General features: G+C 50.2%; 2 protein-coding genes across 6 annotated transcripts; both read right to left on the bottom strand.

The window, feature by feature from the left end:
* Nucleotides 1-3989: 3989 nt before the first annotated feature.
* CLEC19A (C-type lectin domain containing 19A) lies at nucleotides 3990-12745 on the bottom strand. 2 transcript variants are annotated; one of them, XM_075058620.1, is made up of 5 exons: nucleotides 12561-12745; nucleotides 6751-6916; nucleotides 6183-6276; nucleotides 5291-5423; nucleotides 3990-4529 (listed from the first exon to the last, which is right to left on the bottom strand). In XM_075058620.1, exons 1-5 carry the CDS (start codon nucleotides 12649-12651, stop codon nucleotides 4450-4452), a joined length of 564 nt encoding a protein of 187 aa, XP_074914721.1. In that variant the 5' UTR covers nucleotides 12652-12745; the 3' UTR covers nucleotides 3990-4449. The 2 variants fall into 2 exon arrangements, with proteins under 2 accessions (XP_074914721.1, XP_074914720.1); XM_075058619.1 differs by lacking the exon at nucleotides 12561-12745 and having other exon boundaries at nucleotides 6751-7472.
* A 4164-nt stretch (nucleotides 12746-16909) lies between these two features.
* On the bottom strand, nucleotides 16910-57968 carry SYT17 (synaptotagmin 17). Of its 4 annotated transcripts, none has more exons than XM_075058616.1 (8): nucleotides 57868-57968; nucleotides 54573-54590; nucleotides 53057-53205; nucleotides 47723-47871; nucleotides 46680-47299; nucleotides 35325-35445; nucleotides 34361-34516; nucleotides 16910-18099 (listed from the first exon to the last, which is right to left on the bottom strand). In XM_075058616.1, the coding sequence occupies exons 1-8, from the start codon at nucleotides 57880-57882 to the stop codon at nucleotides 17903-17905; spliced, it is 1425 nt and encodes a 474-aa protein (XP_074914717.1). In that variant the 5' UTR covers nucleotides 57883-57968; the 3' UTR covers nucleotides 16910-17902. The 4 variants fall into 4 exon arrangements, with proteins under 4 accessions (XP_074914717.1, XP_074914716.1, XP_074914719.1 ...); XM_075058615.1 differs by lacking the exon at nucleotides 57868-57968 and adding an exon at nucleotides 54734-56127; XM_075058618.1 differs by lacking the exons at nucleotides 53057-53205; nucleotides 57868-57968 and adding an exon at nucleotides 57049-57070.
* Between the last annotated feature and the right edge of the window lie 2980 nt (nucleotides 57969-60948).

Here is a 60948-nt window from a genome sequence, read left to right as displayed (position 1 = left end):
GACCCCCGGCAGCAATGACCCTCTCCGGGAGGGAACCGGGGCTGCTTGAAGTTTCACCCAGCTTTTGCAATTAATTAAGGTGCCCGCACACACCAGCAGCTTGCAGGGTCTATAAATCCACCTTCGATCACGCCTCCGGCCCTTCTCTTGACGGCCGTCTCGGCTGAGCCCCCTGCCCGCCCGCGGGCTGGCCGGGCTGAGCCGTGCCTGGACGGAGACGGGTTTCCCAGCAGGTTTGTCCCTGCCGGCTCCTGCCATCCTGCTCATTCCCTGGGAGCAGCTGGTGGGAGGTGGGACGGGAAAACCCTCCCGCAGAACGGGAGGAATACATCTCAGCTAAGCCAACGTCTGCTGGGAGCCACGCAGCGCCGGGCCAAATCCTGCTTGCCTCGTTCGCGGCCCGCTGCTCTGTCTCTCCCTGCCGCACCGGTTTGGGATGCGCTAAGCTGGCAGGTTTAATGCTAACACTGTCGCACAGATTGGTGACATCATTTATCATACGGTTTTGTGGTTTGGGGGGTTTTTTGGTGATGGACCTCACTGCTACAGCCAGTAAACGTCTATAATTTACTCACTGAGCTGCTGGAAGCCTCTTTTTTTGGCCCTGAGATATTTTTGTTCCCTGTGAACGGGAACCATTCTACAGCATCCTCGCCCCAGGGCAGGAGCTGCGCCGCTACTCAGGCAATTAAAACCAAGGGAAACCAGGGCGGGAGGAAAGGAGATGCACAAGAAAAAGCTCTCGATTCAGCTGTGCAATCCTCCCAGTAATTTTCAGGGGAAAAAAATCTTACCAAATTAATAGAGGAAAGGACAGCTCAGCCCAGCCCAGCCAGCTGTCTGAGCAGTCAAGATTAGAAACCGGGGAGGAAAATCATCACCAGGCTGCCAGCGCCGGGGCAGGCTGGCAACACCGGTGTGCCCCGGTAAGCTGCTGACAGCTCAGCACTTGTCTTTGCAGCTCCCACCCCTGGACATCCAGCAGTGTATTTCAGGAAATGAAGAATAATAATAGTAGGAAAAAAAAAGGAATCGAAAGACAAAAGGTGCAGGCAGGCCTATCGCTCCCGCCTGCCATGCCAGGGCCACTCTCTGCCCGAGGCTGGGGGCAATATTGTCTCTACAGACCAAGAAATGGGGTATAGGAAGGTGAAGGCATTTGTCACCAATAGACAATTATTTTTGTTCACTCCCAGGCCACATCACACACTGCTCAGGCTTACCCCAACTTTCATGCTTTACAAAGGAAGATATTCAGCTCCTAAAAAACTCACTGACATAAAAGGACCCTCAGGCATCAGTTACTTGCAAGTGATGTGCAGGAGAGGCGTGGGAGAGTCCTGCCGCTGCCAGGTTTCCCACTGCCTGCACCATATGGCAAGTCAGGATGGAGAAATTCAAGAAAACAGGGGAGTTAGGGGTTATGGGACAAGGAGTACAGAAAAATAAAATAAAAAAGTTCAGCCTGAAGCGCTGGAGCTCCTCTCGGCCACCCAAAGCCTGGGACCGTCCATGCCGAGGGAAAGGGCACGTCCCATCTTCCATCGAGCACTGACCTCACCAGATCCACTAGAAGTTCATTAAGGAGGTGAAAACTCCTGTTGTTTTCTGAATTTTACTTGATTACTGTGAAACAGAAGACACTAGTGAGGAGAGAGTGTTGTTTTTTAAGTAAGGACCCTGGAGCCTGGGGAAAAATCTGGGGGGGGTTGCAAAACAAAGCCCCTATTAACTTTGGTCCTGACTTTCAGGTCATGCATGTTCAGTTCTTTTTACCTGGAAATGAAGATGTTAATTGGAGTCGACAGCTTTCATAGGTTTCCCCATTAGCAATATTTTTAGCCACAGTAGGGCCCAAGTCTTCAAACGCTTTCCCAAGGGAAGGTTTTAACCTTTCTTTTGAAACATCTCATGCCACTTGCAGGAAAAAAAAGAGGTTTTTTGGCTCGAGGCGTACGGAGCCCCAGCCGGGATGAACTCCCAGCTCTTCTGAACAGGGCACATGGGAGGAACAAGAAAAAGAAACCGGGGAGAGGCAGCCTGAAGCCTGGAGCAGAGCTTGGCACCGTGCGGCAGCATCACTCGGGGGCAGCCGCCCCTCCAGCACCCCGACCCTCCCCGTCCAGGTGATGGCCTCTGGGCACGGCCAAGTCCCAGGGGGATTTTGCGGGCTGCCTTGGCTCCGGTCCCCTGCGGCACGGCCCATCACCACCACGGAGACAGGATCACCCTTCAGCATCGGCACTCAGAACCAGGAGTCGATCAGACACGTGTCCCGTGCCACGCGGATGCCCGACCCTGCTGTCCTCGTGCCGGCAGCGGGCACAGGACCCGTCCATGGGTGACGTCTAGGGCAGAGACCAAAATGGTTCCTCAAACCAGATCCTATATGTCGACGTTTTGTTAGCTTGATGGATCCAAGAACATTTTTTTTTACAGCTGGTTTCTTTATAGACTGTTATCATCTATATGTAATTTATTGTTTTCAGATGAAGCAAAAGCCTTCAGAAACCACACTCAGTGTTGTCTCCTGTCCAGGACTGAAAACTATGCTTGCTTTCCATATAAATATATGGATTGTGTGTGTGTGTGTATATAATCCATTAAAAATAATATAGTTTTATTTATATGTATTATCCATTTATATATATTTAAAATAAAAATATTTTTATATCTATAAAAATACATAATCAGGGATGACAATATTTCCTTATTTTAGAAACCTGCTCCAACACACGTTCCACTTACACCACCACTGTTACCCTCACCAAGTTCTGCAGTTTCTCTCTAAGTGGAAACGTATTTTAGCTGAAATCTGTGTTGACACCTGAGGAAGCAGTTTCAAGCTCCCACTAGAGCCTCAGTTATTTACCTCATTGTATCCAGTGTAATCACTCTGGAAAGTCTAAGTTTTGAAATTTTGTGTTTCTAAAATGGTGACATCAAGGGAGACCCAACCATTTTATGAGGATGCTTTTACTCATCTTTGCAGGCAGCAGCTGAGACAGGGCAGCCCAGGCCTGTGCCAGCTGCTTTGGTGCTTCGAGACCCTGAGGCTTTACCAGAGCAGGGACAAAAGGGACCCATCACTCCCGAGAAAGGGCAAGGGGCCGGAGGGGGAGGCAGCCCCCTCTGCACGGGGCTTCTTGCAAAGCCACCTGGATGCCACGGGGCTGCGTGGGACCAGAGGTCACACTGCAGGGGCTCTCCAGGGAGCGCTGGATTTATTGCATCTGACTGGGTCCAGTAGTGCCCTTGCGGCCGTGTCCCCTGAGGGAGAAGCATGTTTTTGCCTCGATAGCACTGCCTTTCTCTTGGGCACCATCACAGCCCCACTTGCACCCAAGCCCTGCAAATTCACCCACATGCAAGGAGGAGGGTCCCATCTCCCTGCTGAGCAACTCAAACAAGGCACACTGAGGCGGCCACAACCACACGCACCTCCCCAAAAATGATTTACCTGCGAGATAAAAGTACCTCTGCGGTGCCAAGGCAGAACGGGACGACACCAGCAACGACTACAGGAAAAAGCATCACCTCCCTAGGAAACAGGGTTGCACCGAAAGCCGCAAGCCCTCCCCACCCAGGAAAGGTTTGTGAGGGTGAGCTGCCCCTCAGCTGCTGCGCATCAACCCTTCACCCGCCTTCCTTGGAATTCAGTCAGCCCAAAGCAGCCAGGGCCAAACCCTGCTCACCCGCTGTGGGTGGCGTGGGGTGCTGCGTGGCCCCGTGCACCCCACGCAGCGATGCCGCGTGGCTGATGGGACCCGGGCAAAGGGCAGGGTGTGCACACGGGCTGCCCCGGGGGACCCCAAAACCCGGTTGGGGTCAATAAAATAAACCTTCCCGAGCATCCGCTCCCCCCCAACACACCTTTTTAATACAGAGCAGATTGGGGTAAAACCAGCTCCTTTCACATGAGACCCCACGTCCCTGGGGAGTCGCTGCTACCTGAGCGCTAGAAAGACGGAGGAGCCTCCACCTGCTGTTTGCAGTTTATTTTAGCAGAGAGAAAAATAACACGCACAAGAGGCATTTTGCATAACTTAACAGAAAATAACACTTTTCCTCCGCTCTTCATGGATCAACGGGCAAAATCATTTCCTACACACGGCTATTTTTTGGTGCTAACGGTTTGGTGTATTGATAAAATCATGGCTTTCCTCTAATACGCTGCGATACTTGATCTGAAACCCAAAGCCAGGCTCAGGCTTGGGGGGCTCCTTCGCTGTTTAACACAGCTCCCACCGCCGTTTGCCCGTGGGGAGGGTGAGCGTCAGGTTCGTCCCCCCAGCACTCCCAGGGGGAATTTTGCAGCCGGGGTCTGGCTGGGGACGTCGAGCAGCTCCGCGGCTCTCGCCACCCGTGCCATGTCCTGGCCGCTCTTCCCCGGCGTGGCTGGAGACGTGACCCAAAATGAGGGGGGGGGCGCGGGCAGCGCCGGCAGCCTCAGTCCAGGGCCAGCGAGGGGATCTTGCAGACGAAGGGGAAGGCTCTGCCGCAGGCGTTGTCGTTCCAGGAGCGCAGCGCTACCCCCAAAAAAACCCAAGGCGTTAGCTGAAAAAAGGTACGAGAAGGTAACCGTGCACCGCCCTCGGGACTGGGACCTCCTGCCGTTGCGGGAGGCTTTCCCTGGATGTCCTCCCAGCTGGGCTGCTCCCAGCCGTGCCCCCTCCCAGTATCCCCATCCCCATCCTGCGGATGCTGGCAGGGATGCCTGGCCCCAGCTCAAATGGGGGAGCAGGGAGGCAGCTGCAAACACAGTCCCATACCGCCCAAAATATCACCAGGTCGCAAGTGAGCAGGACATTTGGGTATGTTCACAAGGTCTGAATACACCTGACTGGTCTCACTGGAAATGAGGGTGTGAAGTGGGATTTTTGGACAAGCAGGGTCTTGCCCCGCTTCAGCGAGATGGCCCTGGCCTGAGGGAGGGAGGGAAAAGTTGGCAAACTGAGGGGTGTTTCCACAGGCTGCTTGTGGGAGGGGAAATCGGAAACTTTGGCTAAATTCAGTAATTCTTCAAAGTAAGTGATGCTCCCCTCCTGCCGCTGCTATGGGAGAGGGAGATGGGCTGTGAGTGGAGGGAAAGTGAGTGTGCGTATGTACGTGGTGAAAGAGAAAACACATCCCTTCTCTGCAAAGAAAAAAGAAAATAATAATAAAAAATTAAAATGCAAATCCTCAGCCCGCCAGCAACTTCTTCAGAAAAGCACGAGCCCCAGTGGATTGAATTTATTGACAGGCAAGTCCGACTTCAGGTGCTCTCGCTGCCCGGTGCGACACTCACCGCTGCTGTGCCTGTACCAGATCTGCACGCAGTCCTCCTCCTCCGGGATGGAGTGGATCCCGTCATCGGGCTGACTGCCGTCCCAGTAGTGGTAGTCGTAGGAGGAGCCGTCCGTCCACTCAAAGTGACCCTCCTGGCGTGGGGTGAGCAGAGAGAGGCCGTGATCGCAGAGCCGTGTTCGCGGTGGGGGGGCGTCCCATTCCCAGACCCCATCCCTGGTGCCACACAGCCCGCGGACACGGGGAGATACTGCTGCCGCTCAGCAAAGGCCAAACAGCACATTTGGGTTTTACAACTGAAAACTTACCTTGGAAAGCCCTACCGTTCACAGCATTCACACAAGGGGAAGCCCAGAAGTTAAACCCATATATTTTTTAACACACCCGCCCAATTCTGTGTTGTTTTTCTTTTCCATTCCTTTCCCGACATCTACAAAAAATTTACTGGCATGGGACTGTTCTCCTGATGGTCTCAATTTTATATGGTTACATGTTAGACTGTATATTTCCAACGTGTCAGCTTTGACAAGTTGCAGAGTTTCACAAGAAAGCAATGAAACTTCATGATTTTTGGTGTTGGAGATGTTTTCAGTTTATTTGCTCTTCTTGGACCAGCAGTACAATACTCTTTCTATTAATCCATTAATAAAATATGATGTGAATAATTAGTAATTGTTAATCTATTAATTCTAGTAACACCTTTCTTTTAAAAGCAGACTGGATGGGATGAAATGACAACTTTCCCCCATGCGCTGCACAACAGACCCTATGCCACCACCCAATTAATGGGGCTATAAGGAGTGAAGAAGAAAACCAAGTGGCTTTCCAGAGGCAAAACATAGGGAAGTAAATTTTTCAAAGCCATTTCCCACATGATTACGGGGAGCTCTCACCTGCCGCAGGTCATTGAGCCCCGTCCAGATGTCGGTGGGGATGCCCGGCACGCGGCTGTTCACCAGGTCGTACACGAAGACATTTTCTTCCCAGCTGGCAAAACAGAGCAATACGAAGCCGCTGAGGGGGTACGTCAGGCAAATGGTCAGGCATGCCCCTAAGCCCTACTGCATGGCCAAATGGGTGCCCCTCTTCTAATTGCTGTTGATTACTTTGACGGGTCTGTGCAAGAGGTGTGTAGTGTGGGCGAGAGCTGGGGGAGAGGGCGTGGGGGGGAAAGCCCATGTAATCATGTTATACGTCTACCCTTTTTCCAAGCAGTTTTGGGGAATTCAGGGAATACTACGGCAGTTTTCCTGCCAGCCCAGGAAAAGGCATTTTTTTACGTCGCCTTTGTGTGCCCAGTGCATCAGACTTGACCCAGCTGCTGCTGCAGAGGGATGCTCAGGCTTGGACACGAGCCTGCAGCTGGCACCGAGGTTGTGCTGTGGGAATGGGACTTTGTCCCCATTTTCCTTCTTCCCCAGGCCGTGCCAGGGTGGGATGACAAGATTCTGCATTCCTCACCTGTGGATGGAGGCCAGCTTGGCTGATCTGATGCCAATGGAGAACTCGGCACAATAGAGGTCAGCTTCAGCCCAGGTTTTGTTGATGGGGAAGTACCGGTAGCAATGGCCTTCGTACTCAGTCCAGAAGAGCGGGCAGGAGTAGGCATGGACGGGCTCCGGCATGGCTGGGGGCAGAGCAGAGGACATCCAGCAGCTGAGGACGAGGCAGTGTGGCCGGGCAGCCGAGCAGGCAGCGCAGGCAGCAGTGCCCAGCCCTGCTCCCCCCACTTCACCCAGGCAAATAACCACCAAACGCACGCGTGGAGAAACCAACTGTTGCAGAAGGCGTGCAAAAGTTTGCAGAAGCCCAAACAAATTCTGCAAAAGCCATGGGTGTCCTGGTTTTAGCATCTGCCTAAACCGGGAGGGCCTCTTCAAGCCAGTTTAACATCGGTTTAGGCAGTGGGTGCTTAAAATAAAGGCGCTGACTTTTGCTACTGGGCAAACGGCGATAAGGGCTCCTCTCGCCTCTGCCAGGCGCTGCCAGACCTGCCGTGCTGGGATGGGAGCTGACGGCCAGGAGCTGCGGGGTCAGGGCTGCATCCTGCCCTCCTGCAAGGACATCCTGCACCTCCTCCCTCCGACCAAAGCCCCTCGCTGACCAAAGCCCCCCACCGTCCCCCGTGTCCCCGGACGCAGGCGTGCACGCAGGCAGGGGTTGGATTTCAGCCCCGTAAATAGCCGGACGAGGCGCGCACGCCGCCAGGAGCGGTGCCAGCCTATCTGCTTCCCAGCGCCAGATAAGAGCTGGGGGCCACCGAGCCGCTCCTCCTCCCCCACCACTTTTCAGCACAGCGGGGAAGTTACCCCAAAAGAGGCCATTTTGGGGGCAGGACACATTTCTGGAGCCTTTGCAGTTGCCGCTGTGTAAACACTGGGGCGGCGTTAACGCGTCCCTCTGACCTCGTCCACGTCACGCTCCCCCCGCAGCACGCACACAACGCACCGCCCAACGCCAACGCACGCGTAACCCCCAAATCTCGTGGCACGTAGGCTCGACTCTCTCAGCTGCTGGTTTTTGAGCCTTGGGGAATTGCCGGCTCCCCCGGAGCCAGTTCCCGCATCCCCATGGGGTCCCGGTCCGCGGTGGGAGCGAGCGGGGAGGTGGGCAGGGTGAGGGGAGCAGGGGGTTATGGCACACGTCAGGTGCCATGAAACTGTCTAAGCAGGGAACAGGCTCAAGCCCAGAAAGGTCAGGGTGGTGCTACAGGCCCCTCCGGTACTGAGGGGCTGGGGGGAACGGTTTTCCCTGAGGGTGGGGAGAGCAAAGCCCTGCCAGCAGCAGCAGGGGACGTGGGAGCAGCGAGGGCAGCGTCGGCGTGGTGAAAAGGAGAGGCAAGGTGAATTCAAAGCAGCTGCGTTCGTGGAGCTGAATCCTTCCCCGTGCCAGTGCTGGCAGCTCCGGGCGATAATTTTATTTTTCATCAGCTCTTTCCACCTGGGGATCTCTCAGTGTTTTACAAACAGCCACCAGCCAGCCCCTGGGTCCCTCCTGTCACACCTCCCTCCCAGGCGACAAACCACAAACACAAAGAGCCTTTTTTTCCTCCGGAGCAAGGCGCAGAGGCCGAGCCGACTGCCGAGCCCCGTGGGGCTGTCACCCCATCACCCCACCTGGGGACCCCCAGCAACTCCCTTTGGAGGAGCCGTGCCTGGGAGCAGCTCTGCACCCCACAGCAACAAACCTGCCGAGAGCAGCGAGGGGCTTGAGGGGCTCTCCCGTCCTCATCGGCACTAGTTATGGGCTGCGGAGGAAAAAAGATAAGACACGCGGGGCTGGAAATGAGCAGAATAGCTTTAGGGGAGGGTGGCCAAGCTGCAGGCAGCTCAGGGGCAATGCAGGGTTCAGCTCACCGATACACACCTGACCATCCTTGCATTGGGAAAAACCTCAGAACGGCCCTGGGAAATGCAAATTATTCTATTGTAGCAATAGAGCAGAAGGACTAGGAATGCCGAGAACCGACGCGATTTCCCAGGAGCCAAGCCCTCCTCCCACCATGATGCTGGCCAGGGGTCCCTGTCCCCACCAAAAGCGAAGCAGACCAAGGGCAGAGGGTCAAACCCACAGGACGAGGCTTCAGCTTCACTGCAGAGTCACGGATGAGGCATATCCCCCCACTCAGGGCAGGCCTGGGATCTGGTCCCGGCTCACAGCGACTCCAGGTCGCTGCTCCCTCCTGCCGAGGGCACCCCGGGGGTTTGCGGCAGACAGGCGCTGCCAGCTCCCCCAGCAACTGGGATTTTATTATAGAGGCTGTGAAGCGCCTCGACAAACTCTTCACCTCTAGCAGCACGGTGGCAAAATTCACAGGGCTTAACCCAGCAGCATCCCCAGCAAACGGGGCCTTTCGCTCCCGAGTGCTAATTGCAGCGGGTGCCCCAGCGGCCTGGCTCCAAGCCAGGTCCATCAGCACCCCGATTGCCTGGGAAAATCACCCTCATTTTGTTCAGAGCGGCCGAAACAGAGTCAGAGATGGAGACAGTCCTTCTTTGTTATTCCATACTGCTTCCCATTAGGTAGCATTAATTTGACGAGCTTCAGTGAACCAGAGGTGCCTGAAGGAATTTAAGGTTAAATATACCAAAAAGGAAAATATGGGAGGTCAGCATTTAATTAGCATCTTTTCTGTTAGGTCAGGATCAGAGGCTTTGGCTGTCTCTTTGGAGGAAAACTATTGCTCCTAGTTTTACAGGCAGGAACAATTGAGGGTGCTGCTTTATCTGGAGTGTTTGGGGGCTATTTTTAGCAGAAAGGCCATAAGAAATCAGATGTATGGTTGTGAGTATAGGAGCCGGCTCATGACTCTGCAGGAAAACCTCATAACCCAAGCCAGCAGCTGCCAATGGCATTTTGATCTAAAATGAGAGAAGGAAAGCATTTGGGGGCTATTTAGACCAGATCCTTGCTTTTAAGCATCCCAGCAAAACTTCACACCCAGCAGCATCAGCTCCTCTGCACAGGGCAGGAGCAGCACAGCCACTGCCTGTGGGACGGGAGCTCCTGCCAACCCCAAGCCAATTCATCCATTTGTCCCCAAATTCCTGGTGAAAAATGATGGCAAGAATCCTTCCTCCCTTTGCTTATTTACAGTGCAGCAGTTTTAAGGTCAGGGCCATGTTTTAACGCAGCACCAGCAAAATAGATGTCCAGACTTGGTTGAGGATAAGGTTCATATCAGGCAGCTGTTACTAACTCAGCAAAGCTGGAAAACAAGAATTTGGGGTCAGAAAAAGAGTTTTGTGCTCTCTGGATTTGTGTCAGTGCCAACAAAACTGGACCCTTTTTGTTTACTAGCTGAGACCCACTGCAGAACCACCAGGAAAATCACTTGTCAAAATCTTGCAGAAGCTGGCACTGCTCTGCCAAAAAGTTTCACTTCCCCAAGTGGTCACTTTCCAATTAGAAGTAATTAAATGAGAAAATCCCAGCCAGTTTCATGAGGTTTTTTTATTCCAGGATGCTACTGGAAAAGATAAAATACCAACTGCGTGACTCCCACTGACTCAGCTGGCAAAGAGCAGCTTTTTCCCTGAACAGAGTCATCTAAAGGTGCAATGCTGCCTCACCTCCAGCGATCTGCAGATTTGCAATATGAAGTTTGGGGCTAGGACAAGGTTGGCAAGAGATGCCCGTGCAAGGAGGACTCCTGGGGAGCTGCAGCTCCATCAGAGTATTTTGGACAGCTGATCGGATCAGGTCAGTGCTGGCAGCAGATGCTCTTCTTGCTGCAGAGCATTGAAGAGCTCCTTTTCATCAACAGCTGATGACTTACCAAAAATCTTAGAGACGTTAGGAGACACCTCACTGAAAGGCATGGTCTTGAAACACCCCCCCCCTCCTTGACACATCCATAAGCTAATGCTGCCGTCTGACCTGAAAAAGCAAGTGAACCTCTTCAGCTCTGGGCAAGCAGCTGCATTTGGAGGGTGTCCATCACCGCCCAAGAGGCTTGTCTGAAGTTAATGCCAACGGAGAAGAGCGGAGGAGATCCCTGTCAGATGGAAGGCTGGGTCCTTCCCAGGGCAGAGCTGCCCACAGACCCTCTCCGCTGGTACCCGAGGGCTGTGATGCCGAGAGTGAGGGATGGGGAGCGCTGCCCAGCTGGGGCTCAGGACGAGCATCCCGGTCCTCACCAACACCGAGTTGCCCCTTACCAGTTGAGGGCCAGCAGCGTGACTTTACCCCGTGTCGGCACTGCTGGAGCAGCGGGCAGTTATAGGGGATGGGTGAGACGACAGGGCTGGGACAGGGGAGCCCCGGGACCCCCCGGGACAGCTTTGGCAGAAGCAGCCTGCGGCGAGGCTGGGGGGTTCAAAGTGCCAGCTGAGCCAGACCTCCATCCCACCGCAGCCTCAACACATCCACCAGCCCACGGCCTCTTTATTGAATAAACCCAAAGAATAAGCATTAAAACGGGGGGTTGGTGGGCAGGAGCTAAGACAGTGCTACTGCGTGATGCTGGGGTGCCTGAGGTCACCCATGGCTTTAGGAGCACGACCTTAGACCCTGACACTATAGTCATTACGGACAAACAATCCCACCTTCGTGTTATTTGCGATATTTGTCTTTCATTAAGAGATGAAAAAGTCGCAGGCTCAGTGTCCACCGTCAAAACAAGCAGATCAGGGGAGGGATTTTGGTCTCCATGTGTCTGGGGGATGCATGGAGCTGGAGGGGATGGTATCCACTGATGGATGTGAAGCTCATTAAAAAACTGGGCAACATTTTACACACTCTGAAGTGTTTTTTAAGGCGCGTGTTACAAATTTCCAAGCAAAATATTAAACACCAGTTGAAGCACATTGGAAGTGACATCCTTTCACACAGAAGGCTTTGGTTTTTAAAATCCTATATTGAAAACAAGCTGGTTTTACAGCTTCAAATCTTCTGCCAGGTATGTTTGGAGTCATGAGGCTACGGCAGACTCCAGCAGCAGCTCTCCTGCAGCCGGCCCTAACAGATAAGAGTTATCTTGCAGAGTTTTTTTCCTCCTTAATTAGTTTTGGTGAAGCTCCCACGGATTAGGCGCCTGGCAGGAAAGCTGGGCTCCTATCGAGCCTTTTTCTCACAAAGTCACTGAACAGCACTTAAGGAGTCCCTTTCTGCTCACACTCCTACATAAATCTAACAGGGTGCGAACAAACTCGGAGCAGCAACTCTTACTTGCACCAGCTCTGTGAAAAAGTTTGCAAGAAACTGAAGTGACATATAGCAGTGACCATCACCAACAGCTCAGAAAAAAAAAAAAAGGGGGGGAATAAGGGGGAATCACATATTTGTGGCCACTTTTCACATGCAATAAGTGGGAATAAATAAATGGGGAGCCACAGTGGACCCCCAGCCTGTCCTACTGTGTGGCTGCAGCCCTGCACCACTCACACATGTGCCTCCGTGCAGTTATTTCTGCCCGCTGCCCCCGCCATCCACACCGGACCCACGGTGGGGACGGCCGGAGGTCCACGGCAGCGTGCCACGCGAGCTCGCCTCGCTGAAGGCGAAAGCGCAGCCTCGTACAGACAGAAACAAAGCCAGCCCAGAAACAGCTTCGATATCCCGGGAGAGACCGGGGCTGCTCTTGGCACGTCCCCCCAGTGAAGAAGAAAGTCGATTTCAAAGAAAGTCGGAGATTTCTGGAGCAGTCGGAGAAAGGGGAAAGCCAGCTGCTGGCCCTGCAGGAGGTACGTACGCGCTCGCCGCTCCCTGCTAAAGCCGTCGCAGTTTAAGGTTACCTTCACCCCGAGCCGCAATCAACGCTCTGCACTCACCTTGGCTGATCTTTATGTTCGTCTGGGGGAAAGCCTGGGCGGCGAGCAACGCCGCGAAGAGGAGCGCGCACACGTCCCACCCGGTGCCCATGGCCAGGCGGGGAGGACGGGGCGCTCCCCCAGCTCCGCGGGCAGCCGGTTGCAGGGGTCGCCGCTCGGTCCGGGACCTCCCGGCTGTGCCAGAGGAGGCTGCTGGCGGGGAGGTGGATATAGGCGCTGAGCTGCTCCCTCCCCCAAAAGCAGCGGCTCTCCCAGCGACGCACGCCTCCCCACCCGCTGCCGCCGGCTGAGCCCGGGCGCGCTCGTTGCATCCCACCCCGAGCGACCCGCGGCCTGGTGCGGGGGCGCGCGTCTCCTCCCGGGGAGCCCTTGGCGCACGCCGCAGGTGAGCGAGGAAATCCCTTACCTACCCCCCGCGATCGCTCCCCGAGGCGTAACGTGTCCCCAGTTTAGCGGTGCCCAACCGCGCCGCGTGCCCCGCCGGGACGCTGGCGGCCGTCCACGCGGAGGGGAGCTGGGCGCAGACCTTCGCCTTGGGGCGCCTGAAAAAAACGCGCCCCTTTTCCCTGCTGCGCAAGGCCGGCAGCCCTTCGAACGCGGGCAGGGTCAGCCGCTGGACGGCGAGGGCTGCGTTAGGGCCGGGGAAGCTGCGGCCGCAGCAGCCGGGCACCTGGGGGGAGGCAGGGCTGCGCCTGGGGGAGAGGGTCGAGGGGGTCCCCAAATCTGCGGGGGAGCGCGGCCTCGTGCGAGGCTTTGTGCGGCACGTAGTGGTGGGTTTTACCCACTGCTGCCCCATTTTGTGCCCTTTTTTTTATTTAACTGGGGAAAGGCAACGCTTTGACACACTACAACAGCCTGGAAGGGGAAAGCACCGGCTGTGCCCGGGGGTCCAAGGCTGTTGCAGGAACTCACACTGTGCCCACCTGCGAGGTCCACGCCGGGCTGATGCAGTCCCTCAACAGCAGAAAACCTTCGGCATCAGGCAGCAGTCAACATTATAAACAGTCAGTATTAACTAGCGTGTCTCTTTTCTGTGGTCAAAGTTTTTTTGGAAATAAACTTCAGGTTTTTAAAAATACTGTATAAAGTCCTTTTCTAGCTGTTGCACTGGTAAGAGAAACAGTATAGGCGCAAGTACTGTGAAATTCTGTCGTCCCGCTCCATGTCCAATTTATGCCTTAAATCAGCATTGAATGAACTGCTTAGGAACACACTCGATGCTATCCCCTTTTTATTCTTAGCTACAGATTAAAATTTTCAGCATTTTGTGTGTCTTTCAGTTGAGATGACCCGTTTTTACAGGCAAGATTCAAGTAGAAACAATTTGGGGTGACACAAAGCTTTCAGTATAGTAAAGCATCCGGACTTACTCCAGAAACAGCAACTCATTCCATCAACTTTCATACATTAAATTTTCTTTGCATTAAATAAAAGCTTTCAAGAAAACTCCCCCCTGCCATTTGCAGTTCCATTCCTCCATCTGAAACTATACGGCTCAAAGAAAAGCCTATTGATCTATCAGACCACTAAAAATGAAGGAATTCAGAGTATTAGAAGCCAAGGCATGCCTTCTCCCTTCTTAACTGTGTGCCATCCCCAGATAAAGCCAATGGGATAAACAATTATCTGCAAACTATGGAACAAAACTCTTTGAGCATATTAATCTACTCCCACAGCACAAATGTTTGTGCTTAAAAAGGGAGCAGAGATCCAGAGTCATTTTAATCCTGTTTCTAAGGAAGACCCACCACAGCAGTGTCCCCCCGCAGCGCAGGCAGGAGCGCCGAGCCCCCCCACGCCGCCCCCCCACGCCAGCGGCTCCGTGCCCAGCACAGCAGCTGGGCACCAGCTTTGCTCCCAGCACTGGGAAAGCACACGCGCATCCCGCGTGCAGAGCTGCACTTTGGGTTACCTTCCGATTTCACAAAACACGAGATGCGTTTTACCTGCTGGGTGCAGCCCCAGGAGCGCAGCCACCTCTCGTTTATTCAGCCTTTTTGCTCCTCTCTCTGCCCACGCTGTTTTCTGATTGCCCTCCACGTCGGGAGCTCCTCGGTGTGCTTCCATCCTCCTTTTATTGACCTTTCCCTCGCCAATTTTTGGCATCATATGTACATGACAACCCCCTCCCTGTGAAACAGATACCTCCTGGCTCCAAGGACAGCCTCACGAGCAAGAGTGCCTTCTGTTAACACGTCACCCCCAGTGCTTGAGCAAGGCACGTGGCAGGTCTCAGGTCAGCTTCCGTGGATGCCCAGAGCTCATGCTGCTGCCCACAGACCCCGCGTGGAAGAACATTAATGTCAATGGCAATGACTGCTGAAACCACGGCCCCTTGTCTGAATCTTTTTGAGTTACAGGAAGAGACTGGCCTCCTACAGCACATGTTTGCCCAAGACACCCGTGGGCTCCCTCTCCACCGTGATTTATTGATGAGACAAACCAGGAGGAAGCCAGAGAACAGACTTGCTATCGACCTCGCTGCGGGACAAAAGAGGAATTTCACCTTGCAGAGAGACAGAATTGAAACGCAGCATCCACAACACACTCAGAAAGAGGATGCCCACGGACAGCCCTGTGGCAACCGCCGTCCCCATGGCTTTGTGCTGCTGCCATACGGCAGCTGTGCTAGAGAGCAGCAGGGAGCCATGTGCAGCGGTCAGTGAGAAGCGAAGGCGTTCACCAAGGGACAGCGTGCGCGACCACACCAACAAGGTAAGCTCCTACCTGTGCTCACCCCCAGCCACAGCCACCGGGCGATGGTTCACCAACGAGATGACCAAGGTCTTCTTTGCCATCCTCTATCCAAGGCCGTGCTATGCTCTGCCCGGGAGCAGGGTGTCCGCACTGTCACCCTCCCCTAGCCACTGAGAGATGGCTTCTGGATGCAGAGGGGAGACAACATCTCTTGTAGCTTCCTTGTATTCATTGCATTCCCTCTTCCATGATGGCAGGATCACCGTATCAGACTTGGCTGTCACACAGAGAACGTGCACAGGGATGCTCTGAGCGCAGAAGGGAACGAAACACCCGTGACTCACTGTAAACCAGAGCAGGTGCCAGACCAAAGACGTGCTGCAGGGATGCTGGTATCAGAGTTACAACACAGACCTTCACACTGGAGCACAAACACTCTGGACAGCAGCAAGGACTATTGACCAACACACCGACATCTGCCCAAACAAGCACTAAGCTTTTTTTTTTGGCTTTGTAAGACTCACCTGTCCTTAACTGTAGCAGCCAAACAACAAACAGAAGTGAAATAGGCATATATATGTATTGTTTTCTTCTTAAAAATCAAAATATTAAGAGCACAGGAGGTAACGGGATTTCATTCTGGGCTGCATTTGATGAACGGGGGGAGGGAGATGACTGCCGCCTGCCCCACCACGTGCCAGCTCTGGACTGTCATCACTCCGGCCTCCAGTTTCAAAGGTCGAAGGGCCACAAGCAAAGGCAAAGCTTTCGCCAGCACCCAGCCCCAAGTCCTTGCTCCAAATACCACCTTTATTTTGCTCAAGGCAACTCCCCCACTTCTAGCAAAAAGGGACCGAGCCAGGGCAGCCGGAGCGTGCGCTGGTTTGCTCCTCTCCCAAGCAGTCAACGGGGACCGGCACGGCCGCGGGAAGGCTCTGCACCACAGGACGCGTGGAAGAGGAGCGAGCCATGGGCCTGGGCCACTGCAGGGGCCACGGGCTACCACGCAGCAATTTCACAGGTCACCTGGGGAGCAGGATACGACCAGAGCCCAGGGCCCTTCCCCACCTCCTCTGTTGGAGCACAGCGGCACTGATGCGGCGGCAGAGCTGACCCATCCATAACACCCTGAGGTTTTCCAGCCCAACACAGATAAACACTGCTGAAGGCACAACAGATCCTTCCTTCTCCGAAACGAAGACCTGGAAAGACAATAAAGTCATGGGCCAGGCTCAGCCTGGGTAATGTCCTTCAGGGTAACGTCCCTTTTGTTTGATTTCTTGAATGGGCTGTAAGCAAGATACAGACTTTTGTGCCATCTCAATGTTGATAAATAGAGCAATAAAAAGTAATAATAATTTGGGGCCCACTCCTGCGAAGAGCCAAGACCCAGAGCCCAGTGCAGAGACTTGGACACATCCGACCCCCAGCGCGTTGGGTGTGCTCTGGAGAGACCAACACGTCTGGCTTGCCCTCCTGACCGATCTCTATCAGCAGGTCCCCAGCTTCTCTCAAATTGCTCCTGGTTCATCTGCAGAGAGTAACAAGGGGGTAAACACCAACATTTTGGCTTTTCTTGTGCTATAAACATAACCGATGGAGCTCAACACAAAGATGAATTCTGCTAACAAGTATCATCCCAGTCCAGGTGGCACAATTAAATAGAATTTTATTTTCAATAAATATACAATCTGCATCATACCAGACAATATGCTGTGAAAAAATAAAATGTACAGAAGCAACCAACAGGACAGCTTGACCGTAGCTAAGTTCACTTAGTGACCTGGAGAACTACCTGGGTTAACACACACAACACAGAAAGAGCCACTGCAGTCTGTGAGAGAACTGAAATTGTGTATTTTGGGTCTTCTTAATTGCAAAAGTCCCCGCAGCAGGTTTCTTTTGCACAACACAGGTTTGAAAAGACATGAGCTGGCTTTCCTGGTACAAATGCTATTGGAAATGTTTACTTTGCTATATCATTACTGTATCTACTTGACGCACACAGACTGCTATCGAGAGTGGCAGGTCTCACCGCTGACGTGACATCGGATCCGCTTGACGCGGGGCTGCACGGCCACACGCGCGCCCCAGCACACAAATGCACGCGTACGTACTAACAGGAGCTTAATTCTGTTGCAACTAGTACAAGGACAAAACTGGAGTCAGAATCGATTTCACCACAGGTTCTACCGTTTAAAAAAATATTCTAGCCTAATTACCACGTTCACCAACAAGAGCACACGGGTACTTATATCTCCGAGAGGATGAGCCATGGATTTGGACTGGAAGGACAGCGGGGGCAACTCCCAACTCCTCCACCCGCTCAGCGCTTCCCGCGGCACCTCCACACGCCGCCCGGCCACGCGCTCCACCACGCGGGACGCAAACAGCCGAGCGGTGCCGGGTGCGAGCAGCCAGAGGGCCGGCCAGCCGGGCCACTGGTGGCCCCAGGGGAACGGCCAGGACCCGGCGGGACGTGGTTCGCCGAGGCCGGCGCGGCTGGTCGGGTGCCGGCAGCCGCTTCAATCCAACGGAGCTGCTGTGGGGTGCATGTAGGGTGTGAGGTGGGGTGTTTCGGTCGGTGGTTTATTTTTTTTTTTCCTCGTCCGCTTGCTTGGTCTGGCTGCCGTTAGTCCCCCACCTCATGTTACCTCCAGGGATGCCGGAGAGACACGGTCGCACTCCTCGCGGGACCGCAGGCTGTGCCACTGCTCCACGGCCGTCCGGTGCGCATTGAGCATTCGGCGCCAGTGGTTGGACTCGGGGGCTCCTGTCGAGTACTGCCCGATCACGATCCTCCCGATGAAGTCGTTGCTGCTCTTCACGTTGTGCCCGTACACTGGGGAGAGCAGAAACGGAGACCGGTCAAGGCAAATGCATCACTTGTCTACGCGCAGCCCTGCCCCCAGAAAGCCAAACGTCCTGCAATTGCCCCCTCGCACAGCATGCCAGACACCAGCGGTTTTGGTATATAACCCAGCGCCTCAGAAACGTTAGAGGGACCAAATCAGGAGTTTGGAAGAAATAAGATAAGCTGTACTACAATTGAAATACACTTCAAATAAACAGGATGCAAATCTGCAGTTATCGTGGTATTTAGCATGAAGAGGTGAAGCAGAATCATAGAATGGTTTGGGTTGGAAGGGACCTTAAAGATCATCTAGTTCCAACCCCCCTGCCATGGGCACGGATACTTTCCGCTAGATCAGGTTGCTCAAAGCCCCATCCAACCTTGCCTTGAAGTAGAATTACATCATGTAAACAAATGCCAAAAGCTCTGCCTGGGCATTGTGAAATGATGAAAGCAGCCAAGCAGCCCGCACCTGGGTAAATGAAGCAGCAGCATCTCAAACTGTCCTCTAAATGCAAGTGTCATGAACCGTTCCAGCACTAATCGATAGCCTTCCCGACTCAGAGACAGGAATCACACACGTACAGGCTGTCAGCGGGATGTTTATACAGAAACGATTTGCCGTAATTATCGCTGCAGCTACTTGTTAAAAGTCCAGGAAAGCAACTGAGGGAGAGACATCAACCCAACACCCTGTCCTTTGGATTAGCCCAGTCTCCTGGAACAAAAGATCGCAGACAGCAGCAAACTCTAATGATGGGCCTGATCCCGGGAAAGGCTGCACACTGCTGCCGCACAGGAGCAAAAGCACTTTGTGTTCTGCAAACTGAAGCCCTGCCCCAGCTCATTAGAAAGTTGAACAAAAAGTCTGTGCAAGCTGAAGCCAGGATATCCACGGGCACTGGCTGGAATATTAAGGATTAAAAAATCTCCTCAGGAAAGAGAGGGATTTTTAAGAACAAATGTCTGCAGGGGCTCCAAATCCACCCTGGCTTGTGGAGCAAGAGCAAGTTCAAAGGGGGAGCACAGCCTGGTGTTGGAGCCGTGAGCGTGGCACGGAGCCGAGCGCTGTCACCACTGCCCCTGCCAGCAGCGCCAGCTCTCCAGGGCTGCTGGAAACCAGCGCTGGCAGCAAAGCCACATTTGGGATCCCCCATGGCAGCACCCCAAGGCAGCGCGCACCCTTCCAGGCAGGCAGGACACCGAGCATAAGCACTCGACCTCACTTTTAGCCACCCATCTCTGTCAAGGCTGTGTATTTCCTATTATAACGTATCCCGCAATTAATTAGCGTTACTTTAACGTGCTACTCCATATATCTACCATCTCCATACTCTGCAAAGGCTGGTTCCTAGCTACTGCACCGAAACGGGATCTTGCTCTGGGTGACTCAGGTGCCACCTGCCAGTGCAGTCCCAAAACCAAGCTGTGCAAGGTTACATCTTGCTTTATACCTTCCGACAGCTCTGACACACACAGTTTATGGGCTGAGATGCTTCTGCTCATAAAATTACCTGGGGATATTTTTGGTAACAGCAAACCTTCAAATGTCCAAATCATTTCTCCAAATAATTGCTCTAAAAAGAAATTACCCTGAAACTCAGAGCATTGTAAGTCTATCTTCAAACTACAGTTAAGAATGAATTGGGGGGTACGGCCCCCTCCCCCGTGAGGAAGACTGCATCTCTTCTGTTTGTCGCCATCAGTTATCTAGGGGTGATGCCATCAGCTCTCTGCGACGTGCCGCCGATGAAGTGCCCCTGTCAAGAGCCCAGGCTGATGTTGTCTGGAAAGGCCACCTTCTGAGGACGTGGTGAAGAATTTTAAGCCATCTATCTCCAACTAGTAGACACCTTGTCAGAGTTATTAACGAGTTCTCCTACAAGGCAATGGATCATAATTGTAGCTAGTATGACTATGCTAAATGTCCTGCTATGATTTATTAACCTAGAGAAATCAAATACTGTGATAAAACTAGATAAAAGTACGCCCAAACCAAATGCCTCCCTTATTTTTTATATAGGATTTTTTCTTCCTTTTTTTCCATTCTTTTATTCCAGAATGAAAGAAGATGAAGCCTAATCCAGGGAGACAATACCAAATAATTTAAACCAAGAAGTCTTAAAGGCCATCAATTAATCACATGACAAATTAACAGTGGGGACATACCCCAGGCATACCAATTCTTCAAAAATAATCCATGTCAGGAGTGTAAAATGAGTAGTTTTAGTTTACGGTGTGCTAAAGGGACCGTCATTTTACTGTTGATCCAAGTATTCTGAATTCTTGTAAAGCATCTTGCTAATCTCATCGCGTCAGGTAATTAGCATGTTGATTCCTTTAGGGTATTAATGGGCTAATTATACAAGCATTGTTGCTTCTATCGTTAACTAGTTTAGATAGCACCAAGAGAATTCTCTTCCCTTGCTGAAGAACAGGGAAGACATTTTCCAAGGCCAAATGCTTATTCACACACAGACCATAAGAGGTGGCACTAGATTCGACCCCAAGTTTACAAACTCACAGCTTCACCACAGCAGCTTTCTCAAAAGATGAGATCTTTGTGTGCCAAAAATTCAGTTTCGCTCATCAGTTCACGAGCCTTTAAAAACTCAAGGACATGCCTTTCTCGAAGGCTAATTGCTTTATTCCACTCTTAAAATGGCCAGTATTTGCTGAGCAAATTTGCTGATGGTTGAGCTGCACAGAGTTGTTGCGTGGACCTCACCCAGGAGAAGGTGCTAAAGTTGGTATTGCAAAAATAAGCCCTTTGCTCAGATTCAGGAGCACAATTTTCCCTGTTGCTGCCACCGGTTCTTCGAAGACCAGCTTGGAAAGGAAAACTGTAGGAGGCCATGAGCCCAGGTGAGAAGCTGGAAGCAGAGGCTGGCTGCGTCGCTGGCCCTCGCTGCACCACGGGCTCCTGTCCTGGTGCGGGGGGGGAGCAGCTCTCCCCTTTTCCTTCCTCTGCTGCAGCAGTCACTTCTCAACAGATGAGGAACTGTGTCCTTGGATCCCAATAAGCATGCACTGGCCATGACGCTTACTACACCATTTACACTCATGCCCGACACTTCAGCCTGCTCCAAAGCCCAGCAGAAGGGGTTAACATCACACTCTCCATACAGAACCCATACGTACCGCTGATGTACCAACCAGGACCCCCAGGTGCTCGGACACGATCCCAAAATGACAGCTTTTCAAGATACAAGGCGAGCCGCACACCGTTCCGGGGCTGAGCCCTGCCCTGGCTGGACGGGGACCTGCCGGCGCAGCAGGGACCTGCGGAGAGACCTGGGTGCCCCTTTGAGCACGAAAACCCTGCAGAGCTGCCGAGGGGCCACCAGCCTGGGGCTGGGCAGGCTCTGCCACAGCCCCTCGGCTTTTTGCACACCCACGTGGGTAGCGACCCACGTACCGTGGCCAGAGTCCCACCTGCAGTGGAGCCAACTCCGCGCAAGCTCGCGTCTTCAGCCTCGGGAGGAAAAAAGCTCCCGCTCTTTCCTTTCAGCTTCTTCCACAACCGGTGGAGGTGGAGAAGCCCCTGTGGTCCAGCTGACGGGTGCTGGACCACACTCTGAGCGCGGGTTACGGTACAAGTGGACCGAGCTGTATTCCCTGATGTCTGAGCATCCCCTTCCAGAGCCTGAAAGGAGCTCAGAGTAGATTTCAGATTAAATCTGCCCTTGGCCACAAAAAACAGTAACTGTGGAGCTGCCCAGAAGCAGAAAATGAGGTAATCATCATTTGGCGTTTTCAGACTGACCCAGACTCTGCTTATAGACAGGTAGACACTGCTTTCCATTTAAGAAACCCATTTTCCGGACAGAAACTACACACCTGATCTCATGAGCTCTTTTTCCACCATCACAGTAATTTACACAATAGCAATATCCATTTCCAGGCCAACACAGAGCAAAAAGCAATTAAGGAAGCAGAGTTCAAACCAATTCCTTCTGCAGCTGCTCTTTACTCAGGGATTCTTTTGGAAACAGAAAGGCTTCTTTAAAAAAAAAACAAAAACAAACAAAAACCCTCTTTATAATAGAAATGCTGAAATATAAAAGCAAAGGTTCACTTATGTCCATTAAAAGGGTTGAAGTAATGCGATTGTGGTGGGTTGACCCTGGCTGGGTATCAGGTGCCCACCAAAGCTGCTCTATCACTTCCCCCCTGAGCTGCACAGGGGAGAGAAAATATAATGAAAGGCTCATGGGTCAAGATAAGGACAGGGAGAGATCACTCAGCAATTACTGTCATGGGCAAAACAGACTTGACTTGGGGAAATTAGTTTAATTTATTACCAATCAAAGCAGAGTAGGATAATGAGAAATAAAACCAATTCTTAAAAACACCTTCCCCCCACCCCTCCCTTCTTCCAGGGCTTAACTTTACTCCTGATTTTCTCTATCCCCCCCTCCAGTGGCACAGGGGGATGGGGAATGGGGGTTGGGGTCAGCCCACCACATGTAGTCTCTGCCGCTCCTTCCTCCTCAGGGGCAGGACTCCTCACTCGTCCCCTGCTCCAGCGTGGGTCCCTTCCACGGGCTGCAGTCCTTCAGGCACAGACTGCTCCAGCGTGGGTCCCCCACGGGGTCACAAGTCCTGCCAGAAAACCTGCTCCAGTGTGGGCTCCTCTCTCCATGGGGCCACAGGTCCTGCCAGGAGCCTGCTCCAGCGCGGGGTTCCCACGGGGTCACAGCCTCCTTCAGGCATCCCCCTGCTCCAGTGTGGGTCCTCCCCGGGCTGCAGGTGGAGATCTGCTCCCCCGTGGACCTCCCTGGGCTGCAGGGGGACAGCCTGCCTCACCGGGGTCTTCCCCACGGGCTGCAGGGGAATCTCTGCTCCGGCGCCTGGAGCATCTCCTCCCCCTCCTTCTGCACTGACCTGGGGGTCTGCAGGGCTGGTTCTCTCATATGTTCTCACTCCTGTCTCCAGCTGCCATTTCTGCACTGCACCAACTTATTTTGCCTTCTTAAATCTGTTATCACAGAGGCACTACCACTGTCACTGATGGGCTCAGGCTCAGCCTTGGCCAGTGGTGGGTCCATCTTGTAGCCGGCTGGCACTGGCTCTGTCAGACATGGGGGAAGCTTCTAGTAGCTTCTTACAGAAGCCACCCCTGTAGTCCCCCCACTACCAAAACCTTGCCACGCAAACCCATTATAGTGATGTAAATAAAACATTTTCATGTTATATACTTATCGATGCAGCGCTCCTAAGTGATCCATTTCAAACTGATGGGGGCCTGGGTGCTACAGGAAACTTTTCTTCGGGGTAGGGCCCCACGTCCCCCGCAGGGCTCCTGCGCAGGAGGGGCGCCTGGGTCGCACCCCCAGCCTGGCTGCCGCGCTCCTTGTACGGCTGAGCAGCACGGCACAGCGGGTACCGGGCATTGCACAGCCCAGAGCTGCACCCCAGCAGTGGCAGGGACTGCCAGGAGATGCGATGGGACTTGGAGCTCCAACATTTGGCTCCAGGTGCAACTCCAGCCTGAGCTGTCCCTTGCCTCCTACCAACGGCAGTCACGTGGAATTGCTTTTCAGTGGTCAACAGTTTCGCATGTCGCTATGTAACCTGGCATTTGCCTCTGAACCGTGAGCTTGCCTGGGTGGCATCAGCCCCAGCACTAGATCCAGCTAAAATGTTCTTTATCTTCCCCTTTGCCTCTACACTGAGACTTGCAAACCGAGTACCTGTGAAGGGCATGACTGCAAAGTATTTGTGATTTATGAGTTATGTGCAATAGTAAAATTTAAGCTAGCATTTCAGATACTAATTCATCCTTTGATTGAACATATTGGCAGCCTTGAAATGACCAGGAAGGAGCACTAATTCAGAAAATTTCCTTAAGCTAACTTCAAGGCTATCAGTACCATTTATGTGATGGGGGACAAGCTTTATGCAGAAGCACCTTGCTCAGATGGGGCCAAAAAGCACCTGCATCTCCTGAAAACCCTCTGCCAGATGTGCCCAGCAGTTACTCAGCAGTTACGGCCACGCTGCACCGCCGAGTACGGCCGCACAGCACCTCTGCTGCCGCCTGCAGCTGCCGGAGCACCTGCTGCAGCCTCGCCTCTACCACTGCCTCGCCGGGAGTAACGGGCAGAGAAATCTCAGCACACTGGGGTGGGTGGGAGCTCCGGCACAAATAACGTAACTCTTCTTCAGTCACCTACATCAGTTACCGGCAACGCAATCAAAACCATTTAACTCGCAGAGAAGAAAAACAACAAGCAGGAACGTGCCTCTGTTTTTCATCTGCCTTCTTACTCAGGCTAAACATCAAGCAGAACATCCTCACTGAGTTTATACTAGTCTGCCATTAGCTTATTTACAGCACACCACCACCCACTTGCTAACTGCCCCCAAAGTTTTTTCTTTTTGCCTTTTTTTTTTAATGAATGCAATTTGATTGCATCCTGCATATTTTAAAACGCCTTAAATACTGGAGCACCCCTCGGTGCGGCTCAGGTGCACCACTCCGACACAGGACGCTGCAGCACAACGTGCCAGCCGGCACGATTCCAGAGCCAGCCTGCTGCTGCGGGGCGCATTTCCCAGCAGACACAGCCACAGGAACCAGCTCCCCAGTGGGAGAAACCCCAGAGGAATTAGAGGGCCCTGCCCTTTTCCTTTCCACTACAGGATAAAGCTATTCAATCTAAATACTAAGGAGCAAAAATCCAGCTTCATTTTTATAGCTGGTCTAGAGAAGACTGGGTGCCTGGGTCAATCATCAGGCATGAAAGTCGTTAAAAACATCCAACCCATTATTATACACCTGCAATCGCTGTTGCCACAGCCTGTAAAAGCTTCATCTGATACCCTTGCCCCCCCAGGCTAGAAACTGAATAAACACCTACATGGTAAATATTCTTACTGCAAGGGCTTTGCAGCACAGGCACACGGAACCCTGCAGCCCAGAGCCGCGACTGCACCCCAACAGCCGTGCTGGCTGCCGGCTGGCGTTGTGCTGTGAGCTGCAAAACCCACAGCCAGAAACCTTCAGCCATCCGCGTCCCGCGCCGGCAGCCACACTGCACACTGTGCCCAGCTGCATCCTCGGATTACAGCCAAACCAGGGGAAAAGGGAAAAATAAGCCAAGACGTGCCCGAGGCTGCACACAGGCAACTGAGCGGCGGAGTCTCCCTGAGGACACAGGTCTCAGGAGACCGTGGGGTCTCTCTGGCAGGAACCCCGATCCTGTTAGCGCTGACCCATCAACACTCCCTGCACTTCCCCACTTCAGTCTCAGGGCTCGGCAGGGTCTCAAAAAGCGCCCTATTTCACACGCTCACACTGCTCACGCAGGCAACGCTTCATCCCTCATCCTCTGCAGGCGGAAACCAATGCTCAGCCTTTTCCATGCTGGCCGCTGTGCTCTGCCATCAGCTCCTGGGTCTGAGCTGTCAGGTCAAGCAGGTCTGAAAACTACTTCTGAACTCCTTGACATCAATATTAAAAAGCTGTTTAGCACAAAGAGGGTGCTGCTAGGAGCAGGCAGCAGCAGGACTAATGATGCACGCTGTGAACATCACAGGTATGGACCAAATTCTGCCCCTTGCTCCTTGCGCGTGGGCCGTAATACTTAGTAGGGAAGAGAGAAAAGCACAGGAGAAGATGCAGTGGTCTCACATTTATCAATTTAATCTCTATCAGGCTCTGATGTGCACATAAATCTCGCTTCCCAGCATCTCCTCCACGAGGCTGCTCCCTGCAACGTCTGTGCCTGCCCTGCTCCAGAGGGAACTGGAACCGCTTAAGCGCGTGGCCGAATCCTGGCCACGCACGGACCCACCGCAGCTCCAGCGTCCAGCTGCTGCTCCACGTGGGAGAACACCACCACACCAAGGAAACTCTCTTTGAAAACCATTTCCGTCCTCGTCCTCCTGCGAGGGCAGCCCCTGTGCTCTGGCTGGGGCAGCCTGGAAGGGGACCCCACGGATGCACCTGACGGAGCACCCCAAGCCAGGCACTTGGCTAATTGGGGTCTGGCCTCAGGGAGAGGAAAGTCCTGTAGGAGAGCGCAGGGAAACGTGAAAGCACAAGCGTGTCTTGCACAGATCTCAAGGATGCACAGGGACGACACCTCATGAAATTATCTCATCAGGAGAAACCGGAATAACAGACTGCATGCATCTATTCCACCAGCCTGGAGGATATTGAAAAGGAGTATCTACAGTTGGCTTTTTCCACCTCCAACTCCCTTTTTTTTTTTTTTAAATCACATCTTAATTCTCTGCAGTATGGGCCCCAGATCCAACAAAGCACATGAATGGCTTCATGCCTATTTATACACCTCACACGAACAGGCTCCAGCACCGATGCCGTACAGCACCCGTAAACGAAGGCAGGGATGGCCGCGCGGGAGAGGCAGCCTCTGCCGGCACGTCCACGCGTCTCCTCTGACAGCCACGGGGCCAGGCACAAGCATTTCATTTCCAGACACGGCTCTACCGCCCAGAGCGGCTACTGCCACTGAGATTTTTCCTCATTTGATACACAGAAAGATTACGGCCTTGTGAGACGTTTCAACAATTTCTTTCACCACGGCATGAGCCAAACAAGATGAAACGCTGAGGTCGAGAGAGGCATGACACTGCTTAAATTAATGGGCTTGGCAAAATGAGCAAGCGCTGACAATCAGCCTGGAGAGAGGAGGTTTTGCTCCTTTCTTTAGGAGAAAAAGATTCCCCCAAAATTCCAGAGAGCTCCAGGACAGGCGGTTTCTGCCATGTCTGCAGTGAGGTACTGTTGTTAACTAAGTCAGTCTCCACTTGAAGAATCTAATTTTGCCTTCTAAGCAAGCAACAGATTGGCTCAGGAAGCACCAGCATCTTGTTGCTCTCACCAGGATCAATAGCGTTTCACTCCTCCTCGTTAAAGCAGCCAGTCTGCTGCAAAAAGCCAAATCCATCCCTGGAGCATCTTCCCCGAGCGAGCCCAGACCAGGATCGGGGCCGCAGGACCACACGCAGCATCTCCAGCCGCCCCTCGCTGCCTGCTCTGCTCTCGCCTGCTCCAGGCTGACACACGGCACCTCTCACGGGGACCAACGAGCCACCGATGGGGATCTGGAGGACGGAGAGCAATGGGGACCTTCCTCCTCCAGGAGGGTTTCGAAGCCCGTGCATCGTACCCGCCGCGGAGAGGCTCTGCCAGGCAGGGTGGTCTCCAGGAGGCCAAGGTCTCCTGCTGCCAGTGCACCTCCCCATGCCCCTCTCCCACCACCCCAAGAACAGGCGATGTCCTCATAAGACCTGCTGGGTCACCTCGTGTGCCCACAGGGCCCGGAGTAAAGCAGCCAGGACCGCGGGAGACACCGGCCAGGAGCACTCTGCTCTCCCCAGACCCCAGCACGGACCATATGGTGTCTGGTGCATAAATATATGAAGTATTTTATAACGCCAGACACAAAGGCCAAATTCTGATCTAAATTAAACAGGTGTAAATCCCCAGAAAATCCAGTGCTGACATCAATGTTTTTTTCCCCTTTGGCTAAGATAGGATTACACAGGTTTAAGCGCAAGATTAGATTCTGCTTCTGAGCTCCAGATATGTGGAATATACAGACAGTCCAATACTTCAGAAACACACATCTAATAGACAACAAGAAACAATTTTCTAGCAGCAAGTTGCCTAATAATCTATCCATCTAAGAGATGTTACGGTGTCCAACATGATAGCATTTCAAAACAGAAACCACTTCTTCCTCCCGTGTTCCAGCACAGGGAAAAAAAAACAGTTTCATTTGCCTCACATATTAGAGATTTTTTCTCCCCAATATATGTTTGCAAAAGACAAAGTGCCTGAATATTTCTTGTGAGAAAGAAAAAGCAATAGGTGAAAGGAGAGATGAGCATCTGAAGCAGCAAGTCAAAATGGAGATGTGTAATGACCCCAAACACATTGCAGTTTCCATCCCTGCAAACAGGCACCTAAAGACGATGCTGATATCTGAAGGTCATGCTTTCACATGGCTAGGCAAATCAAAATTCAGGTGTATTTCTGGAGAGGCCTGAGGACAAAACTATTATCAGCCTTCAACCTGCTCAGCTAATTGGGACATTTGGAAATCAGCCTGTTAATTACAAAAATACCATTAAAAAGCCTCGCTATCTCTGCATCCCATTCATGGGACTTTTACAAATCCCATGCAGCGCAGGCGAACACCAAAAGCATCACCTTGTCTCCAGCATCTACACCGCAAGCCTGACCACCAGAGCTGATGGGAAAAAACCAAAGAGTTTTAAGATCTGAGGAGCTTCAGCTGTCTTCTCCTCAACCAGGACTCAAGCTACCTGGAGGCCCAGCATGAATCCTAGTTAGTTTTATTTCCAGCTGCGATGGGTAAGTGTGGGTCTGAGCTGTAAGCCTTTGGCACAGCAATTTGCCCCTCCACCTAACCTGGGCTCTCTTGAAAGGTGAGGTCTGGAGCTGACGACCACCTTCAGCCTTGACCCGTCTCCATACAGCCTCTTCTGCCAGATCAGGGCTGCTCTCCGCCCCCCCATCCCCACCGCCACCAACTGCCCCAGACACTCTGTCGTGTGGATCAAGAGCATCCCAAAATATTTTCTATTGAACGTTCAAAAAATGCTCATTAGACAACATACAAAAACCAAACTGGTCTGCAACCAGAGCATCTCCAACATCCCCAGGAGTGAAGGGTGACGGCGGGCCAGAGCTGTGCTCACCAGGGGCTGCCTGTGCCATTAGTGACCATTTATTCCAGACAGAGAAACATCCCAAAACATCCACTTCCAACAAGAAGGCAGGATTTCAAGGAAGACCCAATTCCTCTCCTCTCAAGCTGTGATGCTACAAAAGGAATAAATATGCTCAAACAGGCAGTAGTTCTTCAAAAGGAAAATATTTCAGTGAAAGTAAACCAAACTACCCAGAACTGCACCATTAGCAACACACGCCGACAATGAATTTCTTCCCTTCTAAAAACTCAAACTTCATTAAATGGTCCTTAAATTTTCCCACAGGCCAAGGGAAAGGGAAAATGAGCCAATAGAGGAACCAGCTATATTGCTATTGAACAGCGATCTGTTATTTTAATCAAGTACTGACTGTTAACTGGAAGTTAATTAGAGCCCTGGGACAAAGCATGAAAGCGATCACCAGCAAAGGGAAGACACATGTTGTTACAGCACTCAGTGCACGGAGATGCTTGATGGTATTGTCAGCGCCCCACTGCAGTAGCCGTTGAAACCACAGGTATAGGTGTGCAAAGTCTCAATGTTCAACAACGGACCCTCAGGAACTCAAATACTTTTAAAAAGAAATAAAATGAAAAAAAAAAGGTCCTAAATCTTTATAGAAAACAGAGGCACAGCCCATTTTAAAACATACTGAAAAGTGAAGATAATCATATAAGATCCTACAAATGGTTCAGAAGAGAGGGTGCCTGTGAGCTGTGTCCTCAGCCAGTACTCACCAGCTGCCATGCATGTATCGAGACCGATCTCTTCATCAACAAGCAAACCCTGCCCCAGCCTGCTTCCCTCCTCTGGCAGGGCATCCTGTCCTGCTGGAGCCAGGGCCACCTTTCCCACGGGAACGGTGCAGTGGGACAAGCCCCACCACTGCTCTCCATCAGGCACCATCAGCCCCGATGCTTGTCCCAGCTCCAGCTACGCTCCCAGCCAGGTCAGACAGCAAAGCAGGTTTTCCCTCTGTGTTTGCACAGACGGTACCCAGAGCACAAAAATGATTTTTCCCTCTTTGGGGACCCTGCTCGCTTCACGAGACCTATAGATCCCATCATGTGAATATGTACAAGAGCTTATTTAGATGGAGAAAGAGACACAGAGTCACCACGGGATCTCAGGGAGACATATATTACCTAACTGTGAGTGCTGAAGGTTGTATTTTTTATGGTAAATCATCAAAAGATGTTAACGAGTCACCAAGATGCAGTTTGCCCTGAAACGCTGGTGTTTTTTATTGGGCCATCTGGGTTTTACTGCAACGCAAACAGCGTTACCAACGATTGTTATTAACAACATTATAATCATTAACAAAATACCACAGTGCTCGGATTTCAGGTGTCATCTTACCTCCTGCTGCACCGCCCAGGCTTTCTGAAGGTTAGACTGGGATTTAGAGGACAGCCTGCCCAAAATCCCCCAGCGCAGAGAACATGGTGTCTCCAGGCACCCAGCATCTAGCCCTCCTGAGCACAGAGGCTGCAGTTGCACCTCAAATATCCTTTTTTCTGCTTGGAAATGACCTCAGACAGCAGCTGACAGCCCTGCTGCCAGGGTCAAACTCCACCTTCCCCTTACTGTGGGACAAAGAATAATTAACACCTTTGTTCACAGGTATATGTGGTTAGGAGAACATACTGTTTTTTAAAGCTTGCCCCATTTCTCTGCAAGAGGTGAACCCATGACTTGCTTGCACTCGAGCAGATGGTGGCACATGGGGGATATGCGTCAAGTTGCCAAAAACCAAAAAGTGGAAAAAAGAACCGCCCCAAAAAGTGCATTTCTGTTACAGATGCTCACTACCTAGGCAACATGTTTGATGGAGTAAATGAAAATCAAACATCATCTCCACTAGCTGTTGCCTCACTCATCATTTTTTCTGTCGGGACATTAGTCTTGTTATAAGTATCAATCACTTTCCTGGTTTTAGCCTCTTTTGGTGAGAAGCTGTGAACAGACAATACTTGCAGCAGCGATCCTGACCCTGGATGCCTCTTTCTGGAGAGGACATCTCCACCTGAGCGCATCCCAGCTCATTTTAGGCACTAAACTGGGACACGTGAGTTCATGACAGCTCCAGTAAGCATCTGAGCTAGGAACAGAGGGGAAGGCACAAAGGCAGCTGGTACAAGGTGTCCTGCACCAACATGGAAGGAGAAGCATTTTGGTCTGTAAATGCTAATAATTTACCATGTTGAATCCTAGTATGTCCAAGGAGGAGGAAAGATCTAAGAACTAGCCCAACCCTCCCCAAATCTTGGCTAATGCAGAGCTCACCCTGTGCACCCCATCTTGGAGGCACCCACTGCCCGTCTCCTAGTCCAGCTGCGCATCAACCCTGCGTTTGGTCCAAAGTCCAGCTCTCCAGAGCACCACCAGGAAGGCAGGGAGCAGAATGGTGCTTTTCAGAAAACCATCCATCCAGTGTTTGCGCACACGGTCCTTGCTGAAGTTGCAGCAAAACGGTCCATAAATTCTTACCGCAGTGCACTAAACCCAGACAGTTTGATTCAAGATGCACAGGAGAAAAATACACAGGGAAAAAAAAATTAATCTTACTTCGTCTAGATAGTGCCTTACTTTGCAGTGTGGTACCAGCCACACAGAGGGAGCCAGGAGTCTCAGCTGATAGGGACTGGCACGGCTCCACTGCTTTCCAGTGAAGCCAAGCCAATGTAAAGACAGCTGCAGACTGAGTCCAAAATACAAAGCCACAAAAAAGGTTCCTTTAAATTATTGAAGATATACTCACATTTGTGGCTCCCAGGACTGCTTTTACAGCTCTCTCTCCATTCAAAGCATCATCATGCACCCTTCAAGCAGGATTATTTCCCTTTTCAATTGGACTTTGACTCAACAGCAAATTTAATTAACTGACCTAATGGACTAGAGCTGTGGACTGAAAAAAATAAGAAATAAAAAACAACTCCCACAAAACACGCAACAGAAAGAACCACCACTGCAGCCAAAAAAAACCCCAAGTAGAAACAAAAAACCTAGAGAAAAAAAGAACATGGCTTATGCTCCTGCTCTGTAAAGATGCAAAATAATAAAAAGATCCTCATGTTGTGAGGTACAGCTTCTCCATTCTGGCAACCATTTGCTCTTTATTGTCTTTTAACAAAAGCTCCCAAAGCCCTTTACAAGCTTTTAAGCTGTGCAATACCCTAACATGCCAAGAAGGCAGCTATATGGGGAATACCACCATCCCCATCCCAGAACCTCAGCCAAGCTGCACACTGATACTCATTTTATTAAATCCTCATAGATGCACACAGGAAGAAGCTGGTGCTGCACTCCCTGTTGGGGACACACCAACATCTGGAGCACCTCCGTCACGTAGGTGAACACTGAACGCGGCTCAGCATCTTCACCACCACTGTGTCCCCTGAACCACCTCACTCCCATGACACCGCAGATGCCTGTGCAGGAGCCCTGATTCAAAGGTCCTCACAACAAGACGGGCTCTTGGCTCCTCTAACAACAGGAGGCAGCGCAAGCACCGAACCAGCAGAAGACTGTACACACAACAACGTGACCAACACCTCCGGTCCCAGCTATATCTTGGCTACACAAACCACGTATCTCAAACTACAGAGTCCCAACCGCAGCAAAAGCAGCGAGCCCAACGATGCCCACGGCAGTGCCGTGCCCGAGCCCCGCGTCACCCTTCAGTTCGAGAGTGGCCACGAGAACCTGGCCCTGCAGCTCCTCCGAAAAGCTCTGCAGGCTTCTTCCCAGCTTTGGAGCTGCTGGTGACATTTCTGGCCTGGGCTTATGTATTGCAGCGTTTAAAGCAGGCAACACGTCACTTCGAAAGTGAAGCACCACTTAAAAGGCACACCACTGAAATCTGACTGCATTACATATGATTATAAATCAGCTAACTTCCCACTGACTTATTTGAGAAGACATCAATTTGCATAAAAAAAATAATCAGACATCCACTCATTAATGCTAACTTCACCAGCTATGGTGAGGAGCAGCATATTCCCCTCACCCTTCTGACTGCATAGAGCTGCTACTCTACCTTTTCTTCTTCTGTTAGGAAAAGGGGAAAACAAAGAAAAGAGTATTTTGTGCCTGTCACAGTATCACCTGATGGAAGCTTCCAAGAACAAATTCATCATTGCACATGCAAGGTAGAGTCAGGGTGACGTGCATGCAAAGCAGTGATTAATTATAGACTTTTTGCTGAGGAAATTTCTGAGCATGAAGGGCAAAATTTAAATTGCTGATCAGCATTGCTTTTGTTATAACATGTTTGGAAACAAACTAATGGGTTGGAATTAGGCTCCTTGTACCAGCTTTGACACGTGTATCTGCCATGTAAGAAATAAAATTAAAAAACACTTCAAAATATGTTCTTTCAGATGCAGATTCCTTTCTCTTCATCAAAAGATGGTGAGTAATGGGTGGAAAGCTGCCAAAAAACGTGTTTGTGAAGCATGGGAGCCCAGTGTGGCAGAAGCACGTGGGTCCCAGCGCCCAGCGCCTCTGCTCCTCCAGAGAGCGAGAAGGTCCGACCCTGCTCCTGACGGTGCCCGAGCTCCACAGCACACATGGGCTGGGTGAAGTCACGGCACGGGAGGGAAACCCTCCGCTTCCTAGGGGTCCCTGCAGCCCTGCTCAAGACCTCCACGCTGTGGAACGGCAGAAAAGGCCACCGGCCGCACCGGGTCCACGGCCTCGGTTCAGCTCCACCGCTGCTGCCCATCCTGCGGGCGAGAGCGCAGCCGGGGACTCGTCCCTGTGCTCTGCTATTCCTGCTCCCAGCAGCACGCCCAGTTGCCAGTTCCCACTGACTAGAGAATTCTATTCATGCCTAGAGAATAAAAATAGGAGATACAGCAATTGTTTAAAAATAGGAATTCCTAACCCAGCCAAACATCTCCTGCGCTGACAAAGCTCTCAGTGGGGTTAGCTCTGGGACTCCTCCTGGCCCACAGCCTGCGTGGCCTGTGTCTTGGTCTAGCTCAGCTGCGCCACGCAGGGCTTGGCGTTGAGTCAAAGCCCTTTAAAAATAAAGGCATGAATAAACCTTCTTAAAAAGCAGGTGAAGTCAGTGTCAAAACACCTATAGCTGCATCATCTCACCAGCAAATTATGTCAAGAACCAGAAGTTATCTTTGCCAGTGTTTGGGCTCTGGGATCATTCAATACTTCCCTCTCATTCCTCTAATTTTTGACTTTATGCCCAAACTGGTTGCCGCTGAGAAGTGCAATTAATGCCTCCTCCTCCTCCTCCGCACAAAAGCATTCCCAATGGCACCAATTAAGCACAGGACCCATGAGGTGTGCTCCCAGCCAGCTCCAGCCATCAGGTGGCAATGCTGGGAACGGCTTCTGCAGAGGACTGAGAGCTAATTAGGCTTCCCTGGAGACCCCAGCGATGGTCACCCCTTGCAGGGTGGCTACTGGGACAGACACCGTGCTGCACGGGCTCATCTGCACATCCACAACTGCTTCTTTGTTCACCTCGGAGGCAACCATGACCGTGCCAAGTCGGTAACACCACCCCATTTACCTGTGAACACTAGGCTGGCATTCTCCAGTTCTTCCTGTGGAACCTTGAAGCTGAAGGACTCGTTGTAGAAGGGATCTATCGTCCCCCGCATGCAGGAGGTCTTCTTGGTTTTTGTTAATTTTAATCCATGAACAAGCTGAATTTTCACAAAAGGATCTGACAAAAAAAACCCACAAAACACAGGCTCTGCATTACAGGTGTCGTGAGTCAGTACCACGGTTCGTGAAGGCTGGGCACCGCAGGGATGGACCATGCTGGAAAACAGCATTTGGAAATGACTGGGACTTGTACCACCGCGCCGTTCCCAGGGATTTGCAGTGGAGACAAAAGTCAGGCAGCTGGATTAAAAACACTCGCTGCCAAAACCACAATTCACGACAGCCTTGATAGAGGCCAAGCATACTGTTCTTTTTGGAAAATGCCAATATTCTGGCAGCACCAGTGGCTGGGGCAGGGAACAAGGGAAAAACACCTGAGGACATACACATGAAGCAATTACCAGGCAGCACGCTCATAAACAGCAGGGAGCAATGCACGGACACTGGAAAAACCTCACAGCATCCACACAGCAGTTAGATATCATAAATGAAACCACCGCAACATTAACATGCAGGCAGCATGCAGCATCTGCAAAACACAGCACCGCCACAAAGGGACTGCCTTACAGAACACAACACGGGGGTAATGTAGAGCTCCTGGTTCCTCACCTCATCCTTGTTCAGAGATTTTTACTTTAAATATGGCAAAGGTATTCACACCCTCCATTTTATCACAGGATAAGCGTTCCAAATACTTTCGTTATTGTTGGCTATATATATAAAATGAATATCAGGAGCCTTGTATTAATAGGAACTGAGCATCCAAATCCCCCGGGTCCCCCACAAATTGCAGCCTCACCACTTAACTGCTTTAAAAGCACATATAATCTGTGCATGAGTAATGTGAGAAATGCACTGCCCTTTACCTGAACCTTGGCTCATGTCTGTCTGAAGAAGCTGTTTTGCTCTGATGATGTCCACGTTCAGTCTTCCCGCGCTGGGTAGGTAGTTTAGTGACAACAGCAGCTCTCCTAGCTCCACTTCATTCTGCAGGGAAAAGGGAACATGGAAATTCAGAACAGAGCTCAGAGGGGAAGAGCAGGAAGAGAAATTAAATAAATCCCATTTGTCTAAGTGCCTGAAAAATAAATTTTAGTCACGCTCTAAACTGCAACCAAGAACCACCTGGTGGTACCTCGTGCTGAGCAGAAACAAGAAAGAATACTATCCCCAGGCGAAGATTGTTCTTTAATCACTGATCCTTCACCACCTTTTCAGCGGTCATGCAAAGAGGACCTATAAGGAGGAATGAATACAAGGTCAGTAGTTTCTACCTGCTTCATTTTGAACGGTTCCAGGTGGTTCTGATCTTAGCAACCTCACCTCCTTAATTAACGTACAAAACACGGACCTACTGGAGAAGACATCCTCTTTCCTTCCCAGCCCCCAAGGACCACATCAGCCTCTTGGGAAGTTCAGGCATGAGATGGTTAATGCACCCCTGGGTCACAGGAAGGCAATTCAGGAGAGATGTCCCCTTGGCATACGGCCTGTTCTACCCAGAGACCACGGCACAGCTTAACTTGCTGTTCATCAGGCTGAACCGCAGCCACAGCTTCACATCAATATAGCTGTTCAGCCATTATTTCTTTTCCTTTTACTTAATGATGCTTAAAACTAGTAATTAAAAAAAAAAGCTGGAGAACTGACATCACTGCTCCTTAGACATGACAGCTTAAAATAACTTCTCCCCCTTAGCATGACCTGGCTCCGAGATGCTGTTATTCTTGGATGCAAAATACACACAATGAAACAACTCTGGAGACAAAACAGCCAGCCAGCCAGCCCAGGCAAGGCATTGATCCATCCACCTCGTCTCAGGTCCATGCGGGAGTGCAGAGCTACTTCTTCATCCCAAATAGCCAAACGGTTCAACACCAAGCCTAGATCAGATGGTCACAGCCCATTCCCAAACAGAAAAGGAGCTGCAGTGGTATTGCAATCATAACAAAAGGCTTAAATATCCTTACTGATGCCCCAAATATTAGATTACAGAAATCAGAGACTAAAGGACTGGGTAGACAATAAAGAAAAAAGCTCCGAGACACAGTCACAGCCTGAACTGACCCAAAGAACAGGTTCATCAGCAGATGGGCCAGCACCCTGGGTACCCATCCCTGGCAAAGCTATCAACGGCTCTGGGGAAACTGAGGGAAACCCAACCAGTTCACAGCTATTCAGCTGCAAATGGAAAAGCACAATTTCCACCGAGCGCAGATGAACCAGAGGGCTCAGACTGAACCCGAGGAGGCACTCGGGGAACAGCCCCGTCCCTCCGCCAGGAGCAGCACAGCACCTCTTGCCTGGCCAGCCAGCGGCACAGGACGGCTCCTGCTAACAGCAGGCCATGCGGCTCCTCACCTAACGAGCCAAGCACTAAAAGTGATGTCAGGTAATAGTATTAAAAGTTTTCCCCGAGGCACTTTGTCTCCTCTCCTGTTCCTGTTGACTACTCCCAGCAGAGGCAGAGGGACATGCGTGGCACGCAGGAGCAGGTGGCAAGCTGAGGAAGTCCTGCACCTCCGATGCTTTATAATACAATTCAGTTGAATTCAATGTCCTTTTTTTGGCTTTCCACAGAAAATATGGCAGTAGGCTGCTCGATTTCACATGAAAGGTCTCTGCCTTTCAGGAACTGGCAAAGCAACCCCTCTGTTTAACCCCACACGTTTAAAGAGCACAGGACAAGGGAAGCGCCATGTGGGGAGCAGGGCAAAGGCTGCGAGTACAGCAGCATCCTGACTCAGCCCCTGGGTAAAAAACATGGACCTACATCACAGATCGTAAGGCAAACCCGCGTGCCCTCCTCATGCCCCGCTGCCCCAGGACCCAGCTCCGGAGCCGAGCCGGCAGCATCCACCCCAAGCTGGCCCACCTCTGCCTGACCTTCCCCACAGCCCTGCTCCCCCATGGGAAAAAACATCTGATTTCTTACCCCAAACTCCTTTTGTCCCAGCGTCTCTTTGGTCACATTATGTGGCAGTATATGACTACACAGCACACACTCACACTCGCCACAGGCATTTTCTTCCATTGCTACAGTATTTTTGCTTCACCAAGAAGGCACTCCTCTTCTATCAACCTTTGCCAACTCCCATACCACAGTTCTGTTCAATATATGGTATTTTAAGTTCTTTCCATCAGAAAGCCATTCCCCAACACAAACCTGACCCAATACACACACAATGCTCACGACTTTTGCAAGGTCAAGCCATACCTACAGACACCACTGTGCCCAATGGCTGCACAATGTAAGGATCTAAGACAGCTCACATCTGAGGTCATTTAAATGTCATCTATCTAATTTAAACTATCATCTTCGGCTTGATTTTCCCAAAACCTCTCCTCTTGGGTCTGTGGCTGGAACAGCCTGAAGACGTGTTTATTGTCAAGAACAGTCAGTGACTTCTAAATCTATTACCAGGACAGTAATGAAGCACTGCAGCACCCACAACAGGATCCACCTGAGGTACCCCTCGACCTCAGCTCATTTTTTATAACATATCAACAACATTTTTAACATATCCAGTCCTACTTCCACTTGCATTCACCGCTGCGTTGGATTCCACGCAGGCTTTAGTTCCTAGAAATTCAGGTACATTTGGACAGCACAAATTAGGAAACTAATTAGTGACGTTATTACCTGCTGGGAAGAGACAATCAAACAGCTCTGGCTGCAAATACCAAACTTCTGGCACAGCCAGGAGGCAGGCTGGCACTGGGCAGGGATGTAGGACCTTTCAAGTTACCTCAAGCTGAGAGTGCTGAAAATCCATATTAAGATTTGGGGTAATTCTGGATTTGCCTACTGGTGGAAGCTATTGACTTTATCCAAGACCTGCAGGAATTAAGGGGCTTCCCTGGGTCAGGGAGGAGCGATGAAGCTCAGCAAAGGAAGGCAGATCTCCACACTTGCGACGCGTTTACATTTATACACCATTTTTTAAAAATTGCCCCACGTTATGCACTGACAATATCAGACCGGGTATGTAACACCCACCGAGGCACAGGCAGGAGAAGGAAGCCTCTACCCCCACCTGAAGTGTCCCCAGCACCGTGTCCCATAACCCCTGCAGAGGTTATGGAAGGAGCCACTATAACGTAACCACCACGCTGCTGCCTAACCCAGGAGCCTTCATTAGGTCAAGGTAAAACTAAATTCCATAGGACCTAACCTAATGGATATTGGCACCTCTAGAAAAATCTTTTTGACTGTCTGGGCTTAAATTTGAGTGAGGCGAGATATAAAATGCTATACTCTGTAAGTGTGATCCACTGAAGTCAGCGGACAGACTACCGCCAGCTTTAAGGAGTCTCAGATCAGGCCTAATTTCCCAAATCTCAATAGCACCTTCTGCCCTATAACGCTTTTCAAGTGTGCCCAGATTTCTGTTAATTATTCTAAGGGAAGGAACGTACAATCCAGCCCACAGAGGCAGGATGTGTGTGCTCAGAGCCAGCAAGAAAACAGCAGCCCCATTGCAGGCAGAGCACCAGCAGCGTTTGCAGGGATAACAAAAGGTGTTTTCAGAAGGAAACCCAGATCCCCGGATAGCTCACCTCCCCACACAAGTGACTCAGCCTTTTCAAGGCACTTAACTCGAGCAGTGAACTGGCTCTGATCTTATAAATGCATTATTTCTAGCTTAGCCGCAAGGATCTAGGAAATGTGCTTCAAATCCTGCCACGGTGCCTGAGGGGACATCAAGCACTCGAGAAAACGAATCAATGGCCAGCAGCCACCACACGTTCCTCCCCGGCACGTCGGACCGGCACTGCCTCCACCGTGCCGTGCTGCACCACGCTCGCTAGCTCTCTCCTGTTCTTTGGTCACCTGTCATCATTAGCAAACAAGCAAGGAATTAACAGGTTGCTCCAAGAAGCCTGAGGTACAAGGCATACCTCCTCAGGTTTTAGTTCCCCCTGCTTTCCCCGACAAGCTCACACCACAGTGTACCTTTGCTGATGTGACAGTCTTGCTAATAAGACACGCTGGTGGCCCAGTTTGTGTCAGAGATGAAGATGAGGATGCAGACGGAGCTGTGGCTTAACAGACTCGCTGGGTCGGCAGGCAAAACGGAGATAACTGGGGAGCACAGTGGGGTCCACCGTGAGATGGAAAAAAACAGGACCCCTTTTGTTACGGGCCAGGCAGGAGGCTCAGCTCAGGGAGGGACGAGTGGCCACAGAGGTCTCGGGTGGCTCGTGGGGCCACAGGAGCTGCACAGGGTGCTCCTCAAGCCCACGGACCCACCGAGCTCACCGGCACCTTGCAAACACTCTGCGATGCCATAACCATTGACCTCCATGCCCATCACCTTCTTTATAGGCATCTTTACCAGCAACGGCGTCAAGGCACGTCTTGCTGGGGGACTGCAGGCACAGAAGCATGGCTTCTGTTTTGTCACATACCCGAGTGTCCCCAAACCTCAGACTTGGTAGGGGCTGAGCTGAGAAGAGGGATGCAACTTTACGCGCAAGAGGCATCATCGGCGCGTTGTTCACCATAGGGAAAGGAAGTGCCTGAATTTTACTCTTCCTAGGTCTTTTCATCAGGAAAGTAAAATGCTGTTGGTTTTGCCTTGAATATTTTGTTCACAGAACACAGTGTGCAGAGCTACCCCTCAGGCACCGCCATGAAAAGGCATCATTTCATTTGCCATTGTTATGCTGATGACACGCTGATTTGCGCCGAGATCCCAGATGACCATGGAAAAGCAATTTCCTGTCTGATGAGGTGCCAGAGTGACACCAAGTCTGGGAAGTCCGAGACTCTCCTGAAGCTCTGATTAACATTTCACTCCTGGCTGTTCCTCTCTGCAGCTGTATCACACAGCCAGTCATTTGGATTTCCAGCCTTGGGCTCGCCTGTGATCCAGAACCTTCTGCAGTTACCATTTGGGTTGAACCAGACACGTGTAAGTTTAGTTTTCTTTTCCGTCATCTCTGAAGCACAAAGACACTACCTCAAGGGAAGGCGAGTTTTTAATTAATGCCATTTGTACATCTTGTTTGGATCAGGGCAATTCTTTCCTCGCAGCCCCCCCCCGACTGTTTGCTGTGCATTGCTACACCACCAGTAAAATTCTGCAGCTGAAACCCTCCCCGGTTCCCAACAGGAACCAGAGCACATTACATCAGCACAGACATCTATGCAACGCTCCTAATGAAGTTTCAGATTGATTTTCCTCCTCAAGGTTATCTGTGATGGTACCTCCAGGCACATTAGAAAACTGATGGTTTAGAACAGTTTGCTCTAACAGGCTTTCTACAGCATCCTGTGACACACAGCAATCATTTCAGGAAGGCTGAGCTACTAAGAACCAGAACCTGAAAAAAAAATATATACTTACCAATGGATAAGAACAGTGTTACCTATGTAGCAGATGCCGAGTAGATGTATAATGAAAAGAGTCACAAAATCCCTTCTGAAGTCTAACTGGCTTTGCATCAGTTTGGACAGCCATGAGAAAGCCCCTCCTGTGCAAAGACCTCTGGGAAGAAGATTTCCTAGGGAGAGGTCCTGTCCACAACCCCCAACAACCCCTCCTGTGGGCTCATCCTCAGCAAAATACACCCCACGGCACTCCAGTCCTCTGCAGAAAGGGCAAGGAGTGAACAGCACAGAGGGGAAGGCAAGTCAGCACAGACCGAGATAACAGCTGGAAGCAGAAGAGACAAATAAGGATAAAGAAGAGAAAATGATCAAGAAAAATTTCTCAGTGCTGGAGCTTTAAAGACTGGAAGAGGAAAGTGGGAAAAAAACCACTGAAACACATCTGGGGAAAAAATAAAGATCCAGAGTGAAAGAAAGATGGTAAAATATCATAAGCTAAAATACGACAACAAACCACAGGTTAAGAACCAAAAATGCTGTCATCGTGATGGACAAGTGTCTGTCATGGCATCCCATCACAGTTCCCTCAACTCCAGTGACCTGCAGGGTGGTGGCATCCTGCCTCCAGCCAGGCTTTGCCCAGGGCATCTCTCCCACCAGACACAGGTACACCGCCAGGTTGATTTTAACACCCTGTTAATGAGTGAGCATAGCCCCACGCAATCAATCCACGTTCATCATCAGGGATTCTGCATCATTCCTTTAATTAAGCAGCCACTAAGCTTTTGGACAGCTAAAAAAAAAAAAACCACACACAAAAAAAAAAAAAGGGGGAAAGAAAAGAAAAGGAAAAAACCCTGACAACATTCACTTTCATATTTAATTTCCCATGACTGTCACAAACATGGACCCCAGTTCCACACTGACTGACGCACACAGCCTTGAGTCAACTGTTGTGCCACCTCTCTGAACCAAGTCTCTGCCTGTCCAATGCTTTATACCTGTACAAGAGATGGATGCTGGCATTTGGCATTAATTTCAATAATACACTGTGCTAGCAAATGCAAGGTATCACCAACATTCCCCGAGGATGGCTCCTTCTCAGGGCTGCAATGGATAAGCCAAAGAACAAGGGTGTCAAGAACAAACCTGGTATACCCAAAACTGGAAGCCTCCAGCCGCACGCCATAACCACCTGGCTGCATGGTGGAATTCAAAGTAGCACCCTAGAGGAATGCTCCAAAATGAGTCATTACCTGAATTTCAAATTCCTTTCTTCCTTTTCCTTTCCAGCCAAGGCACAGTAAGAACAGTGCCGTACTTGTTGTAGGCTTATCCCTGAGATGGGCATCAAAAATTGCAGAGAGCTGCCACAGCAAAGCTACTCCATTTGTGGAGCACATACCATTTTGAATGTAAAAACCTGACAGCTCATTCTAGTGCACTCACAGTACAAAGTTAAAAAAGCAAGTCCAATACATACTCCCTCTACTATAAAAATGGCTTAATTTGAAGGGAGAAGGAATTTTTATGCTATTTTCCCACCACGACCAGACAATTTTTTTATTTTTTTTTTGCTTTTGCAGAATGATCTCCAAGCTCTCATTACTGCTGGTCTAAAACATTTATTCCTGCCCACTCAAATCTGCCAAAAGAGAAATGAATCATATGTCAATAAAACTTGGGGTCTTGAACATGTGTTTCAGAATTAATCTTAACAGCAAAATGTGCGAATCTGAGCCCAGCTACAGCAAGGCCTGCCAACTTCATTCATGGTAATTAAGCAAAGCCACACACATTTAAGGGGATATTTAAGGAGCGCAGAGTGTTCCTATGGGGACTGGACTCAAGAGCTACTCCATGAGCAGCTAGTGCGCTTTAGAAACACATTAATTACCCTGCAAGTAAAAGCCTCCCAGAACTACCAAGGATAAAGAATTTGGCAATACCTGCACTGACATTTTCTACAAGGAATAAGTCCTTCTGCTTAGTTGCTGGCTCTGACGATACATTGGACGGCAGCTCCCCTGTGCCTCCGCTTTGGACTCAATCCCCTTAAGTGCTCACTGCATGACTCAAACTAAAAAAGTATTTATGTACAGGTACAGTCTTTTGCCTGAAGCTTAGCATCAAGTGGTTTATTGCACTGATTCCTCAAGGCTGAGAGGACAGCACACTGCTCGCCCATAATCGGGTTTTCTAACAACCCACTTCTGACATAACGAGCACGGCAATGCTGCGCAGCCCGCCTCGTTACACCCAAGGTAAGTTCTCAGGCGGTTAGTTAACAAGCATCTCCATAAGATGGTAATGAAGATATTCTGCTATTAATGACGATGGGCTTTCACCCTTTGAGGAGCTGTATGTCCCATCCACAGGCCTAAGGAGCTTATCCTGGTCCAGCTGGCACAGTGGAGTCAACAGAGCTGTTGGCTGCAGAAGGTGGACCGTGCCTCCGCCCGGGAGAAACCCACCCATCCCTGCCGACACGGCACGCACCAGAAGATTGCTGGCATGCCCCGTCTTTTTTAGCAGGGCTCACTCATGCTGGCACGGTCCTGAAGTGAGGCAGTGTCCCAGCTCTGGGGCTGACGGGGCTCAGTGTGATGGTGGGACAAGGACTCTGCACCAGACTTTATCAGCACTCTCTATGGCAATGGCTTGCAGGTGGATACAGCAAGCACAAAAGAGATGTTCATCTTAGCTGATACCATTTAGGACACTTTCTCTGCTCTTCCACAAACCCTGTCCCATCCCACTCCCACCGGTATGGAGAGAAAACCTTCTCCACAGCTCCTGCCATCTGGATTCACTTTCTTCCGTCTCTCCAGCTCATCATGTTTCAGTCTATAAATGCCAGTTAAAAAAAAAAAAAAAATCACGTATTTTGTCTCTTTCATCTTTACATATCACGTCTACGACTGTCTGTTTTTCTCTCCCTCCTGTTACTGGCTTTCCAAGCACCTGCTTCAGCATTTTCTCCAACACAATCTTTATCACTGGGGGGGTGCTGCTGCCAGCTGCTGCTCCGTGTCAGAGCCCCGGGGCAGCCAACCCTGCCTGGCAAGTTTTCATCAGCTAATGATCAGAACTGCACCACAGCGGCTTTGCATTGCTCTCCAGAATCCGACGACACCTTCTGCAAAACAAAATGCTATTGCGTGTAGATTTTTTTTGTCTCTCTCCATCACGATCTCACAACACAAAGCACAGTTCAGCAGACTCAGGTTCAATCCAACAAGAAACTAAGAAAGCCTGTCTGTCCCTCAACTAACCAAGCAAAACAGTGAGAAGTATAAAAAAAATTCTCAGCATGTCAAATCTATCATACCACAGGCAGAATCTTCCAGCTAGCAATCAAAAAAACCTCACTAATTTCTAGCATAAGCATCACTCTTATTGAAAGACATTAAAATGCAGTTTTTCAAAGTAATAAGCTTTTTTGTTTTACTTCTTCTAGGATTTATTTTAACCTTTTGATCAATAAATTTAACTTTAAGCACCACTGAGATAAAATATACCTTATTCAATGAACTTTAAAAATCTTATCACTGAGAAAACATGGGAAGATGATACCAAACATCCTCCCTAGATGTCCTAGTACAAGTACTGTTGTTCTCTTTGCAGCTGCAGTCTGCCAGCTAAAGTAAAAAGAGCAAGGAAGTATGACAAGACCAAAACAAGGCACTTTACTAATCAAGGTGCAAAGGACTTTTTGCTTAAATGAAATTTTTCCATATGATAGCAAGCAGATAAATGCAAAAGGCTTGTAAGGTTAGGCCTGCCCATTTAAGTGGAGTCTTCTTTTTTTCTCCTTCCTTTTATAAATATCAGAAATACCAATTTCTGCTTAAATCATTTATCTTGAATCCTGGTGAAGCAGACAGCACTGCTGAAAACAGCAGCAGCTTTCAATGAAACTTTGGAGAGGGAGGGAGGAAGGGCTGGCCCCGAGCTTGGCACACGAAGGCAGAGATGATCTTGTCTAATCAAGGTTTGCATTAGCTGTGGAATGAATCCATGTTACTAATAAAAAGATACATAATACAGAGAAGTATTTATCATGCAAAAGCCGAGGGGAAAAAAAAGCAAGGCTGCATGGTGTGAATCACAGAAGGATAACAGGATGCAAAGAGGAGAGCTCTGTCCTGAGATACACAATGCAGAGGCTATGATGAACCACTAATAAAAAATTAAAAAAAAAAAAAAAAAAAAAGAAAATATTTTTGCAGGCATTTGTAAACAAACACTGGCAGAAAAGGCCCAGGCAGTGAGGGGTGCCCACGAATATCTGGGGGAAAAGGCCCAGGCAGTGAGGGGAGCCCAGGAATATCTGTCCTTGTTCATTTTCCTTACAAACCGCTTCATAACACAGTTGTCCCCTCACCCCCCCACTACAGATCCCACTGACATGAGGACATGTCCTACATAAAGAAACGCTCAGGGACCCCAGGATTTTGATTTGGGCACAACTTTCAAAACTTTCCTTTTTGCCTGAACATTGTTCAAGCTAATCCCATAACGCTCCTACTTCTATTAGAGCAGATCTAGTCAGCTCTCTTGCAGTTATCAGGGGTCTTGATCTTTTTTCCCCCCTTACACACTGCAGAAGGTCTGAGCAAGAGATAGAAGTGCTCTCAGCCCCCCTGCACACAGAACGGGGGCAAACCAGAGTCAGACAGAGCTGGCTCCATGTATAAGCACTGCTCGGTGGATTTTACTTCAACAAGTGTCTGATCACAAGTTTCCACTCCAAATCAGACTCTCAGACACACACCGTAAATCAGCGGTGAGGTCAATGATTTACTGTTCATCTCGTCTAGTAAGTCTGGCTATGCCACCCTTTTGTGAACACATAAAAATCAAGATGTGAACCATCCAAGTTCACACATGGTTTTGATTCAGCAAAGGCTCTACAACTTAGAAATTGCAATCCCAGAGCTGGCAAGGAACTGGGAGAGGCAACGCTGTTCTACCAGCCTTGAGTGGTACTCCTGTCCTTAGCGCAAACGTTTGAGATGCTGCTCATGCCACGCTCTTAGCCTGGCTTTTTACCGAGTCCTGTGCCTCTAGCTATGTGAATGATGCTGCTAGTAGCAAATTTGGTACCCAACTGCCATTCCTGGTTGCAAAGCTCAGACCCTCCCATTGAACAGCTCTTTTCCTGGCTGGCAAGGAGGTGGCACTGACCAGGGCCCTTTCCTGAGAACAGATGTGGAAGCACACACAGACCCTCTACATCTTCTCTTCCCATCCCATTGGATGGTTGAATCTAGGCAAAAACAGATGCTCAAACTTGCATACAAGCAACATGCCACTTACATCAGGCAAAATCTATGGCAAGTTTATTTCCTTCAGGGACATGATGAAAAATCTACCACTACCTTGCAATTTTTTGGTCATGCGTTATGCCACAAGTCTGTAGAGATTTTGTCTTCTATACACTTTACTGAATCAAATCATTACTGAACTGGCACCAGGGGTTCCCCTCATGCCCCCAAAAGCACAATCATGTTAACAACCACAGGAGTGACCCAGATGGGACAGCATGGCTGCGGTGTCTGGGAATGGATGCAGGCCACTGCAGTGACAACAAAGATCTTCCAAAAGGTGCGGACTTCCAAAGCAGTCTTGAGTTGTTCTCGTTAAAGCTGACATAGGCTCTTTTGCCACGCCACCTCCTTTGAATATGAAAGACAGCTCCTCTACCTCACACTATTGGTTGTAAGACCAGTTATAGGCCCACATTATTTCAACCCAGCAGAGGCTATATTAACAAGATGAGAACAACTAATCAGAAACCACATTACTTGCCAACAAGCCAAAGAACTGCACAAAAAAACAGCGAGAAAAATTGTGGCAATAATCTGATAAATTCTGTTACCTGAGAACTAGGCACAAGGGCTTTCCACCAGTGTCCGCCTTTCACAAGGTCTACGTCACTCAAGGGCATTGACACTTTGCCAATAACACAATGGCGTGAGAATTTGTCAAAATCCACTACGGTTAAAAGCAGAGTTCTTCTCTGGGCTTCTAAAAAGGGGATTTCAAATGTGTACCTCTCTTCAAACACAGGGTTCTGCGTTTTGCGTTTCACTCCAGTCTGCTTGGAGTTCTTCTGATCAGGAAGAAGGCAGATCTTCACGTAGGGGTTGGAGTGAGCCATGTCTTGCCTTGAACCGTCGTAAGAAATTGGAGGAGGCAGATCTTTAGCCTCAATGACTCGCACTATTAGATAATTATGCAAAAGATCATACTGCGTGCTAAAATGCAGCATGCCCAGCTGATACTTTGATAAGATCTCCTCATCTGTCAAGGAGTCCATATCATCACTATTCGAGTCAAGAGAGTACAGTCTTGGTTCAAATTTTCTAAAATAGTCATCTGGGCTATAGGTTTTTCGCAGGACAGTTGGCTGAACTACTTCTTTCTTAGCTCCTATTATTCCAAACTCGATAGGTTTAATGTCAATTAATGGAGAACTTGGCCTCCTCAACTCTAAACCTAAATGAGAGAAATGCACAAATATGATTGTTAGAAACTCAACTGAAGCCATTACAGGTGCAAGTCAACCTGTGCTTCTTTGGGTACAGCTATTCTGTGTTTGTGCAATGCCCAGCACAGCAGGCTCCCCAGTGGGACTTTTCACCATTACATTGCCAAGAATTAATAGCACCCTTAGTTACACTGAAGTGCAAGCTCAGCTACACTTTTCCCCCCTGTCCATTTTCACATGGAATTACCACGCATATGCTTCAGCAAGAAAAACAGGGCTGGCCCCCTCCACTGCGTTCCTGAAGAACAGGATGAGATTTTAATCAATGTACCTTCAACTTGACTTGATTCCCTGTCTAAAAGATGAAAGAGCAAGCACTACAGTTTTTCTTCCCCACAATAATTACATTAAAGTTGGAAGGACGACCTTACTTGAAATCCGCCTCGTGAGGCTGTAAGTGGACCGTGATGCATCTGAAGACGACCGCCTTCTGTCAGGGGAAACATGCTGAAGAGTGGGAGGCAGCTCACTGATTGTATTATCAGAGTCTCCATCTTTGTCCTCATTTTGGCTGCTTATCCTGTTATAACGAGAGACCTTTGGGTGATTCAACCGAGTAAAAGGAGTCTATACAGAATAAAAACGCATTCCAGTATTCTGGGTCTAATCTTGGGTGTGCATCCCTGGATGCTGCAGGGTATCTCCTGATCTATCTGGCAAGCAAAAGGCTGAGCAACTGACTTCAGACCTATGCAAAAAAACAGATTCTTTATCTTTCTGCCTGTCTTTCAAACAGAGTTATATCAGTATTAGAGCACGACACAGGCCACATGGGCACGTGTGACTCAGATCTTGATCAGAAGTATTATATTTGTCTTTAAGAAAAAAAGAAAGAAAAACAAAACCCCACAAACCACAAAAGCCAAACAGTAGCTTATTGCTGTAAATTCACAGCTACACTTTGGAAGCACTGACTTCACTAGGAATGAACCAGCATGGGAAACCACCATGTTCAGACATCTCAAACCTACCACACACCTCTCTCAGTAAAATATCGCTTTGCAGGTACACCACTAAGGTTTGAAAATTTGATCTTATAAATATAATTCATTAAGAGCTATTTATTGGCATGCCTTTTAAAATAACTGGCTGCTTTTTATCCACTTCTATAAACTAGAGGTTTACCAGACAGTAATTTTACTGCCCAGGGGTCTCGGCGGGAGCAGGGAAGTTGGCAGGTTCTAAATAACAAAGTAAGTTTTGATGAGAGCTATAGCATCTTTGAGAAGACTCAACAGAAGACTGCATCATAAAGAAGTCTATGTGTAATTCCCATTTCAGTCTGTTTGTTTTTATATATATATATATTCATATATAAAAATTTATATACTTTATATATATATATATGAAATAAATGTATATATGTTGTTTTCATATAAAACAACATTCTGGTTAAAAACGTCAATGTGTCACAGCCACAGTGGCTCACAAAAGCAGTCAGGACCTCCCAGCCTTGACTGAAAGAAGAGCAAGAGCAGACAGTAACAACTACAGGAGATAAAGTCTCCAACTGCACGTTCAGAGGGGAGCAGCTGCCAATAGAAATGAAATCACGCAACAGTACGTGACGTGTAGTGCATCATGCAAAATAAGCCTTTTGGTTAATCCATGAGACAGACTACTCCAAAAAATAGCAGCAGATCAGAAGGAGAGCGTCAGCATGAAATGAGCAAAGCAAAGGGGAATACTATGCAAGTTTTGCCCCTGATTCACCCCTTCTACGTGCATGGATTGGTTGGGTATAAATGAAATATGTTGAATCATTTGCCTTAGTAACCAATGACTGGAGTAAAGCAATAAATATATTCTGCAAAAAGCAGTAAACTCGCAGAAAAGGCCCCCCAGATATAAAATAGATTCAAACTGGAAATTCTTATCCAAATCCACAAAGTTCACAGCAGGATCCATGCAAATCTCACCAATTCAGAGTCACACAACTCATCCACATCAAAAAAAAGTCTGTTAATAATCAAAACCAAACCCTATGCTAGAAGGGGCATACAATATTTGCACAATTCTGCAGCCTATTAAAGGTAGTCCAAATCATACGGTTTGACATATAATCAGTACTTGGAACACAAATAGCTTTTTCATGCCTAAATGCAGGTCTACACAATCATAGGTAGCATTTGGATATACTTCTGTTTGAGAAGCAAATGCACAGAACGAGGAGAAGGCAGGGTGAAAAGGGAATCAGGAAGAGAGGCATTAAGGATGTTCTACAACGGGTAAACGTAATAGTGAGTTAATAACATACAGATGACCTTTAGTAAGGAAATTGCTACTGAGCCAACAATAATTTTTCCTCAAATAAACTTTGGCTCTGGTTAAAGCTGCTGTTTCTGTTTAATCCGAACCTTTGGGAAGAGGAGTCGCGTCCTTGATTTCAATTCAGTCTCACAGTCTGCACTGTTTATCTTTGGGGTTCGTGCAGAATATTCCGCAACAGGCAGCTCCAACACATCCCCTCATTCCCAGCCCGTTTATGCAAAGACCAGGATGCAAGCGCTCCTCATGAAATAACAAGAAGCAACCATGCATTCAGGTCAATACAATTAGACTCACTTCAGTAAGAATTTTTTTTCCTAAGTTGCTACTGTAAAAAATTCAGAAAGTGAGAAAAATCACCAGTCTCCCAAGAGGAAGGGCTTAAACTTGCAACTTTAATGCCCCCTCTTGAATTTCCAGGACAATGAAGTGTCTCGGAGCTGCCAAAGGGAAAACCTACAGGTGAAAAATAAAGGATGGATTATTAAGCACGTGCATGCAGATGTTTGCTAGTACGCCAATGAAGACCATAAAAGCAGTTTTCCCCTAGGGACTGGGTGGGGAGGTAAGGAAGGAGCAAACTGCATTCTGCATTACACCAGTGTCCTGGGCCCATGAAGAAGTGGCAAGATGGAAAGATCTCAGCTGAAAACCTAGATCTATTTTTAAAACACTTTCAGGTTGCAAGCAGAGAATACAATAAATTGATTTGTTCCCAAATTCAGTGCATGCATCTAAATGCAGAATATGGTGGTGTCAAATCCATCTTCCATTTTAGGGATTTCCACTGAATCCAAAAGCCCCCTTTTCAAAAACAAAAGAAATAAAAGGACAAGGGGTCAATTGGCATACACAGATCTCCGAGCACTTAAAAACATACCCATTAAACACCTTATTCTGAGCCCAATTCCAGACTCTTACTCTGCTCACACATCTAACTCCAGATATTGTTTCCTACCTCCAAAAACACATACAGAGATTTAAGAGTGTAAGATCAACACAGGGAAAACAGAAATCTTTGGTTTCTGAATTCTGAGCCAGCAGAGGCTGCATGGGATCGTTTCCACCTTAAACCCGCACACACAAAAACTGTGGCCCTCCTATTGATCAGCAAACAAAATACATCGTTTCTGTCTCCTGCCTTTTACTCTCCTTTCTTCTTCATCTTCCAGAGTCCTGTTCCTCTACAGGCTCATTTTCTCCCCCTCTCCTCTCAATCACATCCCCTCGGCTCCTTTCCCTCTCCGTATCTCCTCTGCTCTCCTCACTTGACTCATTTCTGGGTTCCCTCACCATTTTCCAAAAAAGTCACCCTGGAAGCTTAAAGCATCACCATCTTCCCTGGCACCACCCTGGGTCCATCTCAGCTCAAGAAGAGGAGCCAACAGCCTTTTCAAGCAAGCAAAGCCTGATCTCCAGCTTCCACATCAACGTGTGTTAACAGGCGTCCTTAGAGATCACAGAATTTGCAACAGCACCAGAGAAGATGGTGACTTCAGTGATCCTAAGGCACGGCAGCATCCATGGCTCCTCGCAAAGCAAAGCTACTTCACTCACGTGTCCTCTTCTTTGGTTCCTGCTGCCCCTCTCAGGCACTACCCCTGGGAACTCACCTTCTCTCAGCACTAGAGCAGACCAGGGAGACCCTAACTGCACCAGATCACCTGAAGCTGGAAGGAAAGGTGGATACGTGACCTAGGCTGAGGTCCTGGGGACCCTACCCAGGGCTGCTAGCATGAGTAGGTGCAGCATAAAGCGCAACACGGTTGAAGAACTGGGCTTTTTTTTTTCAGAGCGCATTGTCTTCTGCTTACGGCCATGCCAATAAGTTAATTGTAGAGGCTTTCAGATGGAGCAGGACTGCTGGAAAACAGTACAGGCTGGAGAGAGCATTTTATGAGTCCAAAGGTCTCCATGTTCTCTGCCTGCAACAAAGTCTAGCTCACCTGCAAAGTCACCATACATCCAAGTTTTGAGATAAAAAGAACAGAGCTTCAATGCTTGCAATTCCCCTTTAGCCAGACAGAAGGATCCAGCAGTCAAAAACTACACCATGGGACAACCAGCCCACACCCCCAAACACACATGATGTCCCTTCTGCTCCTCAGCACACCAGAAAAACTCTGAAGCATCCTCCCACAACAAGCCAGCTACTTGTTCCCAAGTACGTAATGGTTCCTGCAGCAATCTTTCTACGTCCAATACTGCACGCTCATCACTGTGTTCTCCTGTGCACAATGCTTTCCTCTTTAGCATTGATTTTGTTTCCATTTCCCATTAATTGCAGGTGAATCCATTTCTGGGTGTACATCAGACTCTTAAATATGCTGCTCCACATTTAAAAACCGCTCTAACACATCTTGAACACCTCTGTTTTTATTGCTTCAGTATTAATCACCATCCTATTCTACCTGGATTCAGAAGAGTATATAGACAAGACTGCGACGTAAACATGAGACAATTTATTTCATGCAGCACCAAGACATGGACCTTCCAGACCTGACACAGAATAACAGTGGGTACTCACAGGACCAGATAAAATTCACTGAGTGTCTCAGTGCCTAGGTACCAACTTCTGAGCATCATATGATGCCCTAAATACACATCTCCTGTGCCACAGCTTCTGGACACTCTGAAGCTGCATCCATCAAACGATCTGCTCTCACAGAAGACAGCCCAGCCCAGCCGACACAGCAACCACTAAAAGACAGGAGACCTCTGCTCCCTTCTTGGTTTCACTAATGCCTCCACAGGGTCACCTGTGCTGCAGGTTCCCAATTGAGAGGGAGTAAACCAGGGAAGACTTCACTGGCTTTCTTTGTAATAGACTTGCAAATACATAATCAAAGCCCCAGATAAAACCTGGTGCTGCTGCTCTTGTTCTTTAATGATTCAAGAGGAAATCTTGAAGAGTACTAAGATGACGCAGGAGATCAAGTCTTGCTAAATGAAACTTTAAATTAATTTCCCCTTTAGAGCATGCACGAGGTACGCCTTTCATCTGCCTATATGATAACCACTTTCACACTAGGATAAGAAAATATTTCAAAACCACCTCATCAGCATTTCAGCTAAGTTGAAGTGCTCCAAAGGGCTGGTCCATTTGAAGAAGAAATAGGACTGAAGATGAAAAGCATCTTTAGAAAAGGGTGCGCAGCTAAACCAATTATCAACTTGCTATGCTAGCTTACAAAATAACTTCCGTCATACCCATCAGAAAAGTGTTTTACAAAGACTAACCTTACTATTTGAGCTAACAGGGCTGCCCTTTTTCACCTTGCTGTTGCGTGGCCTACGTTTCCACCCTCAGCAGGAGATTCCTCCTTTCTACGTGGCATCCTCCGAATGTCCTATAGCCATTTCATATCAATACTCTCATCACAGAGGAGCAGCCCTGCTCCTCAGTTAAAGCTAGGAAATTGTGCATCTAAACTTACAGCCAGGCTGGAGTTTGAGCAGGAAAAGGTCCCAGGATTTCAACTTCATCTTCATTTGTTTGACAACAGCTACAGTCGAAACACTTCTGACAACAATTTCTACAAGTCCACCGGCACAGCAAGAGATCCGAGATTCTAGCGAGCAGACCCTGAAGCCATTGGAAACCAAAGTACAAGATTACAACCCATCAATAGCTATTGAGAAATAACATTCAGCTGTATTTATGTTTGTGTTTCTGCAACAGAACATTAAGAACTATATTTATTCCATCTATATCAACAGACAAGTGCTATGCAGTTACCAGCCCAACTTCACTGATGCCATAACAAGGCAGGAAAATAAGCATTCACCGCAGGTATTTTCCCTCTAGTAGCAATGTATTATTATGTAGGCTGGCAAGAGGGTGATTTACAAAACACTATGGCATAGCAATATGCTAGAGTGGAAACATGCTTATTCTTTCACACACATCAACAAACTAATAGATCGGCAAACGTACAACAGAAGGAATTAAAACCAGAAGGTAAGCAAATGCTCCGATTTAATCCGGCAAGGGTCTAGTTAATTAACACAGCAATGTGAACGCATTTCACCCCTGTAGATGTATCGGTACGTAGTACTTGTACGATCCATACACGTGCAGCATTACGGCCCAACACACTCGCCACTGAAATGGATTAGCAAAAGCACACTATCCACATGCCTCCCCTCTGCTATGATGATTAATTTAATGAAGAACCTTCAATGAACCTTGACCCAGAAAACTATTTAATTTCTTAGGTTTCCACGGTGGTACTGGCAGCATCACCTGTAACAGTGCTCCTCTGCTGTTACAACCGCAGGGTGGGAGCACCCCACTGGAGGGGCAACAGGCTGCTGCCCCATTTCCATGCCATCCCTACAGCCTTCCCTCCACTTCAAAGCTCTGCTTGCTTCAAGAGAGCAGAAAGCCAAACCTTAGCCCATTTCCCACCCACGCCAGCTCCAACTTCTGCAGTTCGTAAGAAGGCTCATTAAGCAGCACAAGGGCACTGCTAATAAAGGGCATCGCTCCGTAGTCATGGGGGGAGACATGCAGCTGCAAGAGCACAGCACGTGCACATCCAGGGTCGAGTCGCTTTACAACTGTATGTGACCTTGAAATGTTCCTATAAAGCTGAAGAGATAAAGCGTGTGAGATTTTCTTCATAGATATTCCCCCCAAAATGCTTGAGACATCTGCAGTGTTCATAAGTGTGCCAATACAAGGGCACTATCATACCACACAAAGGGGTTTCCTCTGAGGAACGCAGATCTGCAGAGAAGACTCTGCAGAACATTTCTTTTTCCTCCAGTAAAACACAGTTTTTTCCATAAACAAAATCTAAACATTGCAAAAAAAAAAAAAATTACCAGCCCAAAATGCGGTGCATTACTTATATCTAGGACATCAGTAAAGAGTCAGAAAATACGAGACAATCCCCTCAGGACGGAGTGAGGAGACAGAGCGGAGAGTGAATCATCAGATTAACTCACCTCATTTATTGGTTCCAACTGTCCTTTAGACATCCAGGATGAAGCAAAGGGGAACAAAATGAAAAAGACAAAAACAGGTTAGCAATGCTCAAATAACTTTAAATTTTCTGCCATGACATGCCCCGGCCTGGGATGAGCTTGAATTTCTGGCAAGACAGTACCTTGTAGATGTTAGAAGGAGGAGAGGTCTCCTGACCAGTCATCAGCTTCTGCTGTTTCCAGTCCTTCCCCACCAAGCTCCCTCTGCTCCTCCTTCCCCAGGAGTGAAATTCCCAAACTGATCCTGGTGCTTGAAAACCCTGCTCATTGCCCCTTGCTAACAGGCTATCACATGCAACCACTTATTTTCTTTTCTTTAATAACCTGTCTCTAATTGCAGCAACTACTTGCTGCTGACAGCAAACCATATCCAAATTTTCCAGTTAGATGCCACAGTGGAAAAAAAGGCTTTCCTCCAGATTCGGCCCATATAAACATAGTTTCAATGCCAACTTAAAAGCAACATTCCTAGGAAGGGCCACACTCTGAGTATTCTCCATTGTGTACACATGACTTGAGGCAGCTGGGCATCTTCAGTCTCATCCTCAGATGTGACTTAAAGATTACGAAAAACAGGAGTTAAGTGCTTAAAACTGGAGTCATGCACTCCAGTTTGAAAATCTGCACTAACAGCCACTTCCCCCAAGTCACAGAGAAAATCTCCAGCAAAGGAAGAAGGCATCGCAAGCCAGTGTTTTATTCACAAAGCCACCCTTGGAATATTATACTTGACCCTGCTGAAATGTCTTTTCTATCGCTTTCCCTTGATAATGTCTAAGGGTTTCCTAATTGTCCTGGCTGTCTTTCTAAAGGGGGAATCCCTAAAAAAAAACCAAAACAAAAAAAACAACAACTAAACCAACACAAAACAAACACCCCTCCCCCCTACGACTCTTCCACATGTAGAAATTGGTTTCTAGCTTTATGCTCATGACAGGGACAAGAGCCACCTTTCATAAAGAAGCTGGGATGCAGAAGTTGCCTTTAGTTCCAAAAACTCTCTCATGGACCATGTTTCAGTGCAAGCCTCCCTTTTAAACTTCTTGAAAACCAGTGCTTGGTGAAAAGGCCACCACTTGTTAGAAACACAGATTAAGAGATGGGAAATGCTGCAGTGCAATGTGACAAGACAGTGATTACCAGATACCCATGGACCAACTGTTTAAGAAAATTCTAAATGGTTTAAAGGGCTTTATGATTCCTTATTAATGCAAAGTTGCAGCCAAAGCACAGCAGCCAAAGCTACAGCGGTTTAGCGATGCTGCAATGAGAATATTTAAATTGCTCTAAAATGAAGCGGCTGGATCCGTGCCACACAATCGAACGCCGTAGCACGTGCTGTGCGAAGGAAGTGGCATTTCCGAATGGCCCGCGGGGACGCGCGGTAGGCTTGTGTCAAACAGCCCTCCTTGGCCACGATGGGCCACCGGCGATGCGAAACCACGCCTGTGTGCCACCAGCCCCAAGAGCACACGCACCGGTCCCACAGGCACCATAATAAAGTGAGTCTGTGACCACCCACAAATCTCCACCAGGGAACAGGAGGACAGAAATAAGAGCTAAATATTACAGTACAGTAAGAGGTAAACAAGTAACCAGCGCCATACAGGGCTCAAATGCAGGGGCCCATGAAAGGAAAGCAAACACGACCAGCTGTGTTCGTCCACCTCGCTCACACCGGGCGGAGGGTCAGGGCTGGGGAAGGGCAGAGGTTTAAGGGGAGGACGCACCAGCTAGCAGGCACCGGGGGATCCCAGGGCGCACGGCTGCAGCAACACGCTCAGCACCCCCAGGAGAAGGGCTCAGCCCCCGGCTCGGGGAGGCACCATCATGTCCCAAGCCAGCCGAGCAGAGAACCACCCAGCTGGGAGCCTCCAGCCCTGAGCGAACCCTCATCGAGGGCCAACGGCGGCTGCCCCGGGTGCACCCCCTCGCCCGGAGCTGGGTGCGAGGCAGGGCTGCGTCTCCCCTTCACACCTCGCCGCAGGGGTCCGGTCTCCCCATTCTGCCTGGGCCCAACGCGGGGGTCGCCTGCTCCGAGCCAGCGCAGCCACCCATCACGACCGCCTCGACCCACCCGCTACGACCGGCCGTGGCGGCGTCCTGGGGATGCCGCAGCGGGGTGGGGTCCCCACTGGTGACAGACCGCGTTGTGCCCCCGCCGTTACCCCCCCAGGGAAGGCTCACAAGCCCCACCGCAGCGGGCGCCGCAGCCTGGGGACTGGTCCCCCCGGCCACGCACCCCCCCACCCCCCCAAGGCGATTAACGCCGCGGGGAGGGGACCACGGGCTCTCCCCCCTGCCCTCGTCCCCACCCGCGTACCCCCGCCTCGCCCACGGGGGCCCCGCCCGGCCCCACTCGAGAACCCCGCCGAGCCGAAGGGCCCCCGGGGACCCCGCACCCCCCCGGCCCTTCGCCGCCCCCGGCGGGGCTCACCCGCGGCCGGCTCCGGTCCGTCCCTTCGGGGGCAGCGCCCGCCGCTCCCCCCCCCCACGCCGGGAGCCGCGGCGGCTCTGCCCCGAGTGGGGGGGGGGGGGGGGGCACGTCCCCACGGGATGGGGAGGGGAGGGAGGTCACGGGTGGCGTTGAGAGGGGGTGTCTCTGTCAGCGCCCGGACTCCCCGCTCGGGTTTATCTCAAAACTGGGCGGCAGCCTGCGGGGCTACAGATGGGAAACGGGCGGCTGGAGCCGCAGGGCCGGCGGGGATAAACCGCTCCGGGTTTAAACCAGCCCCGAATTTAATTCAGCCTCACGCTGCTGGGGCGGGGGGGGGGGGTCCCATCCATCACGCCGAAGGCTGGGGCTCGCCGCAGCCCGGGGCGCCTGCCCCCCCACCCCCCCCCCCCCGCGGGGCCGCTGAAGTCCCCAGCGCATCTGGGTCTGGCCGCGGGGCTCCGCGCCCTCCTCCCTCCGAGAAGTCCTTGTGCGGGCTCGGGCCGGGCTCCCACGCACCCGGGGCCACCCCACTGCCCCCCCCCTCCCCGAGGAGAGAGGGCCGAGGGCTGCCCGCCGTCCCCCGCGGGGATCCGCTCCTGCCCCCCCTCCCCGGGAACTCCTCCCCAGAAGTTAGCCCGAAGTTGCGCACCCGCACCGGGCAAGGAGCACGGGGGGGGGGGGGGGACACGGGACACGACACACATCCCCCCCCCACCCCCGTCCCGCAGACGGCGCCGGGAGTCCCACCACACAACGCCTCAGCCAGCCCAGCCGCAGGGACGCGGCTCACCCCGGGGGCCCCCTCAGCTCCGCACCCACCTGGATGTACGCCATCTTCCGCGGGGCGCGGGGGGGGGGGGGGGGGGCGCCTGCCTCCCGCCGCGCCGCTCCGCTCCGCTCCGCTCCACCCGCGCCGCAATACGCCCCGCGGTGCGGCACCGCCCCGGGCGGGGGGCGGGAGGGGACGGGGACGCGTCTGCGGCGCTCCGCGGCCGCGCAAGGCAGCGCGGGGGCCGGGGGACACCCCCTCCCCAAACCCCCCCTCCCCCGGTCGGCGCTCTGAGGGGGCTGGCGGAGGCTCGGAGCTGCCGCCCTGCCCTGCCCTGCCCGCCGAGCCTCCGCGGGGCTGCAACAGGTCCGCCGCAGCGCGGGCAAACACTGACCTCCAGAGGGCCCGGCGCGGAAATTCAGGGCTGGTGAAGCCCTCCTGGCCCCCCGGGGGGGGGGGACACCACACGGCCGGGGGCGGCGCGGCCCGGCCCCCCGCGGAGCCGGCGGCGGGAGAAGCGGAGGCAGGGACGCGGGGAGCGGCGGCCTTGTCTGAGGAAGCGGTTCTCCTAGCAGCCTTCTCCTCCAGGGAGTTCGCTCTGTGAGGAGGTGCTCTCGACGCAAGGCGGGAGTCGTTTTACGGGCTCGAACCGACAAAGTTAAAACACGTACGCTCGCATCTTCCCGGGCAAAGGCGAGGAGCCGCAGCAAGGAGCGAGCTTTTAGCCCACAGACCGCGCCGAGCGTCGCGTCGCTTGGCTTCGTGTCCCTTTGCTGAGGCGTCGGGCCCTAGCCAGAGGCAGGGCCGGAGGGGACGTGGCCCGGCGATGGGCAAATCCCGCCAGGCGGGTGGTTGGACCTGGAGAACTCAAGTAGGGAAACGTTCTTTCGAGGTCAAACTCTTGGAAAGGGAAAGCACGGGAAAGGTGGAGATTTGGGGCTGTTCCTCTTCAGCACCACCTTGGTACCACACAAATGACAGGCTTCCCGACATGCTGCTGTAAACAAAGGCTTCTGCCCTCAGCTTCTGAGGAAACTCTCCAGCTCCACTTCTGGCACCTTCCCGGCACGTGGATTTACGCTAGACCCTGGATAGAGGGAGGGAGGCAAGAGGCAGCAGCTTACAGCTCAGCCCAGCTGGATGGTCCGCAGCCGCGTGCTACAGGGCACTTCCCCGACTCACAACAACCCCGTTCCATTTCAGTTTACTGGGGTGAATGGTGAAAACACTGGGATGGTCCTCCCTGCTCTGGAGAAGGGGACACGTACAGCTTCAAGTATTGGCCAGCCTAAAAACACGGGTCACTACTGCTCCTTGTGGCAAGGAGGGAGCTTCTGGGGCAGGATGGCTTTGGAAAGCTCTTGCGTTACTTATCTCATTTAATGACCCATTTAAGTTCTCGTTGAATTCGGTGAAAAAATTCCCATTGACTTCCGTGGGAAGGGCCATACTCCGAATTAAAAAAATAAATTCTCTTTTTCCCCAGGGATAGCAGCTACCGCTTTAGAAGAATAATTACCACAGCGGAGATAAGCAAGAAAAAAACCCATAGTACTTACTTGTTTCAGGCAGTTTTGAGCATATGATTAAACTGTGGTACAAGTTGTTTGTCAATTTTTGCTCTCCAATTCTTTTTAATTCCACTTCTTTCCAAGTGCTGGTGTTTAAAATGTCAGCCTTTACTTTGAATATTGTTGCTCTTTTCATCTTGACTCACCACCGCCTTGATGCAGCTTGCAATAAGCGAACACATGGATTATTTTTTTTTTCCCCATATTGCAAAGTAGTGGAGAGAGGCTTAAACTTTGCAGACAGATTTTTTTGACTCCTTTAAGGCAGAATGCTGTGAGTCACAAAAACTATGGCATGCCTCGCTCTATAACCATCATGTGCATGTTTGTACTTACTCCTTTAAAAAGGTTTAGGACAGAGAAAGATCAAATGCTGCATCAGTTGTCACCAACAGTTTTTTGGCTGACACATATAAGCATTATGAACCCCAAAAGAGGAGCAAAAGCAGTTTCATAGGGGGGGGTGCTAATACTACTGATTTTTACATGGAAAAATGCCTTCCCCCCCCCCCCCCCCCATGCTTTAGGAGCGGACTGTAGCACAAAGCCGTAAGATGGATGTGCTTCCCTTGCACGCTCGTACATATACATACATTTAAGTACCTTTTACACTGTTGCATGAAGGCTTTTAGATTACATTCTCCCAGCACGTATATTCGCTGAGCAAACACAGCTCTAACCCGAAGAATATGATGGATTCAAAACAGCAGACAGGTGGTTATTGTAAAATCTAATTTCAAATCTGCATATGGCTGATGCTCTGATTAAGCTCTGCTTCTACAGCACTCAGAATAAACAGACCCATTTGACATGATGACAACATAACCTTTGGATGTCCTTTGCTGTGCACGCTCTGTGTCTGATAAGACACATTCCATACTTCCCACATGGAATGGCTACAATGGAGATGGCAAGGCTAGCAAATGCAAAATTTCTGTGCAGAAAAAAAGGAAATTAACACTGCTTTTGCAGAATATGATTTTATGATGGATTTCTATTCTTACTGATATTAATACACATTGGGAATAACATCAGCTGCATCCAGAGCATGCGCTTGAATATTACAACCAGCCCAGCAAGTAGCAAAATCTACCTCCATCACAGCAAATCAGTTCAGCAGCTTCTCAGACAAACCAGAACCAGGGCTGCCAGTATTCAAAATGCCATGCCTGCATCTGTCTTCCAAACCCTAGTCAAAGACTTTCAGCTGCTTCATGCCGTAAAGTTAAGAGAGAAGAGCATCACTCTGAAAAAGCGGAGAAAGGAAAGGAAAAGGAAAGAAGTCTGATGGCTATTTCAAAGGATTTTCATTTGAATCCTCCTAAAGCAATTGGCAGTGCTTTCTGCTGCAAGGGGGAAAGCGAGGTGGTGCAAGATAAGATGAGATGTCTTACTCTGCTGTTCGCACGCCAAATCCTTATCATCATCACTTGAGCCTGCTGGAATAGCCGGCTACCACTCTGCCTAAAAATAAGCTTCTTATCTCCAGATGTTTTTATAGATGGCAAGCCATTGTAGCTGGTGCTTCCCCACTGCTCTTGGCAACCCATAAAGGTCCAG

This window comes from Buteo buteo, chromosome 27 (genome assembly GCF_964188355.1).
Source record: "Buteo buteo chromosome 27, bButBut1.hap1.1, whole genome shotgun sequence".
Classification (NCBI taxonomy): Eukaryota; Metazoa; Chordata; class Aves; order Accipitriformes; family Accipitridae; genus Buteo; species Buteo buteo.
This window is presented reverse-complemented; position numbering and strand designations above follow the sequence as displayed.

What these genes read in the sequence shown, in the direction of transcription:
- CLEC19A (XM_075058619.1), bottom strand. Translation starts at nt 7,142, where the DNA reads ATGCTAAAACCAGGACACCCATGGCTTTTGCAGAATTTGTTTGGGCTT. An exon ending in AAGCTGGCCTCCATCCACAG is followed by an intron (nt 6,277 to 6,750) that starts GTGAGGAATGCA and finishes CTGTTTTGCCAG; the next exon opens with CTGGGAAGAAAATGTCTTCG. An exon ending in CTGGTACAGGCACAGCAGCG is followed by an intron (nt 4,530 to 5,290) that starts GTGAGTGTCGCA and finishes TTTTGGGGGTAG; the next exon opens with CGCTGCGCTCCTGGAACGAC.
- SYT17 (XM_075058615.1), bottom strand. Translation starts at nt 54,775, where the DNA reads ATGACTGGTCAGGAGACCTCTCCTCCTTCTAACATCTACAAG. An exon ending in CCTCACGAGGCGGATTTCAA is followed by an intron (nt 47,300 to 47,722) that starts GTAAGGTCGTCC and finishes TCTCTCATTTAG; the next exon opens with GTTTAGAGTTGAGGAGGCCA. An exon ending in TGCCAGCCTAGTGTTCACAG is followed by an intron (nt 18,100 to 34,360) that starts GTAAATGGGGTG and finishes TGCTCTCCCCAG; the next exon opens with TGTACGGGCACAACGTGAAG.